General features: G+C 40.0%; 1 protein-coding gene across 1 annotated transcript; it reads right to left on the bottom strand.

The window, feature by feature from the left end:
* Positions 1 to 34,070: 34,070 nt before the first annotated feature.
* SLC25A24 (solute carrier family 25 member 24) lies at positions 34,071 to 71,831 on the bottom strand. The gene is made up of 10 exons (XM_069479070.1): positions 71,649 to 71,831; positions 62,369 to 62,495; positions 58,687 to 58,774; positions 52,790 to 52,901; positions 50,833 to 50,991; positions 48,378 to 48,530; positions 42,308 to 42,415; positions 40,226 to 40,393; positions 36,476 to 36,626; positions 34,071 to 34,262 (listed from the first exon to the last, which is right to left on the bottom strand). The coding sequence occupies exons 1-10, from the start codon at positions 71,829 to 71,831 to the stop codon at positions 34,078 to 34,080; spliced, it is 1,434 nt and encodes a 477-aa protein (XP_069335171.1). The 3' UTR covers positions 34,071 to 34,077.
* Between the last annotated feature and the right edge of the window lie 258 nt (positions 71,832 to 72,089).

The raw sequence follows: 72,089 nt of genomic DNA, 5'->3' as shown, positions 1-72,089 counted from the left end.
AAGACTTCCATAGAAAACACAGCTGTTTTCAATTAGAAACCTCGTGCAATGACCTCATGAGAAGCAACTTACACCACTTTTTGCTTTAGCAAATTGCAAGGCCCAAAGGTTGGGTCAACAAATGGGACTCCAAGGAACTGTTTTATATCAATGCAAGGTCTGGGCCTGATGACAAGCCAACAGATGGATGTTGCACTTGGAAGTCTAGCATGTAAGCCAGCTTGAGTCCCAATGCCTTTGCCAAATAGTACTACATGCTCCCTCCCTGATAGTCTGGGCTCCGCTACATCCTTTTGAATATGGCATTTAGGAGATTCCAAAAATTCAAGAACTTAGGACAAAATAAATTAATGGATCAATGAGCTATATTTCATTGTACTCAATCCCTGTCACAAACATTTGACCTTAAGGAAATGAGAGAGCACTTCTTAGGAAGAGAAAGCAAGACCGCAGTGAAATCAAAGCTATTTTCAGGACAGTGAGTGGCAAGGCCCACCCTCCTTTAATTGGGTAGGTGCACAGTGACCCAGAGAGGCAGCTGGAAGGATAGGGGAACCAAAATATTTTTATATTTATGTATAAATAAATCCTAAACCATCTCTCTCTGTCTGAATTCCTCCTCCTTCTTCCCTCCCCATTCTCTCATCATATACCCACCACTGTGAAAAGGGACAGTGGAAGGGAGTTAAGAATTAATCTTCACTGAACACCTACTAAGTGCCAGAAATTCTAGTAAGTGCTTCATTCATTCAAAAAATATTTTTAAGCATGTTCCAAATGTGAAGCTCTGTGCTAGATACTGGGAATACAGCCTTCAATAAGACACAATCACTGGCTTCTTCCCAAGGTGCTTACTTGGGAAGACAGATCAAATATGCAATTACAATACAATTGAGGCTTGCTCTCTTGGAGGTATGAACAAAATACGGTGGGAGGATAAGTGAGGGAATATCTAACCTGCCCTTGGGAAGCCTCAAAAGAAGCATTTGTGTTGATTTCTAAAGGGTGACTAGAAGTTTTATAGGAGTTGACAATATTTATCAGCATTTTAAAACTTAATCCTTACAATCCTATGCAATATATATTTATCATCCCCATTCTTCAAGTGAGGGATCCAAGACTCAGAGACATTGTCTGAGGTCACCCAAGAAGGTAGCAGAGCTGGGATCCGATGCCAAGTCCATCTGACTTCAAAGTCCACTTTACTTCCACCATCTCTTCAAAAATATGTTTTCAATCATATGTCCCTGTTTTTTGTTCTTCTCCTTTACAACTGCTCTTGATGTTCACTTTAATCTAATTTTTCTTTACAAAGAATAGAGGAAGGGGTGATCATGAGGAAATGTATTATCTGGCTTATCCAAGCTATATATCCTAAAGATGAACCAGGACCCTCTGTCAACCTCGGCATGGTCTCGAATGAAATATCCCATCTCATAAAGCCAAAAATATCTAATGGTGTCAAGAAAAGCTTTACTTACTCCATTTCTCTACCTGGGTAGCCATGTGTCTGGAAGTTGACTTTGTATCACTATTGCCTAAAACCAAAGAAAATGCAGGACATAAACTGTCGCCAATTTATTCCTACTTCCCAAAAAAGCAACTATTCAAATCTCCTCTTATGTCATGAGGTCCATAACATAAGATCCTTAATATAACAAATTAAAAAAAGAGGCAGTGCTGATGTACCTTCAGTTCTCTTATTAAGAGTTCACATAACTTCTACGTTGAGGCTTACATTGGCTTGATATCATTTTCAAGTAATTTTTCCAAACCCTGAAATACTTTAAGATCTTTCTCAACTGATCAGTAGCTACTCTTTCTCACGCTAATCAGGAACTTCTCTAGTGATCCCTTATTTTGTAAAATGAAACTAACCAAACACACAGAAGACAGGAAGGGTCCTAAATTATCACACGATTAAGATAATGAATGTCAAGTCTTGATCACATGGGTGCTATTGAAACTTCTACCCAAGGATTATGTGTGGCTCATGCTTATAATTCCAACACTATTGGAGGCCAAGGCAGGAAGATCAGTCGAGGTCAGGAGTTCAAGACCAGCCTGGGCAACATAGCAAGACCACTGTCTCTACAAAAAAATTTTTAAAAATTAGTAGGGCATGGTGGCACATGCCTGTAACCCCAGGCAGTTGGGAGGCTAAGGCAGGAGGATCACCTGAAGCACAGGAGTTCAAGGCTGCAGTGAGCTATGATCACACCACTGCACTCCAGCCTGGCTGACCGAGAGAGATCCTGTCTCTATAATTAAGTAATTAATTAATTAATTGTTTTATAGTGATAGGCATTTTCTTTGCACTTAATGTGAAAATCTAATACGTGGAAAGTAAAGACAGCACTTTCCTATTTCGTTGTCTAGGACAGCTAACTGCATGTTAAAGTGGGCAGCCAGAGGCAGGAATAGAGTGAGAAAGAAGAAACAGGTAGCCTGATGCTAGACTTCCTTCTCCTTCTCCTCTTCCTCTTCCTCCTTCTGCTCCTTCCTCTTCTTCTTTTAATCACAGCTATCACATAAGTTGAAACTGATGTCAACTTGGAGGGAGGCCTCCTATAGTATGGCTTAGTACACACGGCCACAAAACTTATCCCTCTTCAGTCTAATCTCAAGATGAGCTCTGACCTGAAAATATCCCCAGATACCCTGACTCCTCTCCCATGCTTATCTCTACCCAAGTAAGAATCCTGGATTCCATCAAGCCCATCCCAAATAAATGGGTAGAATCCTGACAAATGGTTACTTTCCCCAACCCATTCTAAGCCTCCCAGCAACCTCGAACACCCATGATCCCATGAGAGATAGAGTGTTGCAATGATCAGCTAATCCTTCCCTCTAAGCATCTGGTAATATTCTTTTCAAGAGACACTAAAAAACTTATCAACAAAAACTGTTCTTGGCTAACATGAAGCTTCCACTAGCCTTTCAATCTCAGCTGCCCATGCCAAACCCCTAGTCCAGTCTAGTCCAGTATAAATATGGTACAGAACCTCTAGCATAGATAGTACTAGTTTAGGACAGATCAAGACAGGATAAGATAGGATAGGACAGGATAGGATACAGGACAGCTAACCTATGACTCTCGTTTCGTTCTCAGTCACCCTCCAGTCAGCTATCAGTTCTCACACACTAAGAGCACCCACACTCCACTCTGTCTATTCCATATCTACCCACACACACACTCAAACTTTTTTTATTACCTTGTCATTTAACTCCCACAACTCATATTCCTCAGAATATTTTTCTCCCTCTCCATTGTAACACTCATCCCATTTTCCTTTCTATCATCTTCCCCAAACTTTTTCTCCTCGGATGTACACATCCCCCGTACTGCATTGTCCCCTCCCCCTGCTGCTATTCCTGATGCCAGGATCACCAACCTCCCACTTCATACTGAGGTCTTCAGACTTTTGTCAACCTCATGAATAACTTTAAGCTGCATGTGATCATCCACCCAACAATTTAGAGTCAGAATTTATTAATATTCTGGATTATGGGAACCTTCATTCACATTCTACTTCAACAATTCCCACTCTTAAGAATAAGGGTACTCTAGATGAGCATTTGATTCTGAAGCTCTAGCAAAATAAAATTCATGGCCAGGCGCGGTGGCTCACGCCTGTAATCCTAGCACTCTGGGAGGCCAAGGTGGGAGGATCACTCAAGGTCAGGAGTTCGAGACCAGCCTGAGCAAGAGCGAGATCCTGTCTCTACTAAAAATAGAAAGAAATTATATGGACAACTAAAATATATATAGAAAAAATTAGCCGGGCATGGTGGCCTATGCCTATAGTCCCAGCCCCCAGGGAGGCTGAGGCAGTAGGATTGCTTGAGCCCAGGAGTTTGAGGTTGCCCTGAGCTAGGCTGATGCCACAGCACTCTGGCTCGGGCAACAGAGTGAGACTCTGTCTCAAAAAAAAAAAAAAAAAAAAGCAAAAAATAAAATAAAATAAAATAAAATTCATGTTCGTAGCCTATCTCTTTCCTATCTTTTTCTAAGAACCAGATGCAGTACAAGGTGACAGATCAGTTATTCAAAAAGTCAGGGAAATAGTCCCCAAAACAATCTCTCTTCCATTAAACAGTATAAATAATCACTTCAAGAAGGCTCCTCCCTCTTTCCAACACAATTTAATCAGTCACCAAAGTCCTGCTGACTTTACCTCCTAAATATTTCTTTAACATTTTTCTTGTTCACTATCCCTACTTCCGTAGAAAATAGATTTGTCTCCTCAAATCTATCCTCCAATTAGCTGGGACAATGGTGTCTCTAAATTGTGAATATGACCATGTCAATTTTCTGATTCAGTGTTGTTCCGGAGAGGAAAAGAATGAATCGTTAAGTAATAGCAAGAAAATGTTATCATTACTTTCAGATATTATAATTGCCTATTGAGAAAATAGAAACAACCCAAGAACTATTATAACTAATAAGAAAAAACAGTAATGTGGCCAGTTAAAAGCACAATATGGAGAAATTAATAGCTTTCTTACATCCAGTAATAGCCAGATACAAAAAATAATAATGAAAGGGAGGTGCCATTCCCACTAGAAAAATAAATTATAAAATACCTAGAAATTCCAGCCTGAGCAAGAGCAAGACCCCGTCTCTACTAAAAATAGAAAGAAATTATATGGACAGCTACAAATATATATAGAAAAAAAATTAGCCGGGCATGGTGGTGCATGCCTATAGTCCCAGCTACTAGGGAGGCTGAGGCAGGAGGATTGCTTGAGTCCAGGAGTTTGAGGTTGCTGTGAGCTAGGCTGACGCCACGGCACTCACTCTAGCCCGGGCAACAGAGTGAGACTCTGTCTCAAAAAAAAAGAAAAAAAAAAACACCTAGAAATAAACTTTAAAATAAATGTGCATAACGTGTATAAGAAAACAAAAACATAAAATTTTGCTTAAAAAAGTAAAAGAAGACTCAGATAAATGGAGATTCAAGCCACACTCCTGGTTAGAGAGATCTGCTATCATAACAATATTAATTGTTCCCAAACTCATCTGTACATTTAATGTAGTTCCATCAAAATTCCAATAGGTGGAAGAAGGCATTGTAGAGACTGCTAGTTTCCTACTCCAATATATGTTCTTCAAACTCTCTTCCTTAGAAATAAAACTTTCACACTTAGCCCGGGTACCTGGTCACTTAGAACAAAGAATACACTTCCAGGCCTCATGACTGTTAGGTGTAGCCTTGGGACCAAGTTCTGCCAATGAGCTGTAAGTACCAGTGTTGTAAGACGGCTACCAGGAAAGCCCCATGAAGGACAGCTGGCATGTCCTGTTTGCCTTTTCATCTCTGCTTACTTCTTTGTCCCGGTGTTATGGCTGGAGCTTGAGCAGCCATTTTAGAACATGAAGTCAAAGCCAAGCGCTGAGGATGGTGAAGCTACAGAATAGAAATTACTGATGTTCTATTAATCATGGGCCCAGCATAGTCTCCCTGGAGCAGGTTTTGCTTGCATGCTAGAGAATGTTTTACTTTAAAAACATAGGAATCTGCTGGTCTCACAAAATGATATAAAAAAGCACCCCAAAATTCAGTGATTTAAAGCAACACTCATTTATTATCATTAATGCATCTGCAAGTTGGCTGATCTAGACCGGACAGGGTGGGGCAGCTCTGCTCCACGTGTCCCTCATCCTCCTCAGACCGGCGGGCTAGTCCAGGCACGCTCCTCGCATGGTGGGGGCAGAGACACCAGACGGCCTGCAGAAATGCACAAGGCCTCTTGTGGCCCAAGATTGGAATTGGCACACTACCACTTCCGCACACATGCAAGAACCAATCACAAAGTTGAGTCCAAAGCCAAGGCTTAGGGAAATATATTTAAGCCACAATAAGGCCATGGGAAGGGTGCAGAAGCAGGAAGCAGTGAAGAACTGGTTCCCATGATGCAGCCTCCCACCAGGCCCTCAGCAAGGATCATCGCCAGCTCACGATAAAATCTATGATTTTCATTGCCAACAACCTTGAAAAATTTCCTGCTACTTCATAAGACATTTGACCATGTCAATTAAGAATGTCAATCAAGGCAGGGCACGGTGGCTCACACCTGTAATCCCAGCACTTTGGGAGGTCAAGGAAGAAGAATTACTTGAGCCCAGGAGTTCAAAACCAGCCTGAGCAACATAGCAAGACTCTGTCTCTACCAAAAATAGAAAAAAAATAGCCAGGTGTGATGGTGTAGTCCCAGATACTCGGAAAGCTGAGGTAGGAGGATCCCTTGAGTCCAGGAGTTTGAGGTTGCAGTGAGCTATGATGATGCCACTGCACTCGAGCCTGGGTGACAGAGTAAGACCCTGTCTAAAAAAAAAAAAAGAATGTAAATCCGTATCCACATGGAATTGCAAAATTGAACCTAGGAGCACTGGAGGTGAACATGAAATCCACTGGTCGTGGAAGTGGTACCACTGGGACTCTAAGCCCACACATAGAACTGTGGCAAGAATGTTGGTCACAATAAAGGGGCCGAGATAAGGGCCGTGTGTATTAGGAGCTAGTCTATTTGCTCCCTGCAAGGCCCTTACCAGAACATCAGAGGCAGACGGTGACCGACAGTATCATCTAAAGGCTCCAATTTGCTTCTATTACTCAGTGCTATTTATGAGGGAGGTTAACATGTTTAAATATGTGATTTTGATAGTCTTACAAAAACAAATATAACTTAATGGTAATCATAAGTACTGGAATATTTATGGTGCTTTAAATGTCTGGTTTATTGATGCTATGACTAAAAGAATTGCTAACGAAGAATGTTTCAGTCATATAATATTGTAAAAAACATGTCATTTAAACTATAAATCTTTACAACACAAACAGCAACTGTGTAATTTGATGGTATATATTGTATTCATAACCACTCTTTGGTCACTAGTTAGAAGAAAATTATGAATATATTTTCTGGATCCACCAATCCTACAGATGCCTTTGATTAATTTTGCTATGAAGAAAGCTAAATTTCTTGACCTTATGTTGTACACCATAAATAGATACAACTTTTATTTGTCAATTAAAAAATGAATTTTAAAAAAGAAAGCTAAATTTCAAAACACTTGGTGTTCCTGATTCCTTTCAACACAACTTAGTCCTAGTACTTCCAATAAAGCTTTTTCTCTCTTTCCTCTTCTTCCCTGTTCACATCTATAATCACTAAAGATCACGTGGCGGAAGACAGAAGGGAGAGAAAGACACTGCTCTGAAAAACTAGGTGGCAGAATCCTTCTAAGAGAGAAAGATCTTTTAAAATAACACCTTGATTGACATTTAATTATAGAAAAATCTCTCTTAAGAGGAGTTTGGGATAAGCCAGGAGAGAAGTCAAGAGAAGTAAATTGCTCTACATAATAAATAAGAAGTGTTTGTGGACCGGATAAAGGGAGTCTGAGAACAGGGTAGAAACTGATGTTGGAGACAAAGGAAGATGTAGACAGAGAAGGCAGGTCTCCCAAATTGAAAGCATCATAAATACCCCTATACTTATTATTATCATTAAGTTATATTTGTTTTTTAAGACTATCAAACTGACATATTTAAACATGTGAACCTCCCTCATAAATAGCACTGAGTAATAGAAGCAAATTGGAGCCTTTAGATGACAGTGACAGTCACCGTCTGCCTCTGACGTTCTGATAAAGGCCTTGCAGGGAGCAAATAGACCAGCTCCTAATACACACGGCCCCCATCTGGGCCACTTGAATATGACCACCGTTAGATTTGCCCAGGGTGGGAACCTGAAAAGTATGTATAGGACGTAAGGCGGTTAATGGAAAACTTAGTGATCAAAAGCCGCAGGAGAGTCCAGAGATGGTAAATCTAACTCTGACCACAGACAGCCCCAGTGACGCGGCATTCCTATTCCCCCTGATAAGGACGAAGCTACCCTCCCTCCCCTATCTCTGCAGGCGTTGATCACTCCCTCTGGAAAAACCCTCTATAAAACCCAAGGCTTTCCCCTCTCTCGTGGTGGATGCTTTTTTCGGCCTCCACCCATCTGCACCCAGGCGCTCAAAATAAACAGCATTTTGCTACACATGAGGCTTCGTGTATCTCCTTCTCAGCTCCAGACCTAACACCCACCATTCTTGCTATGTGTGGGCCTAGAGTCCCACGGGTACCACTTCTACAGCCAGTGGATTCCATGCTCACCTCAATGCTCCTAGGTCAATTGTGCACCTCCATGTGGATTAACATTCATCAAACAGACCAGAGAAGAGATGGCTATGGGGGAATTCAAAGTGGGCATGGCTGTCTGTCTTGAAGAACAGGGACAGCTAATATTCTATTTAGAATTACCCTCTGGCCACCGCACCTGGGCTATATTTTAATTTTAAATAAAATTGTTTTATAAAGATGTAAGTAGGCCAGGTACGGTGGCTCACGCCTGTAATCCTAGCACTCTGGGAGGCCGAGGCAGGAGGATCGCTCAAGGTCAGAAGATTCAGACCAGCCTGAGCAAGAGCGAGACCCCGTCTCTACTAAAAAATAGAAAAAAATTAACCGGACAACTAAAAATATATAGAAAAAATTAGCCGGACATGGTGGCGCATGCCTGTAGTCCCAGCTGCTCGGGAGGCTGAGGCAGGAGGATTGCTTGAGCCAGGTGTTTGAGGTTGCTGTGAGCTAGGCTGACGCCACGGCACTCTAGCCTGGGCAACAGAGTGAGACTCCATCTCAAAAAATAAAATAAAATAAAATAAAATAAAATAACAATGTAAGTATATCCCAAATATTGCCTGGAACATATTCATGCTAAAAAATTTTGTATTTATTATTTGCTAAATCTAGCAACCCTAAATGCAAGCCTCCTCTACACAAGAATCCTCAGCTCTATTGTAAAGAGTATTTTTCTTTTTAATTTGAATTGAGGTTTCAAACTAGTGTTATTAAAATTCATTAAATATACCTTCCTACCTTCCAGCATACAGAAGGACCTGGGAAATTCCAGACAACTGACAAATAGGCAAATGATTCAAATTACCTTATCACTAGCTAGTAATCAACAATAACCCAGCCATCCACCACTAAGCACATTTTCTATTTGCCATGTCTTTTTAGTGTGGTTGCGATACTTTAAAATGAAGACTATTGTCCCAGTGACTTTTGTTTCCTGTGCTACAGAAAGAACAAAAAGTAAAAGCTCAATGTAGTCTTCCTTTTGACATTATAGACAGATTAGATGCCCTGAACACCCCTTTCAATTGAATCAACTAAAATGCAGGCTAAAATGTGTTTTAAAATTTTTTTTTTAATGTATCACTGAGCTAGTCCAAAAGAATCTATACAGTCCAAAAATAAAATGAGAGCAGGAACCCTGAGTGGTACACAGGGGTTTGTGTTAAACCCTCAAGACCTGGAAACACGCTTAAAACTTCATAGTACAGAGGCAGAAAAGGTAAATCCCAGGTACCACCCAAGGTAGGAAATCAAATGGGAGACCCCTTCACAAAGCAGAAATTGCAAAGGGCTACACCACAAAATTAAAAGTAATGAAAAATAAACACCTCCATACAGCAAGAGACAATCTGCCTCCACTTTGGTCCTGGGGGGAAGGGAATAACAGTATTTTTCTTTAGATCTCATAACCACAGAGGGCTCTCATGGGGTTGGTAGTCTAAATTCACACTAATTCCGTGGCCCAAAAACTCAAGCAGAAAATTTGAAGGAACCCCAGGGGATTTTCTGCAAGAGAATGATGACAACAGCGGGGGCTGGGCGAGTGGTGCATCTGTAGTCCTGGCTACTCGGAAGGCTGAGGTGGGAGGATGGAGGAGGGTCGCTTGAACCCGGGAGCCTGAGGTTACAGTGAGCTGTGATCCGGCCTGGACAACATGGTGAGACCTAGTCTCTTAAAAAAAAAAATGGTGGAAAAAAAAAAAGAAAGAAAGAAACAAGAAGAATAATGATGGCAGCAGCCTGAAGTTATTGAAGCTCCCCAAAACTCATCCTGAAAACCAAACATGACAACGGAAAATATTTCTGGCAAACTAAAGAAAGAAAGAAAGAAAAATAAATAAATAAATAAATAAGGATTTTGCAGGTTAAAAATCTATGCAATTTATATTTTCCACAGTGAGATACTACTCACATCCACTAGGATGGCTGTAATAAAAAATATAATAATAAAGACAGTAATAAAAAAGAAAAGGAAGAGGAAGACTCCCTCCAAGTGGAGACCCGGACCCAGGAACCACACCTGAGAACAACGGGTGGAACTGAGAGGGGTCCTCACAGACTCCAAGTCATGGTGCAAAAGCTCCACGTGGCCATGAGAGAAGATCAGCAGCAGGACAGTCATCTCAGCCTTTCAAATCTCAGAAATAGGCAACAATTTCCTGCCAGTGCCTCCCACTGGCAAACCCAGCAGAAGTCAGCTGACAGGGGAACCTGTGAAACAAGGCTGTTAGGTGTCAACTTCCTCCGTTACAGAGCAAGGCAGGCAAATGGCCAGCACAGCCATCCTTTTCCTTACTGCCATGACCGTGGAAGCCCTTGTCAAGGAGTGACAGTGAGCAGAGCCTCTGCTGAGCTACATTGAACTTGTACTGTGGTAAGCCACTGAGATTTTGAAGTTGTTTGGTTCTACAACACTACCTTGGTTTGCCTTCACAGGCACAAAAAATTTGGTATCAGAAACTGGATTCTGCTCTAACAAAAAACCCTCAATATGTGACATTGCCTCAGTCGTTGGTCAGGAGCAGGGATCTATAATTAGAGACTAGAATGGTGACCTATTTTATACAGTGGGAAGCATTTGGTAAAATTGTCATTATAGTAACCTGGAAGGCAGATCATATATCTGGGAAATTTTTATCTAGGGGAAGAGTACAGAAAACAAAATGTTAGTTATATGTTTTGGGTACAATTGGCTGCGTTCAACAAGAAGCCACAGGGCCAATATGAGTTCGGCGAAGATTTGGCTGACTTTCAGAAAGGAGGAAGGAGAATTCCACAAATTCAGTGAAGAAGGCAACTGCTTCTCAACCCCAAACAGTAAAAGATGACAGGAAGTTTGGGCACAAAAAAAGCCAATTAAAACTCAGTTTAGGGGCAAAATTCTGGGCAAGGGTATGGACATCTGAATTCAGAGATAAATACCTTCAAATTGATTAAGGTGGTTGGGCATAGAGGTTAAAGGTTGAATTAGCAGTGTTGGTAACCAATAAATCTTTTCATTGGAAAAGTGGATCAGGGAAAAGATATTGTATCTGGGATTTGGGGCTGTTTAAAATACAAGTTTTATACACACATACACATTTTTTTTCCCTCATGTTTGCAAAAGAGAAGGATAAACCAAAACTTTAAAAAAATAATTATAGGAAGGAGGAGGGGACAGTGTTAGAAGCAAGATTTATCTCAATATATCTCATTACATGGTTTGATTTTTTAATCATATAATTGTTTTGTATATTTCAAAATATATAATGAAGTTAAAAAGCAATCCCTAGAAATTTAACATAAACTGAAACAAATGAACTTAATTATATGTCAAATTGGTTACATAACAGACAAAAGTATTCTTTCAGGTGACCTTAGAATAATTGTATTTTGATTGTAATTATTTAGTGGAATATATTCTAAGGACAAATAAGCATGCAAAGAAATCTTAAACCTCATTCAATAGTCTTACTGTTAGTACACTATTTGCTATTATTATTTTGAAACTAATTAATATATTCTATAGGATAAAGCAAATAAGAACTCATATTAATATTGTTAGGAACCAAAATTTTCACCATAAGTTTAAAAAAATACAAGTTAGAAACTCAAAAAAGTAAAAACCCTGGGTGTTAAATTGGAATTGAAACTATCAGTTTGAACTCAGATTCTTTATGTTGTCAAAAACACATTTTTCTTAGCTGCGCCCCTGAAATTACCTGAGGGCAACAATATTTTAGTAACAATAAGCACTGTTTGCACCCTGATTGTGGCCTGCTAATATTATTCCTCATCAAAGGAAACTGGGCCCCTTGGAGGTACAGCTGATTTCAGGCCTGAGACAGGAAATATAAAGATACTAAGAGGACATTATGAACAATTTTTTGTAAATTTGAAAGTCAGTGGAAAGATATCAATCACTAAGGGGAAGATTCCTTACCAACAATAACTGAAGAAGTAGAAAACCTGAATATTCTTATAAACATTAAATTTAATAAACATTTTAAAACCTTCCCACAAAGAAAACTAGACCCAGAGAGCTTTACAGGCAAATTGTAGCAATCATTCAAGCAAAAAATAGTTCTAATCTTACATAAACTCTTCCAGAGGACATGAAAAGAAGTAAATCAAATTATCAGGCTACCATTATAATTCCATACACAAACCAGGTGAAGATAGCACAAGAAAGGAAATTTATCACCCAAGCTGGGCTCAACTCAGGAACACAAATGTAAATATCCTAAGGAAAATATTAACACCCTAAATCCCCAAACACATAAATGATACTGCAACATGATCACATTGGTTTTGATTTAAAATTAAGCATTAGTTAACCTAAATGATTATTTCAATTGATATAAAAGGCATTTAATAAAATTCAATATTCATTCATGATTAAAAAAACTCTTAGCAAACTAGAAATAGAAATTCTCCAACTTAGTAAAGAGCATCTAAAAACAATCAATAGCAAACTTCATACTTAAAAGGAGTGCTTTCAGCATTTCACTGTCAAGCACCGCTGGGCACTGTACATGGATGTCCATTTACCACTACTTCTATTTAACATTGCACTAGAGATCTTAGCCTATACAATAAGACAAGAAAAATATTCAAGAAAATAAAATTAAACTAGAATTTGAAGGGGGAAAATGTGTCAATATTTGCAAATCATATTATTATCTACATATAAATCTAAAAACAGCTACTAAAAGTTAGGGTTAATAAATAAGTTTAGTAGTTGTTATCTACAAAGTCCATATGAAAATGTCAATTGTATTGCTCTACACCCTCAACAGAGTCAGAAATCATAATTTTTAAAAAGACATATCTAAGATACTTTTAAAATATATACATACATTTAGCTATGGAGAGAAAACTAACAAAAGATGTAAAAACTTTTACATAAAAAAATATAAAGCTTTATTGGTAGGACTTTGTGAAAGACCTAAACAAATGGAGAGATATGCCATATTCTTGGATAGAAAGATTTAGTATTATAAGGAAGTTAATAAATTGATCTTTAGATTTGCTTACATACTTTTAGATTTCCAAAATATTACGCAGAGAAACATACAAAAGGAAAACAACCACAAAGAATAGTTAACACAAATTTCAGAGTAGTTACCTTTGGGTGGGGGACTGGGAGGTGAATTATATTGTGAGGGGGATCCCAGGAGGCTTCTAAGATTTAGAGATGTTCTGTTTCTTAAGATGAGACAGGTTACTGTTTGACTATTTTTATTATACCATTCATTTGAGTTTTATATACATTTAACTGTATATTTTTAGAGATTTAAAAAATAAGAATATTAATAATTTGTCTAAACTATCCACTTGCTTAGAAAATTTTTGATAATGTTATGCCATTAGATTTGTAAGTACCAGGAGGATGGACACTAGATCTTGTTCTCCAGCCCATTTTCCATCATCTAGTATAGTATCTGGAATGGAAAAATAGCTCCATAAATATTTTTTAATGACTGCACAAACAAAGCCTCACTAATTCTCTATAATGGCATACATCCAAGCCAAACCCAATTATTCTCATCCTCAGCACTGTGCTTTTCATGTTCATGTATCTGTAAGCCCTGCTGGTATCCCTATTATTTCCTGCCCACTGTCTCCTGGATTTCCTTTCTACTGAAATGCTTGACTCACTTCTTCATATATGTTTAATGAAGTTGTCAGCAAAACCCTTTAGCATCAGTCAGCCTGGCTTGTGTTTCACATACGTTCTTATTAGCATGCCTAATTCTATTTCCAGAAAACACAGTTAATTAAACAACCAAATCTGTGAGTATGGCCCAGCACCACTCGTGGCATTTAGTTTGTATTTATACACCAAGGGAAAATGGGGAACCCAATGCTTTTCCTGGGATTTGAGTAACACGCCGAGAGCACCAGGGGCTTTCTTGGAGGTCAAAAGACATTGAGAAGGTGGTCAGAGCACTGAGAAAGATTAGGCTCTGACATGAGCAGTAACAATGACAGGAGCCCATGCACAGCCGACCCTAGCAACAAACTCATGAGCCCACCCTGAGACTCAGGGCTCTGGGCTCAGTCCCTGTGAAAAGTTGCCACAGCACAGATTATTTCTTCTCAAGAGGTTATTGATTTTTCTTTTTTTAAGAGACAGGGTCATGCTCTATCACCAAGGCACTACAACCTCAAATTTCTCAGCTCAAGGGATCTGCATGCCTCAGCCTCCTGAGTAGCTGGGACTACAGGTGAATGCCACCATGCTTGGTTAATTATTTTTTTAATTTTTTAAATTTTTATAGAAACAAGGTTTCATTATGTTCCTCTGGCTTGTCTTGAACTCCTGGCCTCAAGCAATCCTCCCACCTCAGCCTCCCAAAGTGCTGGGATTACAGGTGTGAGCCACCATACCTGGCCTATTGCATTTTTAAAAGAACCTTATATTACCATCCATACCTCCCAGGGCTCATGCTCACAAGTGACTTGTCTTCTGGTGATCTTGCTCAGTACCACCAAGCAACTTAAGGATTTCCACACTGTTCTGGGAGGAACCAAGAGTCTGGGGAAGATGAGGCAGCGTTGACCCACAGCCAGGCTAGGCCACTCACAGACAGCCCCAGAGAACACCTGACTGTATCAGAGGCTTCTCCTGCAACGCCTCCCCACCCTACCCTCCAGGGTCCAGTTCTACCTGTGTAAGTTGACTTCCTGCCATAGTCCCAAAACTCCCCAGGGAAGACATGCAAATTAAACTCTAAATGTGATTCTGAGTTAATTAGATGTATTAATGTAATAAATTCCGAGTAGGAAAATAAACTTAATAGAATTCTAATTCTTGGGTCTCAAATGCTTCCCAAGGCAATTTATGACAGAATCATAAAATTGAGGCAACTTCCTGGATTCTAAGAGCATGTCTTTCTCAAAATAGCACCAGAAGTTGATGGCCTTGGTGACAAGGAAGTCGGGGGAAATCACTTTGCCTGACAATCAGGCTGCCTTCTGGATTCTGCCTTGTGCACCCTGAAGAGGTGTGACTAACAGCACATCATACAACCTCTCAGCCTCACTTTTCTCATCTGTAAAATGGGAATCCCATGGCCTTCCTTCTAGAGTTGTTGAGAGGGTTAATTATATGACATATATAAGATGAGTTTGCAGGAGACCAGAATATGCCTCTGAAAAATATGCCACTTTGGCACAAGGATTATTTGATCTGAAGATAGCTGAGAAGAGGCAGATACAAGAAAAGCTCCCTGCCCTCCTCCTATTTGCCTAACAGCAGGCTGTAAATTTACAAGGGTGTCCCTTCTCCCCTCTGTACCAGGAAGGACAAAAGTTAATCACCAGAGACAAATTTAAACACTTACCAGCCTGAAGATGGCACCAGAGGAATCTACATAACAAACTTTACTAAATAGGCTTCATCTACCATTGGTTCACCATGTATTTGCCATCCCACAATTTGCTTTCCCTAGAAACTCGAGGTCCTTTTCCTCTGTCTATCACTTCTCTAAAGATGTATTGTTCCTTTGCTAAGATACTATATAAACTCAAGTTCTAACCAAGCCTTTGAGTTGCTCATCTCTGGGTACTCCCATGTGTTATATGTGTGATACCCATGTTAATAAACTTCTGTTTGGGCTGGGCGTGCTGGCTCACGCCTATAATCCTAGCACTCTGGGAGGCCGAGGTGGGAGGATAGCTTGAGATCAGGAGTTCGAGACCAGCCTGAGCAAGAGTGAGACCCCGTCTCTACTAAAAATAGAAAGAAATTAGCTGGGCAACTAAAAATAGAAATTATTAGCTGGGTGTGGTGATGCATGCCTGAAGTCCCAGCTACTCGGGAGGCTGGGGCAGGAGGATCGCTTGAGCCCAGGAGTTTGTGGTTGCTGTGAGCTACGCTGATGCCACAGCACTCTAGCCCAGGCAACAGAACGAGATTCTGTCTCAAAAAAATTAACAAATAAATAAATAAATAATAAACTTGCGTTGTTCTTCTCTTGATAATCTGTCTTTTGTTATAGGGGCCCACATAAGAACTCAGAAATGTAGAGGGAAAACTATTTTTCTTCCCGTATAGGTTACACAGAGTAGGTACCCAATAAACTACAGCTACCCATCAATATTATCACTATTATTCTATTCCATTTTCACAGGCCTCTAGGCCTTCCCCCTACACGCTATACCCCTATACCCCCGACCCCTATTTTCCCAGAAGTGCTCCGTAAGACTAAATGTTGACTCTAGAATCAGAACATCCTGGGTTCTAATCCTGATTCTGCCAACTAATAGGAGTACAACCTTAAGCAAGCCACGTATCTTCTCTAAAATTCCATGGACTAATAATAGTACCCACCTCAAAAGGTCCTGATCAGATACTTCATGGAAACTGGCTAGTGCCGTGCTCAGTAAACAATAGTCATTATTATTACCTCCTCAATTCCTCAACTCAAATCCCTGCTATCCCAGTGCTGATTATCTTCTCTAGGATTTGGAAAGAGATTACCTTTCAAAACCTGTAATTTATACTAAGAAATAAATTGTTAAAAGATTTAGCCCTAAGAGTAAGTTGTTAACCAAGACAAATCTCTGATTAGTGGGGATATTGGAAAGATATTTTGAACAGGAGGATCTCCCTAGCTCTTTGGTCCCTCTCTCCATACCCACATGTTTTACAGCAGTTCAGTAATTTCTGAGATGAGCCCCACACCCGCTCTGAACTCTCAGAGACCAAAAAGAGTGTTTCTGTTCATATTCTTAAAAGAGTAGAACAGTGTAAGGTTATTAAGCAATTATTTCCTGGATGCAATTCCCTCTTCAAATATATATTTTTTTGGCTGTTGCTCCCTCTTAATTTGGCAATTTAACATCTCTAATTAAAGATACTTCTGTAACCCAGAATCACTATGAGTTTAATTTGCATACCCACCCTGGGGGCTTATATTTCTAGGACTCACTTTGCACGGGTAGCCCTGTGCCTTGTGGGAAATGGGATGTGGGAGGGAGGTTTGAGGCTATTTAAGGGCAGGTTGATCTTGCTGAGTAGCAACAGTGACTCTGAAAGTACTTTTCCTTTGTAGTAAAATTTCTTAACACACGTGTTATAAATTAATTGGAGAATTATCTGTTACTGACTTCCCGCCATATCTCTCTCTCTCTCTCTCTCTCACACACGTACACGCACACACACACGATTATTACCTTCATGTTACTGGAATTGGTCACCACAACATAACCGGGACCTAGCATCATACCATCTACCTAGTGTACACTTAACAAATATTTGTTGAATAAATGAGCAAATTTAAAGTTTCCTATAGAAAGAGATTCTTTATGCCCCTCTTCCCTTGGGAATAAATCCAACTGTTCGTTTGGGATTTTAGGAGCCAATAGTTCAGAACATTGAGGGGGAAAAGGAGGAATCAGACTTCTTTATTACTGATATAACTGGTGGAAGCATGTGGCTTAGATGTGTAGCTACAATGGACTTCCTAATACTTACCCCCAGGTAAAATGGACTCCCTGACATCCATCCGTTAACCCAGCTGCACAATCTGAGACCTCCCTGACTGGGTCAGGCCACATTGTATATGGCAGAAAGCAGAGCAAAATAAGTCTGTTCTGTGGACAGGTGACTCCAAAAAGGAGTAGGAAGGGGAGGATAGCTGAGTCACACATGCTCAGCATTGGACTCTCAGCTGAGTCCACTCTGCTTCCTTCTGAGCTCAGGGCCCACCCTCTTCCTCTGTTCTCCTGAGGTTGAACCATGACCTACAGGGCACCCTTGACCAAGGGTCAAAGACAAGCTGATGCCCAGGCAAAACCTGGAAAAACCACCATTAGCCCCAAGCCTGGTTCTTGGTGGACCACACAGAGCAAGTGTAAAGTGGCGGACAGTAATTCCTAACAAGCATCCACACAGTGTCATGTAGTAGAAAGGGTGTGAAATTTGCAGACAAGGCTGAAACAGAAGCAAGTCCTATGATTGGCCATGTGGACAAAGCCATCTCTCCATGTGAACTGCTCACCTTGGGACTATGCATAAGAGAACATAAACTTCTGCTTTCTTTAATCGACTACATTCAGGGGCCTCTTTGCTGAAGTAGCTTTCTCTTGCCCTAGGTAATACAATGTAGGTATGTGCAGTGTGTATGGAAGAAAAAGATCTGGAAGAATATACATAAAACTCATAGTAGTGGGTTCCTGTAGGCAGAGAGATAGGTTTGGGATGGGTGACTCTGATAGTGATTGAGAAATAAAATCCTAAGCCTCCCAACTGAATAAATGGGCCCCTGCTTAGCCAGGAGGACCCTGAGGAAATCTTACAACTGAAATCTCAGCCATGACAGGACAAGAGGTCAGACACGCCTCCTTGTTGAACCGCCATGAATAGAAGTTCCAGAGGCAGGAAAAGCCACGTACCCAGGGCAGTTCAGGCAGGCACATGCAAAGAGATGAAACAAGAGCCACCGTTGTTTGCGGGACTCTAGATGTGGACGTAGAAAATGGGGTATCAGACTAGAGGCATCAGAGGCCAGAACAGGAAGGGCCTTGAGTGCCTTGTTCCAGAACTTCACCCTGGCAGCAGTGTGTGCGGATGAAGGGAGGGGGCTTGAAAGCAGAAAGAGGAGGAGGAGGAGGAGGCTGTTGCTGAAGTTGGAGTAACGAGCACAGCAAGGGCAATGGGCACCCAGAAGAAAGAATACGGAGGAGGCAAAATCCAAAGTATGCATTGGATGTGCAGGAAGGAAGAACCAGAGGAGCTGAGGGTGGCGGTCAGGTTTCTAGCTGGTGTGACTGGTTGTGCCCCGAAATACAAAGTTTAGGAGGAGAGAGGTGGACAGCGGGCCCGTTCCTAAGGCCCAGGTAATAACAAGCCAGCCGACTCCTGTGGCCAGGTCTGAGGCTGAACACCGGGGTGGCATTGCCAGATCCTGCAGGGGCACACTGATGGGCAGGAGTGGGGAGAGCAACTCCTAGCCTCTGCTCTCCATAGAGCCCTGGAAATGGCAACCACTGGCTGGTGATCAAGCGCCTACATGTGCCCCAGAATGGCCTAACCCCACATCTAAGCTCAGCCGTATCTTTCACAAGCATTTCCATTGAAACCTTACGGGCTACAAGTACTGCAGAGATAAAGGATGGAAATGTGTTATCCCGTGATACCGTATTAGAGCCCTGGTATCTGTGTGCTTAATCTTTAATATTTTCAATTAAATCATGAGGAAATAATTACGCAAACCATAATTTCACCATCCACAGGGAAATGATTAGTTTATTATCCTTGAGAGGTTTGTACCAGGGCATCTAAAAGCTGTAGATAAGGAGCTAATTTAATTTTGGTTCTCTTTTCGCTAAGATTTCTTACTCGGGGGTAATATATACAAAATAGGGAAAACATGTGAGGTCTCTTGGTCAAGAATATTAGCATGATTATTAATAATTTGAAATGTGACTTTCATACGGTTTTACTTCTTAAGTCTCCAAAGTTCTTTCACACATACTATCTTATTTATTCTTAAAGATAAAAGAAGTAAGCAAAAAATTCCAAAAACAAAGCACCCAAATTATACTGGAGGCAAATTATACTTTGGGAAGAGTCTGATTTTCATATGTACACACTGCCAAACTTACCACAATTTGAATCATAGAACTTTACTGCTCCAGGAAATCATTCTGCAGAACTCCACCTACTTGAGAAGCGGGACAGTGACATTTCAGAGCAGAGGGACAACGTGGTGATGATCACAGAGCTGGTCAGGAGCAGGGCGGGCACCAGAACCCAGGTTCCTACCCCTGGATCCAGCACTCTCTCTCCCCAGGCCCTTACTACTTCCCCTGGCTGTCACCCAGCCATCTTTTTAAAATCAGGTTTCAAATTTAAAAAAAAAAAAATCTAAATTGTAATTATCCATATCCAAGCTGATCTCTCTTATGGCAGCTCTACCTACTGGCTTTAACCTCTCCTCTCCACTGGTTTTTCTCAAGTTCACAAACATACCACACTTAAAAAAAAAAAAAAAAAAGCATGCCTTTGATCATGCCTCCCCTCCCTTCAGAGCCAAGCTTTGTGAAAGAATGTCTACCCTCGGGCCCTCTTCCTGCCCTCCCATCCTTGCCTCAGCCCACTGCAGCCGCCCACTGAACTCTTCTCACTGAAGCCACTCAAGACCTGAGGCCTTCCCGGCTGCCTTTGCTACACGGGACAGGGTTGGTCACTCCTTGCTTTTTGAAACTCTCATACCCCAGCTACAGTGACACCAGCTCTTCGGCGCTCCCTCCCTTCTCAGTCTCCCTAATTGGCACTCTGCTTTTATGAGCCAGCAGGGCCGTGAGGCACGGGTTGATGAGTCTGGCAAGGGGCAGAAGAGAGGCACAACTGTCCCCAGATGTGGCTCCTCCCATCTTGCATCCACAATCTCAACTCAGAAATCTTGCTCTCCTCCTTCCATGTATTCATCCAACAAATATTTATCAAGCACCAACCATGTGCCAGACCTGACGTGCTGGAGATACGGACGTGAAAGGTGAGGGCTTAGCCGCTGCCCCCAGTCCGTCCCCTCCAGCCCATCCACCCTGTGGAAAGAGGCAGCGTGCTTTGCCCTTTGACGAAATCCCCCACTGTTCTCTTACTGAACCCAGCGCCGTGGCACAGCCTGCGACTGGTATTAATCCATCTTTCTGACCAAGTTCCTGCCATTCTCCCCCGTGAGCACTCCAGTCACCCAGCGCAACTTTGCAATCTCCCGAGACACACTTTTCCTGCCTCCTTGCCTTATACATATGCTGTCCCCTCTCTCCCGAACACCCTTTGCTTCTCTTCTTTGTGTGGCAATATTCTCCTCATCCTCCAGAGACTGAGCACAAATTTTATCTCCCCTCTGATGCCTTGTCGACAGCCCTGCCTGTCTTTCCAATAGCTGGTTGAACAAACTCTCACTACAGCACTTACCACTTTGTACTGAATGGTTTTCTCCCGGCAGCCTTCCCAGTGGACTGTGAGTTCTGAGAACAAAACATCTTATTTACCTTGGTGTGTGCCTCAGGCCCAGCGAAGCCTCTGGCAGACAGCAGGCATCAACAAAAGCTTTGTGAATTAATTGCTATATCTTCAGTGGTACCATGGACACTACGGGCTTCTGTGTCCCCATCAACATTCAATATTTTCTGAGTTGATTTCATGTTCTTTACAATTGTCTGCATCTTGCTACTTCTTTCTATTCTATTTATGTGCTCCAAGTGGAAAAGATAAAACTTGACTTCTTTTCTTATCCCTCAGGCTCCTCTTTATTAAGTTGAAACCAAAATATTAAACCACAGAAAGACTTGGTTCAAGCCCCTCCTATGGATGGCAAAGAGGGCGGATTTCCTTTCACTGGATTTGATTTATTCCTTCATAATGGAATAAAAATTAACTTCACGGAAATAGTACATACAGCCAGAGGTAATTCAACGACTAATGAATGAGATATTGCATAACAAAACAGCTTAATTGGCCATTCTTAACTTAAAAGGCACAGCCTCTGTATTTTACAATATTTAATTTCCTTTCATTCTTCCCAAGCTTGTCACTGTGTAATAATTACTCCATGGCCCTCTTTGAAAACCAAGCCTTCCGCTCATCCCATTCCTTCCCTTTTAAGTGACCACACCCACCTACCCTAGACTTCAAGATTCAACTGTAATAAAAAGTCACCGGACAAAAATGCAGGTCACCGCTCTGCCTCCAGGATGCCCCCAGGTCCCGGCGGCTCCCCCGACCTCTCCTGTTTGGCGTGGGGTTGGGGACACTTTCAGTAGCATGGGTTGGTGACTCGGTGTGGACTTACTGACCAGCCAGCCTTGGCATCCGCCACGATGGAGCTTCCAGCTCTGCCTTCACGCTGCTCGCCCAGGGCCAGCCGGAAAGCAGGGCTGCCTCGGGCCTGGGGGGAGCCCCACCATGGCAGGGGAGGGGACTGACGCGTGTCAGCACCGCCTCACACCTCACTCCTGCCACTGTTACTGGGCCTTCCTTCCTTCTCGCCTTTCAAACACTGCCATCACCAACTTCCCTCAAATCTTCGCTTAGTGAAGCTCTGCACCCTCCCCTTCTCCTCCCCTTCCCCCTCAGCGTCCATCCACTTCCTCCCCTTCGCCATGCCCGCACACAGACCACCCCGTGAAACCGACCGTCCTGCCATCTGACCACTTATGCCCTGTTGTCAACATTTTCTCCACTGTCCTGGTCACTCCCTCTCATTCGTTAAAGACTTCAGGTAGCTGCGTCATCACCCCAAACTGTTTCTCTGTCAGATTTATAACTCAGAATCCCTGTCTGGCCCAACTCTCCCCTTCTAATTTACTTGCCAATCATTCCCACCACCCTTGTTTAAATTCCTTGGGACCTCCCATCCACGGAGCCTCACGTTTCTCTAAGTGGCCGGCCCCTTTCCCCCTTACTCTGCTTTTGTAACCCTCCTGCCCCTTGAACAAACTTCAATGGCCCCTGCGTAATCCTCCCCCTTAATTAACTACTTGACTCCCTTAATTAACTACTTGTTTCCTCAAAATGGTGGATTTTCTGCAAGACAAAGCAGCTGAGATTCTGAAGTCCCCAGGGCAGGATGTCTGTCCTTTTGAAAATTCCTTTCTTCCTTGGCAATCCTGTTGTTTCAGTAATTGGATCTTTGTGCTATGAGCAACTGGACCTAGACCGAAACCTCTTGCAGTTTCAACAACACTTTGAGTCGATGTCTCTGACTTCAGATTCCCTCTCCAGTGCCCCCAATCTCATCTCCCTTCCCTTCTGTGTTTCCATAGCACCAGCCCATTAAACCCTGGGCCAATCAAGCTCTCTGCTCTCTGTGCTTCCACCGTGGATATCATTGCTGCAGGAGAAAACAGGAATAGTAGAGCAGGATTTTCTTTCCTGTCACCTGCTTCTTTTCTTCCTCTCCTTCCCCTAGTGACCTCCACAGAGTGAAAGCCATGGTCAGTTCTCAGTCCTCATCTTACCTGGGGTGGACTCCAACCAGTCCCATTCTTCGGTTTTCCTCCGACCTCCCTGGCTGCTGCGTCTCAGCTCCTTCACTGCTCCCGCCTCTCTCTGGCCACTTGCTAGAGGGGTCCACCATCATCCTTGTCCTTCTCCTTACCTAACCTCACTCCTTAGATGATCATCTGACTTTACGGCTTTCAATACCATCTAGATGCTGATGGCTGAGAAATGTGTATGTCTAGCCTAGACTGGCCCCTGAGTTCCAGAACTGCCTACCTGTATTTTTAACAAGGATAGTTCATGAGCATCTTAAATTTCATGTGTCCAAAACCCAATTCTCCATCTCCCCACTCTGCCCACCTTGTTATTCATGCCATTTTCCATCTCATTTAAAGGTAACTGCATCATTCTGCCTTTCTTGAGTCAAAAATTGAGAGTCATCCTTTACTCAACAATTTCTTTTAAACCCCTGTCCAATCAGTCAACGAATCCCGTCAGCTCCCCCTCCTGGTCTCCTCTACCTTGGAGGGAGCTGGAAAACATTGTCCTTTATTTATAGCCCTTCAATCCCAGCCATGAATAACCATTGGAAGGCAATCAGTGGTCAGAACGAAACCAGTTTGCAGTGGTTCTCAACCTTGGCTGCACGTTAGGATCACCTGGGGGGACTTTAAAACACTGACGCCTGTGTGCCACCCCCAGATCTGATTTAATCAGTCTGGGGCATGACCTGAGGTTTTTAAAAACCACCCTCAGCTCCCACCCAGGTGGTTCTAATGTTCAACCAAATTTTCTGGCGTCTATTAGAGCTTAAAAAAGACCTGGTGAAAATCATTAGTTTTAATCAATGTTTAAATGTCAAGTAGATGTAGTATCACACACTAGAAATAATATCCCCTAAACAATAATATAGATAGTCCCCTACTTAACGATGGTTCAATTTATGATTTTTCGAGTTTTTGATGGGTTTATCAGGGTACAAAATGCTTTTTTGATTTATGGTATTTTCAACCTATGATGGGTTTTATCAGGATGTGACATGACCCCATCATAAGTCAGAAACATCTGGAATTAAAACTGGGAAGCTATATAAATATACCTTAGTCTCTTAGAATGAGCCTTATAATTTTAATCTTTACTTTTATAATCTTTTATTTCTCATTTTTATAAAAATCTTTTTAATTATTTTAAATACTGGTAATTTGGTATGAAAATCCTACCACTGCCTAAAATGTTAACCATACTATCACTAGATCTCAACTCTAGATCCTTTTTTTTTTTTAATAAGCACAGTAATTTTTTCTGTGAATTTTGGGGAAAACAAGCTGAAACTCATTTCAGTTTTTGGCCAGGTTGAAGGAATTTAGCAGTTTAACAAGGCCAGTTGTATCACTTTGGTTTTCTTTTTAAATTTTCTAGCATTTTTCCTCCATAGGCATTCGAACTGTGGTATATTCACGGGGGTGACCATTTTGCAGTTTTTTATGTGAAGTTCACGCACAAGGGAAAAGAAACAATTGGGGAGTAAATGATAGCTAAAAACCACTCCTGGAGGGGCGGGTGGGAGGTAAGGAGAGGCACAGGCGGCCAGGGCCCCTCTTCTCAGTTCCGGCCATAGTGGGGAGCTGGGAAAACGGGTGACAACTGTGTTGTGGAAACCGCAAGGGGGTTTCAGTCTAGGTCCAGTTATTCGTTGCACAAAGATCCAATTATCGAGACAAAGAGTTTTGCCAAGGAAGAAAGCAATTTTTAATATGACTGACATCTCAGGAGAAGCTGCCTCAAATCAGTCTCTCCAGCTAAAGGAGATCAGGGGCTTTTAAAGGAGGGGCCACGTGCCGTGGGGCAGGTCAATGGTGTCACTAACAAGGGGCTACATGCACTGGGGGCAGGTTGTGGAGGATCGTGAGTCATCAGATAGTCTGCCCAGGGGCCTTCAGTGCCCTGCTCCTTTGTCTTGCAGAAAATCTACCACATCTGGGAAACAACTCAAAAGGTCCAGTAGTCAGTTACGGGAGAGGATTATAGCGGGGTTATTGGAATTTGTTCAGTGGGGGGCTGGTTACAACTGGTGGATCACATCATCACAGCAGAACCTAACATTTCTCTTCCACATCCTAATTTCTATTTTCCTCTTATCAAAATTTCCATTTCTACCCGTTTACTAGAATTAAAGGATATTGCAGATTAACTCAAAAATACAGATTGAGTGGTTGCCTGATTTTCCTAGTAAATCTTCCTCTGATTCTTATTATTCCAGGGACATATCCGAACAAACAACCTGAAACCCAAATTTTATTTCTTTTAAAACATGTCAGCCAAAGCACCACACAAATTAACAAAAGTAACTCTTGAAAAAAAAAAAAAAAAAATCTCTGAAATGGAACGGAGTAAACTGTCTTGCAGCGCATTTTATTATTTGTTTTATCTTATTTTCGTTCTTATTTTACCACACTTATACCACAAGCTTGAATCAACCTACACTTAAATTATTTTAAGCAAATGAAAAAATATTCATCGCACTTTGAAAACAAATATCCCAAAATATTTTCTACGATCATAGTTTTCTTTTTTTTTATTTTTATTTTTTGATGTGAATAATTTCATTCCTTTTAAATTCTTTTTTTTCATAGTTTTCATATCTGAGTATTTACCTATGACTCTGTATGTGAACAGTAATACTTGTTTTTTCAATCATTTCTAATTTGACTTGTAATAAATAGAATTTTCCTATTTTAAAAATGTCTACAAAAATAAGAACAAACTCTTCTCTTCAGTGCCACACATAAAGGACCTTCTCAGTCGCCTTCTCTCCTGGAATGGTAACTGGCCGACCCTAATTTCACTCCTCTAAACAAGGTAATGACGGTTTTTGCAGGAAATCTAAATCTGGCCTCAGAGGTAGCCCAGTGATTTTCCAGGTCAAGGCAAAGGGAGAAAACAAAGCCATAAAGCTTTGCATTCCTTTCCGGGGTACCTGCAGTCCTCAGAGCTGGGAGAAGTCTGCCACCTAGTGGAAAATAGAGGCCATTGACGGTTACTTACAGTCTGCCAGGACCGGCTGGGCAGTAAGCACTTCTGGTCATGGGGCACAGCTTCCACTGGGGACAGGGTGGACTAGCAGAATATTCAACAACAACAAGCATTCAAACCCAAGACACAAAATGTTCCTTTCTATGAAGGAAAGCTACGCAGTAGTGCCCTATGTAAAGTGCCTTTTCGTAAAGCAGTGCCGGGTGGAGCGCCAAGTGTTTCCAGTCACAAATCCCGTCTCATTCCTACAGTGATCATCAATGCATTCGGTGTGCTTTTTCCTACAGAATGGCAAAAACACAGGGTGGGAAGTATACTTAACCCCCATCACAATGATCAAAGTCACACTTTTGAAATTTCTGTACAGAGAACATTTTCCATCTGTAATAACTGATTTCAGCTGTTGATTGTCTTTGACAATGATTAACACATTCAGGTAAAGTTAAGGAATTGGGAGCTAGAGCCCAGGCCACCTCATTCGTACATATTTGTGCTCTCTTCTTTTTATTTCATTTGTCACGTTATTCCAGTTTGCTCTGCCTTAAATGATTGTTTTAAGTTTATATTAAATCACACGGGCACAGGGTGTGTTTGAAGGCACAGTCCCCTGTCTCACCCCTTCCCACCTCTGGTCTTGCCCCCTAGAGCTAACTATTTGTGGTTCTGCTACCTGCCTTTTTGCTTGTTGATTGTACTTTCCTCCATAATCTAAATAAAATGCTTCTGCTGCTGTTTCCACGTCTGTCCGCCTTAGTTTGGGTTCTCTCAGAAGCAGACTGAGACACGGATTCCAGGACAGGATGGGAAGGTAAGACGAGGGGAAGGTGGTCAGTAAAGGGCAAATTGTCAAACCAGCTACCACCGCGGGCACCTGAACCAGACCCAAGAGTAGCAGTGGGAGCCGGTGTCAAACAGAGCTGAGGGCCACCGCGCACATGGGCAGCAAGGGAGCTGCGGCACGAAGAGGAACCCCAAAGCAAAAAATGCAGATGCTGGCCTTTGGACACAGATCTTACCTGTCAGGTACCCAGGAGAACTAGAAGCTTGCACACCCCACGTCCCCTCCCCGTCCCCCCAGTGCCACTATCTTTACTCCTGCTGTTGGAAACCTTTTTAGCTTTAAGGACATGCTGACATCTGTCTTTTCTGTTCCCTTTACAAAGGGCAGCATCTCATCCTCTGAGATGAATACTTTAGCACCCACACCCTCCCCTACTTGCCCCCCTCCTCTCTCCTACCTCTCCAGGCCTGGTTACGTTTCCTTTCACATTTACATTCTTCTAGAGCCATCCTTCAGGCCTACAGTTTGATTCTGAAGGCACATTGATGATGTGACTTGTAGTATTTTTCTCAGCAGAGCTAGTGTTCACTATAATTTCATTTCTTTTGTATTAGAGGTTTTTATTTTTTCCTGACGTTGCCTTTTATTAATAATTCTCTTGCACCTTTTTCCTTCATTTCTCACTAGTTTTCTCCTTAATCTCTTTTACCAGTTAGGGGCTGGGTCTTCTATTGAGCCCCCTTTTCTCTAGGGCTTCTTTGCAGAGCCGTGCATCACACTCTGGGCTACTCATATGATGGAATATTACTCAGCAACAAGAGGATGAACCACTGATATGTGCAACAACACAGATAAGTCTCTAATAATGCAGAGTGAAAGAAGCTAGACACTGATATAAAATTCTATACAATGGAAACCACAGTGATAGAAAGAAAGCAGATCAGCGGTTTCCCAGTGTACTAGGAAACTTAGGAGTGCTGGTATGTTAATCATCTTGACTGTGTTTATGGTCACATACATATGTCAAAACATCAGATTATATACTTTAAATATGTATAGCTTATTGTAGGCAATTACACTCAATAAAGCTGTTTAAAAAAATATTAATTTCAAATATACCTGTGTCAAAGAAGTAAAATCTGCTTGAGAAGGTAGAATGTCCATATGAGATCCTTACAAATACTAGTTTGCTTTTGTTCTTGCCAGCAATTTTATTAAATTTGAAACTTCCCCACTAATCCACATTACGTTGTGTATACCTTATATTGCAATTGGTGTGAATTTACACGATTTACTGGCTCCCTCTGGAACTCCTGGAGGGTCTATTAAAATACCTGGCTTTGCTCTGAGTGAAAATAAGCACTGAAATGACGACTCCTCTAATGGTGGGAAGAGCCTGGACATTCATTCTAACTTTAGATTGGCAATAATGTCATCCTTGTAAGTCACCCTCCCTGGGAGGGCCACCATCAACAAGAATAGAGAGACCCCGAATTACAGGTACCAATTTATTGCCTGGAGGAAAATGACACCCCTTAGAAGAAGCATGTAGTATGTGGATTAAAATTTATAAGGGTCATGAATATAAACTTTGGACCAAAAGGCAGAGATAAACTTGGCTCTACCTTGGTTTATAGATCATATTAACCTGTATCAACTGAATAGTTTGTATTTATTCCCCCTATATTTTCCCTTTCATCTCATTTTAGGCCAGGAGTCAGGCCTCTAGCATTTTCTTCCCTCAGTGATTTTTTAAAATGGAAAACAAAAGTCATTTTCGATCAAAGGCTCTTCTGTCTTTTGCAAACACCTAAGCTACCTGCAGAGAGGATGACAGGGGTCTGAGAGGGAAGAGGGGAGGGGTGCTTTTAAGAGCAAAGAGAAAAAAGAGGTGGATCAGAGGTTGTGAAGGAGAAAAAGGTTAGTGGGTCCCAAGGCTAAGAGAGAGAGCTCCACATCCAACTCCTCATCCTCTCAGAATAGAAAGGCCAGACCCCAGGCTCAGATGCTCCATGTCTTCCCAACTACTCCCATGCAAGCGTGGCATAGCCACTAGAACCCACCCAGGGCCCATGCAGGCTGGAACAAAGGGACCCTCAGCAGTGACTGGTGTGAACCATGACCAGTATTCAGAGTGGCAAACACCCTAGGTCATTGGCACAACACAGTGGTATCAGAGCTTCCAGCTGGATTGAAGGTGATTCTTTAAAAAATAAGGAAATTTCATGGTTTTTGCATATCCCATTTGGTGCACTAAGATTTATGTGGGGACCTCCTGCAGGATGGAGAACACTGGCTGCGTGATGCGTATCTGTAGCAGACACCGATTATGGTGCTGGGATTCAGGCTACTTCATCCCAAGCCCGTGACCAAGGCTGTGTTGTAGAACCAGCGTCAAGAGATGAGTTGCAAACCCTCGGAAGACATGCTGACTAGGGAAAACCAGGGGCTGTAATGAGCTTAGCTTGGACAGTGTACTTTAGAACGCTTTAAAGTCCCTGGACAGACCAGCCAGTCCTTCTGGAGTAACAAACCACAAATCACTCGTTTATTATTGTTATCTTGACTTTGTGGAAGTGAATTCAAAACAGGACAATGTCAACTAACAAAAAATAAATAAAAGGATTGTTTCCAACATTGTAATACTTGTACAAATTAAAAACAAATAAAATAAACCCTGGGCAGACACAAGTTGGTCAGAGAAAGGAAGCGAAAACAATTGTAGCTTTGTTAGTTTGGTATGATTAAAGTCCTCTGTAATTCTTAGGAAAATATCTAGAAAGATTTTGCGGTCTCTAAGTTAATTGTCTTTTTAAAAATTAAAATTCTCCCTGGAGAGGGAGAGGCACAGAGAAGCCAACAGACATTCCATCTGGGGAGCGGGCCCATGTGCTGGGACAACAGTAGGGTACAGCATTCTGGGGCGTTTTCCAGCGTTTCCAATAATGAACCCCCCCCAAACACACACACACATTTGATCTTTTTTATTTATTTATTTATTTTTATTTTTTTGTTTTTCAGCTCATTATGGGGATACAAAAGTTCAGGCTATATATATTGCCCATGCCTCCCCATCCCCCGAGTCTGAGCTTCAAGTGTGTCCGTTCCCTAGACAGTGCACATCGCACTCATCATGTAGGTATACACTCATCCCCTCCCCCCACCCCATCCCCCCCAGGCAGAACTTCAAGCGTGTCCATTCCCCAGGCAGTGCGCATCGCACTCATCAAGTAGGTATACACCCATCCCTTCCACCCAGCCCTGACCTCTGTCTGATACCCAATTGGTGTTAATCCCAAATGTGCACTCAGGGAAACCAGTTTGCTGGTGAGTACATGTGGTGCTTATTTTTCCATTCTTGGGATACTTCACTTAATAGAATGGGTTCCAACTCTCTCCAGGAGAACCAAAGAGATGCCATATCGCCATTATTTCTAATAGCTAAGTAATATTCCATGGTATACATATACCACATTTTGCTAATCCATTCATGAATTGATGGGCATTTGGGTTGTTTCCACATCTTTGCGATTGTGAATTGTGTTGCTATAAACATTCGGGTGCGCGTGTCTTTTTTATAGAATGACTTTTGTTCTTCTGGGTAGATGCCCAATAATGGGATTGCTGGATCGAATGGTAGGTCTACTTGAATCTGTTTAAGGTCTCTCCACATTGCTTTCCACAGGGGTTGCACACATTGATCTCGAGGAGAGGCATTTGAATCTTGTTTAGGGAACATCGTCAAGAAATTGGCGCTATCGCAGCACTAGAAGTCGAGACACGCAGGGCTGGAAGGGCTCCCGGGTGCCCGCCCTGCCTCGTGGCCCGCCAGGCTGCCCGGGCTCCCCTCCAGCAACACGGGCCTCCTCCCACCGTCGGCCAGTGCACCTGCTCGCGTCCGTGTGCCGGGATGCTCTTCCCAAGCCCGGTAGAGCCTGTCCGCGTGCCTCCTTCCAGCAGCCCTTCTCAGCAAGGCCTTCTCCGTCTCGGTCCGCAAAACCGCAGGCCCCGCCCCGGCCCCGCCTCACGCACTGTCACCGCCTGACCCGCTACATGCCCCACTCAGTTTGCTTATTTTCCGTCTCTCCCCACGAGTTACCCTCCACGACGAGAGGTGCTGGGTCTTTTGTTCAATGCCGCGTCCTCCAGCGCCTAAAAGTGCCTGGCACACAGTAGGTACTTAAACACTCGCTGAAAGAACAATTGAGCGAGCCATTGCTGCTGCAACAAATGACAAAGTGGTCCGGGCTGGAGGCGCTTGTGCTTTCGCAGCGAGTGACGCTGTCGTGGCTGTGGCCGAGCGCAGAGTGCAAGGCTTTGGGGCGCACTGACAGTGGAGAGCACGCCTGTCCGCTGAGCCTTCTGGACGCCCACCACAGCCCGGGAACAGGCGCCCTCACCCGCACTGTGGCCGAGAGGGGCAGCGGTCCAGGCGGGGAAGGCGACAGGCAGAGCCAACGCTGCAGGGTGTGCTGTCCCGGAGGGCGGCCCCAGTGAGCTCAGACCACGCCGCGCTTCTCCCAACCATGGGAAACGGCAAAGGAGGGAGAGGAGGGGCTGCTGGTTGCCCCCTCCGCAAATATTGTTACTCCTTTGTGGCTCTTCTCAAAAAAAGGAAATTCTACGACAGCAAAACTCGCATCTTCGAATGAGGAAACCATGCCACACTTTTACATGTGACCTGATGTAAAGTTCAAGAAACAAAATGCTGTAAGGTACAATCCCTGTTTGCATGAAGCTTGCTTTCTTGATGGGGAGACAAGACTAACAGGCAAGAAACAAAGCCATCAGCATTGCTCTAACGAGGAGTCCCCGAGAACAGGCAAGGACTGATAGATTATTCCGGAAGTCTGGGTAGTACTGGAGTTGGAACCCAGAATTTCTCTCAAGTCTTATGTTTTACTTTCTTAAATCAAATTTTGTCCTTGTGATGTGCGTTAGAAATTTTTTAAAAATTGCTTATCAGTAAAGTCAACTTAGATTTTGTTTCCCACAATTTTAAGACAAGCTTACACTTCACAGCAAGATGTGCCAAGTTCATCCTGCGGCTTTGGATTCTCCTTGGCACTGTGAGCCCCCAGGGGTGTAATTCTAATTGGTAAATGTGGAATTTGGATATCACAAAAAAAATCATCTTTTACAAAAATGCATCATACAGATAATTACTATGGCTGCTCAGGAAAGGCAAAAATATTTGGAGAGATTATATGGAGCCAGATGTGAAAGGCATTATCCAAACCATTGCCAAAGATCTAAGCCGTAAGACACAGACAGTTTTTGCTTTATTTATAAATCCTTTTAAAAATTAGGAAACTGAGACTTAAGAATTTTCTCTAAAAAAATTAAAATTAAAATTAAGAAACAAGTCATTTGAAAAACAAACATATATTTATTAATATAAATTGCAAGTAACCATGCAGTAATGACAGAAATAAACTATCTTCAACTCTGGGCTTTTTTCTAAAAGATACAAGATTCACAGATAAATCACATTCATACCTTACAAATGTTAAATAGGAAACAATTTAAATTCATAATGAACAATGAATATTTTCATATTTTTCAGCAGTTTGAAATTTTAAAAATGTTAGCAAAATTATTCATTTCCATAATTTTTATGAGTAAAAAAAGAGCTAATCATGTACCTTAATATTTCCATTTTATGTATCACTCAAAACTACAAATAACCCTGAAAATAAAGTAGAGTCCCATGTTTATCATATCCAGTGGTCCCCAACTTTTTGGCACCAGGCACTGGTTTCATGGAAGACAGTTTTTCCACAGACTGGGGGTCGGGGGTGGGGTGTCACGGGTTGGGGGGCTATGGTATGGAGCTCAGGCAGTGATGTGTAGCCCATTTCCTAACAGGCCATGGACCGGTACAGGGCAGAGGCCTGGGGGTTGGGGACCACAGACATACTATAAAAATACAGAGACATTATCAAGCATGACTAATATAAATGAAACTATATTTCTGAAAATGTTTCACAAACACAAGTGCATCCTTTCTCTTTGGTTCAGAAAATAAAAGAGGTAGGTTCAAATAAAGTAAATACCTATTATTTCACTAGATTTTCATTAAAATGTTGGCAATTTATAACAGAAATTCTTAGAAATCAAACAAGTTTAGGAACTAAATTAAAAAATGGCAAGAATAACTTCAACTAATAAATATTTTTCTAAGTCTTAGTCCTACAAATCAGAAAAGATCGTGGACTACAAAAATGGCTTTAGTAAAATTAAAAATGCTATCAATATCAGAAATTAAGTTTTCTATATCATAACATGTTCCTAAAACTTGGAGCAAGTGAGAATATGAATGTATGTTTACGAATTGGGCCTTTCATTTAAGTATAGGTATCTAATGTGTAAGATAACTACATACTACTATTAGTATGTTATCTCTTAGCTTTGTGCTGCCAAAATTGAGAATGGCAGGTTCAAGGAAATTCAACAGTGAGGAGGAAATAAGCATGTCATTCGCCCATGATCAACCCACTTTACATAATTAAAAAAGAGAAATTTCAGATTACTAAGAATGTTCCTAAGAAGCCTTCCTGATTAAAACAGAATCTGGTTCAAAAAATAGGAAACAAAGGACAAAGAAAAGAGAGATGTTCTTCAGAAGCTGATACAAGTGAAAGGGTTTTGTTTCCTGCTGCTTTTCAAACGGTGACAGAATAAACAGAATCTTTCAAATTAGTTGTCTTGTGTTGATAATTTAACAGTAATATACTAAAAATCAATGTATAATTCCAAGAACCCAATAATAGTACAAGTAAAATGAAGAAGTGCTTACTGAAATACATATAACTGTCATCACTCCTCCTTACAAATTCTACCATTTATGTTCATTCCTCTTCAGTTTAAAGAAAAACAAGAATATAAACCTAACACTTGGCTGTTGTAAGGTGTATCTTAAAACTTATTAAAACCATGATTTTTAATATTTCTGAATGTATAAAATTAAGCCCAAATATTTGAAGTGATCATTGATATGCTCTTCCCTTTTGTGAAGAAAATACAGCTTTTGCCATAGACTTGTTTCAATTCTAGGAGGAAAAAGTCATCCCAGAGATTGTTGAAAGTTACAATAATCATGCTAATACAAAAAATTCAACATGTCATTTCTGGTTTACTCCTAAAGTTTGCTTCATATTTTCATAAACCACGTAACTGATGCCTACAGCAGGGAGCACCTTCATGAAGTTTGGGGTGATGCCTCTGTAAAGTCCTGGTATTCCTTCTTTGGAAATTATTCGTTGAAAGAGGCCAACCATGTTCAGCTGTGGGCTTCCTTCTAGCATGGCTAGAAAATTAAAAAAAGAAACCAGGCTAATTTAGTATTCAAGCATGTTTCATCATTATTACAATAAATAATCACGATTCAGAATGATACTCTAGAATACAATGAAAAGATGAAATTCCAAGAAGCCCAAGAAAGTACCCCTTTATATAACTCTCTTTGTATAGCACCTAATAGTGAGTGCTCTAACAATGACAGAAATAATAGCTACTTATTGAGTAATTACTATGTGTTAGACACTGGGTTCATTACTTTCCATACCAACCTTGCACAGTAAATTTTATCCATTTTATAAGTGAGGAATTGGAGGCTTAGAAAGATGGAGAAATTTATCCTAAAACACTTAGCCATCAAGTGGCAGAGCTGAGATCCGAGCTCTGTGTAACTCCAAGGCCCGTATACTTTTCACCACATCACACTGCCTCCCCCTCCTCCTCACTAGCCAAGTGCTGAAGAGAGAACAGTTAAATCCTGGGAAGTAGGAGGAGTATGGGGAAAGCTTTGGGAAGCTTAGGAAAGGTACAGGGGATCTGGGCCTTGGAAATGACCTCAAGAGGCAAGAAAAGGAAGGAGGGAAAGTCCATGTTGCTGGTACAACCAAGACCAGGGCAGGAATACTCGTGTGCTATGGGGACACAGCTGACTGCCGGGTGTGGCTGTTACACAGACAGCATAAGAGGCTGGAGGTGGGCAAGGCAGGGGCAGGAAAATGGAGAAGCAGCAAAAATAAAATGGGACCATATTATTAAAGGCTTTGAAGTTCCCACTAAGAACTTTGGAATTTACTCTGAAGAAACTGAAGAGTCTCAAAGATGTCTGAACAGATGTCAAATGGTCAGACCTTGTCGTCAGAAAAGACAAATCTATCAGCCATGCAAAACCCTGGATTGGAGCTGGCAGACAAGAGGGCTTAAATCAGACTGTACTAGTTTGAATTCTAGCTCCACTATTTACCAAATGTACAAACTTGTGGAAGTTATACTCTCTCTTTGCCCCAGTTATTCATCTGAAAAATGGGGATAATATTAGTATGCCCTCCCAAGATGGTTATGGTGGTTAAATGACAGAATATACAACAAACATTTAGTTTATTATTTTGCATTTTTCTCTGCAGCCATATAATTGTCTTTCAGCTCCTCAAATACACCATGTTTGCTCCTGCCCCTGTGTCTTCATGCATGCTTGCCCTCCGCTGGAGTGCTCCTTGCCCGCTCCCCCTGCCTGTGCCCAGCTAACCCTCACTTGTCTTTCCAGTCTCAGCTTAATTGACAGGGTTCTGCAGCTCCCACGTTAAGTTGCAGCCCCTTGCTCTGTGTTCCCCTAACAAAGGGGAGGTGGTTTAACAAGGTTGTTTACTTGCTGGACATATTTCTTCTCTACAATGGCAGGCCACATCTGAGTTGCTGGCTGCTGTAACCCTAGCATCAGACAGACAATGGCTCAGGAAGCATTTGTCAATTAATGACTGACTGCCTGGTTGGAGGAGGGGTGGCTGGCACTTGGAAGGGGGATTGAGAAAGGAACTATAGGTGCCCAGGGTATACTGTTTAAAGAAATGACAGTGGGTGAGACTGACCAGGAAAAGCATAAAAAGGAATAGAAAGGCACAGAATGCATACTTTAATAGAGTGGGTATAGCAATTAAAGCCAGCAAATAGAAACGGGAAAATAATCAATGACCTGGACAAGAATAACAGAGTAAAATCAAAGCCAACAGTGGAGACAGTGTCACAGTGAGGAGGAATCACAGCTCAAGTAGCACTGATAAACAATTCTAGGCCACTATTTACCAAGAATTTAACAAATGCCAGATGCTTTACATATATTGTTGCTAATTATTATAACACTGCATAATTTTGATTCTCATTGAAAACCCAAAGAGATTTAGGGCAAAGATCTAAACCCAACTCCATCTAAATACCAAAGCTTACACTTTTAAAACATGCATTCAACACAGTCCAAAAAATCTTACTGTTTATCTATGAAGCACATGCAGTGCATCTGTGGCATTACAATTTCATGAAAAGGGAGCATTTATTTTATTTTTATTTTTTAAAAGAATCTCTGAAAAGTTTCCTTACGGAGACAATAATGAAAAAAAGGTTGAGAAATACTGTCTTAAAACTCCACTCTTCTACCTCAGTAGAACTTGGAGTTCCAAAAGCACATTACTCACACAGTACTTCATCAGTGTGATTCTGTAATCAAAAACTCACCTTGAGCCTGCATGCGAGTTCTCACCAAAGCCAAGGGGTAGCTGGCCAGCTGACCACAAGTGCTAGACAAGGCACCACATCCCAGCAACACCATGACTCCTGGGTTTACAGAATCTTTTGCAAAATTATCTAGCCAATAGGATTTCAAGAGCTGCCAGAGAAACAGAAAAAAGAAGAAAAATAATGAACAACTCTGTAACTGCTTTTACTCAATGTAAACATTTTCACAGCTATTCTCATCCTCATGAGAGAGAGGCCACATTTCTGCAAGATGGAGCAGCAGCCACTGCAGGAGGCCACGGCTCTGTGGAGAGGTGGGGGTGCCACTGGGGATTCAGAACATGTGAGGTTTGCACTGGTTGCTCATTTTCTTCTAACCAAATATGAAGATCAACGGCACACCAAATGTGGTAGGATCTAAAGAACATTTCTTATGGTGGGTGGGTATTAACAAAATCATACAAAACTACTAATTATGTCTCATTTTAGACTTTACACATATATCATTTCATTGGTCTTTAAAAACTCTGACATGAATCTATTATTCTGATTTTAGAAATGAGAAAAATTCATCTCAGTGGAGTTTTTTAAGCAGGGCTCAGAACCAGGTGTGCTGATCCACAGGCCATGCTTTCCCCCCTATTATATGGGGTCCCTGTATTTCATTAGAAGGAAATAATTGGGAGAAATTATATAAAATATGTATGTTAATCAACTTTTTAGACATAAAATATTTTCATAAAAATACACGTGAATATGAAAAAACTATATAACTAACTAATTTAAATTTTTAAATGTTTTAATCCTACAAGATTGTAAATGGATTTTTCAATGGAAACCTTTCAGGCTAGAAGGAAGTAGAATGTTATATTCAAAGTGCTGAAATTAAAAAAACTGCCAACCAACAATACTGTTTTAGCAAAACTATGCTTAAAAACCAAAGCAGAAAATAAGACTTTTCCAGATAAACAAAAGCTGAGATAGTTCATCATCACTAGAACTTCCCTACAAGAAAGGCTAAAGGGACAAACAAAAGGATGATAAACAGCAACACAAAACCATATGAAAATTTAACATTCCATGGTAAAGGTAAATATATAGAAATTATAAAATCCTATAGTATTATAATACAGGTATATAAATAACTTTGAAATCTAAATTTCAAAAACAGAATTTAAAAAACAAAAGAATAAAAAGTAACTATAAATCTATGTTAATGGATACACAATACAAAAAAAGGTAATTTGTGTCATCAATAACAAAGTAGAGGAGGGAATGTCACAGATGTATAAAAAAGTGGAGTTTTTATACACAACTGAAGCTAAGTTGTAACTAGTTTAAAATAGATTGTTTTAACTTTAATATGTTTTATGTAATTGCAATAGTAACCACAAAGCTAATATCTGTAGAACATACACAAAGGGACTCAAAACATGCCATACAAAAAAATCAACAAAACACAAAAGAAAGCAGTAAGAGAGGAAAGGAAAGACAAAAAAGCTATAAGAAAAAGTTACAACACAACTGAGAAAATGACAATAGTAAGTCTGTCCCTACAAAAATTGCTTTAAATGTAAACATATTAAATTCTCTAATTAAAAGACATAAATTGCTGAATGGATACACGATACAGAATCAACTGTATCTTATCTATAAGCAATGCACTTTAGACCCAAGAACACACATAGGTTGAAAATGAAAGGATGGAAAAAGATATTCCATACAAGAGGAACCTAAAGAGAACAAAGGTGGTCATACCTACATAAATATAGACTTTAAGACAAAAAGTGTCATAACAAAGATGGCCATTATCTAATGATAAACAGGTCAACTTACCAGGAAGTATAGTAATTATAAATATATGTGGACCCAACATTAAGTTCTTAAATATATGAAAAAGGACTGAAGGCCGGGCGCGGTGGCTCACGCCTGTAATCCTAGCACTCTGGGAGGCCGAGGCGGGTGGATTGCTCAAGGTCAGGAGTTCGAGACCAGCCTGAGCGAGACCCCGTCTCTACTAAAAATAGAAAGACATTATATGGACAACTAAAAATCTATATAGAAAAAATTAGCCAGGCATAGTGGCGCATGCCTGTAGTCCCAGCTACTTGGGAGGCTGAGGCAGTAGGATCGCTTAAGCCCAGGAGTCTGAGGTTGCTGTGAGCTAAGCTGACGCCACGGCACTCACTCTAGCCTGGGCAACAAAGTGAGACTCTGTCTCAACAAAAAAAAAAAAAAAAAAAAAAAAAAAGGACTGAAGGAAGAAATAGACAGCAACACAATAAAAGCAAGAGACCTCAATACCCCACTTTCAGTTATGGATAGAACAACCAGACAGAAGATGAATGGGAAAAAAAAAAAAAAGAGGACTTGAAAAACACTGCAGACCAATTGGACCTAACAGCCATTTACAGACCACTCCACCCACCAACAGCAAAATACACATTCCTCTCAAGTGTACATGGAACATTCTCCTAGACAGACTATATGCTCAGCCACAAAATGAGTCTTACTGAATTTAAACAGACTGAAATCATATGAAATATCTTCTCTGACCACAGTGGAATGAAACTAGAAATCAACAGTGGAGGGAAACAGAAAAATCCACAACTATATGGAAATTAAATAACTCACTTTTAAACAACCAATAAATAGGTCAAAGAAGAAATCAAGAGGGAATTTAGAAAATATCTGGAGACAAATGAAAACTAAAACACAACATACCAAAATTTATGGGATGCAGCAAATGTAGTACTAAGAGGAAAATTTATAGCAATAAATCCTTACATCAAGAATAAAGATCTCAAATCAACAACCTAACTTTTACACCTCAAAGAACCAGAAAAGGAACACAGAAATAAACCTTTGTGTATATAGCCAAATTATCTTCAAAAGGGAGCCAAGACCACACACTGGGGAAAAGAGAGTCTCTTCAACAAATGGTGCTGGGAAAACTGGATACCCACATGCAAATGAATGAAATTGGACCCTTATCTAACACCACATACAGAAATTAACTCAAAATGAATTAAAGACCTAAATGCAAGTCCTAAAACTATAAAACTCTTAGGAGAAAGCACAGAGTAAAAGCTTCAGGACATTGGATTTGGCAACAATTTCTTGGATATGACACTACAAGCACAGGCAACAAAAACAAAAAATAGACAAATGGTACTACATCAAACTGGAAGTTTCTGTGCAGCAAAGGAAATAATCAACAGAGTAAAACGGCAACCTATAGATTGGGAGAAAATATTTGCAAACTATATATCTGATAAGGAATGACTGTCTAGAATATATTTTTTAAAAACTCCTACAACTCAGTAACAACAACAAAAAAACCTTATTAAAGAAATGGGCTGATCCAAGATTTGTATTATGAGTCAGTACAAGGAATGAAACTGAATTAACCACATCAGTCACTCAGCTTTATCAATGTCAGATTTTAAAACATTAAAGAAAATATGACATTTTTGCTTATTTTCTCTCTCTCCCCTCAAAACAACCTCTAGTACCATCTTCTAAGATGAACAACTATGCCTAAATTTGAGTATACTCTTCAAGGAAATCTAATACAAAAGTGACCCCATGAATATTCATATTCAAGGTGCTTGAAAAGAAAGTTCAAATGCCACACATTTGAATCTACAAATCGTTTACTGGTATATCTCTACTTCTTCATATAAAGTCAAATTCTAACAAGAGCTATTTAACTACATTTTAAGATTCAAAAGATTGCTATAAACTCACCTCATACACAGCAAGATCTATACCTGCATAAGGTATAATGCCTAATAAATTAGGAACATAACCTTTGTAAAAAGCTCCAAAACCTTCACGTTTCAAAATCTTCTTGGCACAATCATATATTCCAGAGTATTGTCCAGTTTTGCCTACAGCCAGCCTGGTTTTCACAACCTGGATATAAAAGAATATAACAAAATACTATTGTTCATATTAATTCTATCATCATGGAATTCAAAAGTCACTTTACAAAGAACAAACATCCAGCACATATTGTCACTCAAATGACTGTCCAATTTGCTGATATATTCTCCCTCATATATTACTTTTTTTCTTTTCTTAGACAGGGTCTTGCTCTATTGCCCAGGCTGGAGTGCAGTGGCCCAATCATAGCTCACTGCAACCTTGAATTCCTGGGCTCAAGTGATCACCTGGCTAATTTTTTAATAGAGACAGGGTCTCACTATGTAGCCCAGGCAGGTCTCAAACTCCTGGGCTCAAGCAATTCTCCCGCTTCAGCCTCCCAAAGTGCTGGGATTACAGGCATGAGCCACTGTGCCTGTCCATATTATCTCTTTTGAGGAGCTAAGACCGGAGCCAGGGAGAGCCATTTATTGCAAAGAGGATCTGAATGAGGGCAGTGACAGAGGAAATGGAGACAAGTAATCTACAGATGTCTTAACAAAAATGACTGGTCACCAATTAGGTATGGAAGGTTCGGAAACCAGTAGTGTAAAACAGTGGTCCCCAACCTTTCTGGCACCTTTCTGTCTGACCAGTTTCATGGAAGACAATTTTTCCATGGCAGTTGGGAGAGGGGGAAGTCGGGGGTGGAAATGGAGCTCAGGAGGCCATATGGCCCAGTTCCTAACAGACCACAGACCGGTACGGGTCCATGGCCTGGGGGTTGGGGACTGTAGGTGTAAAGAATAACTCCTGTGTTTCCAGCATGGAACATACAAGAGGAGCAGTGGGGAGGTGATGCTACTAATATTAACTGATATGGAGAATATAAGAGGAAGAAAAGCTATTGAGTGAGGATACTTTTTTGAGAGATATGTGGAGTAATATGAATAATCATATTACTCCAAGTTTGCAAAGAAAGCTATATTAACATGCATACCACAGAGTGGTGAAAGTTAAGGGTGTATCCTGCTTGGGTCTTACTGGTTACTAAAAAACCCTTTGTTATATCAATAAAGATATCCATATCTAATAATATTACTTTTTCTCTACAGCAGGAGTTGGCAAACTTTTTCTGTATAGGACAAATAATCAATATTGTAGTCTTTCCATGTCTAATATATCACGTCTTTATTGCATATTATTTTTCTTTTGTTTTATTTTTATCTACTTTTTAAAAATGGAAAAACCACTTAGAGCTCAAGGACTGTTCAAAACAGTCCACAGGTCTGTGGTTTGCCAACCCATGCTCTATGGAAAGATGCCTAGTTAGGATTAGCATCACATTAACATAATCAAATCCCAAGGTTCCATTATTAAATTTATGGTACAGGAATGCTTTAGAGAGGAATGGGAGTTATAGTCCTCATCAACACAGTGGCAGCCAGCCTCTCAGATGTCCCCCAATGATCCTTGTCTCCTGGTAGTCACATCATTGTATAGTCCCCTCCCACACTCTGCCAGATTGGTCTGTGTGACCAAGAAAATACAGCAAAAGTGACAAAAGACTGCAGCTTCCGTCTTGGGCATTCTCTGTCTCTCATTCTCAATCTCTCACTCTGTTGGATCACTGACTGTAGAGAAGCCAGCTACCACGTTGTGAGGCTACTCAGACAGCCTATTGAAAGGCGCATGTGATAAGGAACAGATGTTTCCAGCCAATAGCAAGGGAGGTCTGGCAGCAGCCACATGAGTGAGCCTGGAAGAAGATCTATTGCCAGTTGAGCAGCCCCGGCCAACACCTTGATTGTAAGATGGAAAAGCCCTGAGCCAGGGACACCAAGCTAAGATGCTATGATAAATGCTTGCAGTTTTAAACTGTTAATTTTGGAGATAACTTGTTATACAGCAATAGATAACCAATACAAATACCGTCAGGCAGTCAGACTTCACAATGGTACTTACCTCCATAGGATAAATAAAAGTCTGTGCAGTTGCTCCAGCCATGGAACCAGAAATAAATCTCTCAAGGGTTCCAATTTTTTGTCCTTCCTCAGTAAGCAACTTCTTGTACTGTACGAATAAGTTTTAAAATTCACATTAATATCTGCTATGGACTGAACTGTGGCTTCTCAAAATTTACATGTTGAAGCCCTAACCCCTGATGTGATAGTATTAGGAGATGGGGCTTTTGGAGGTAGAGTTAGATGAGGTCCTAAGGGAGAAGCCCTAACGATAGGATAGTGTTCTTCTAAGACCAGACACCAGAGAGCTTATTCTCTTTCTCTCTCTCTCTTTCCTCATACAGGCATCAAGGAAAAGCCATGTGAGCACACAGCAAGAAGGCAGCTGTCTACAAGCCAGGAGAGACTCCTCACTAGAAGCCAAACTAGCTGGCCCCTATACCTTGGATTTCCCAGGCTCCAGAACTGTGAGAAATAAATTTCTGCTGTTTAAGCCAGTCTGTGGTATTTTATGGCAGCCAGGGCTAACTAAGACAATATCAACATACAAATCAGCTCCTAGAAATCAATAATTAATTGACAATGTGATGATGCGTCTCAAAATGCATACACTACATTAACAATACCAAGCAGAAAAGCAAGGCTTAAATGCTAACACACTCAGGTTACTGGACAGGTTTACGGTGGTGTTCAAGTTAGATATCCACAGAACACAGACGTGCCACAGACTGGACCAAGTTGTTCCTGTGCTAAAACGGTGTAATAGCATTCTTTCCTAGATGCACAAACACAGGGCTAATAAAGTTTTCACAATTTTTAGATAGTTTTCTAACAGTTTTTTTAAAGATGGGTTTATTTTCACCAGTACAAGTAAAATCAATAAATAAGTGATAAACTAGTATTAATAAAACAACTTCGAAAAACAGTTTTTGTAGGTAATACATATAATTATACTAACATGTCAACTCCAGAATCTCCTTCTTCAACCACTAAAGCAACTCAACACAGCTGATTCGACCAAGGGTGGAATATGAATCAAATGCAGCCAAAACAGTGACTGGGCAGGATGTTAATATCATGGGCTCCAGAGTCAGGCAGACCTGGGCTGAAATCCCAGAGTGGCGTGGCCCTGACAAGTTCATGAACATGTCCAGGTGCAGTTTCCTCATCTGTGATAATAGTGTCTATCTCATAGGGTTATTGAGCAGATTAAATTAAAACTTGTAACACAGCACAGTTCTGGGCACTTGGCAGACACTCAGCAGACATTATTATCATCATCACTATTATTGCTAATATATTATCTTTGTACAACATGGAGAGAAGAGCTCTGCCCAAACACAGACTACGGGAATTAGTCAGGTAAACTAGAATCCTTCTTTCGTAAATTGGGGTAGGGGGTGGGGGGTCTACAGAGGTAATCAGTTGCTGACACCACAGGGAAAAGTGGATAATCAACAGAGAGAAGCAGACACACGCGTGGAGAAGGGAAGAGTCAGGGAAGTCCCACTTCCTGACCCTCTCTGAGGATCCTTCCCTGCTGCCACCCGTATCCCCACAGTGACCCCCATTCCTGAGCTAGCCAGTTTCTGTTCCTTGGGATCTAAAGAGCCCAATGCAACAATACAGGAGGACTTTCCCCTAGCAAAATTGTGTTTCTCTGCGTGTGATAAAAATTAAATATATTACTATTTCATGAAGTTCTCAAATAGCAGGTGTATTCCTCCAAAAAGAGATTATTGCTTCCAAGTGTTCTGATTCCTGAACTACCAAAATGTTATGTAAAACTCCTCTTCTGCCTACACCCAACTAATTTTCCTATACATCGGATTGTCACAATCATTAAATATAATTTGTTTAAAACCTTCCTGCATAATAAAAGGAACACTGAAGGCACTTTTTACACCTTGTACCACCCCCCGCCAGAGAACCTGTCAAAAGCACACAGTAATTATTTAGGGACTAATGAATAATATTTGAAGGATAATTGTTTGGGGCTCCTGTTCCCCCAAAATACACGACATGCAAAGGAAAGAGTTAAGGACAGAGAGTTCATTAAGGGTCAGGCACTGTGCCAGGTCCTTAACACTATGTCAACAAGCTTAATCTCCATCTTAGAGATGAGGTGACAGTCATAGAGACTTTAAGCAACTTGGCAAGGCCCCAGAATTTGACTTTCCTAAAGGAGACTTAACTGAGTTCTTAATGCCACCCTGGAATCCTTTTGTCTATCTCAGTTCTGTCTCCCTTTGTTAGAATACCTACTTTAATCTTCTCCATTCTCCTCCAGCTTCCAACACCACTTCCTCTCTCATTCTCAGGAAAGGCCCTTTCTTGGGAACTCAAGGAAGAACAGAAAGGCCACCAGGCAAGAATGTCCTGGTATTCCTGCCCACCGCCCACAAAATTATCCACAACCACGTATGTTTCTTCCTTCCCAAGCCGGCACAAGAAGAGTCCTCCTTGCAGTCAAAGGCCAACCCTTCTAACAGTCTCTGGAGAGTGCTTGTTCCTCCCCAGCCCTCCCCAGCCCTTCCCAGCCCACCCCCTTTCCCCACACACAAGCTTCCTCTGCTGCGTTAATCAACCTCTCTCACCTGTATTTTCAACTTCTTTCTTTGTATTGACATGCTCCTTCAGCAACAGGCACATTAAAATAAAACAAATCAAAACCTTCCCTCTACCCTAACATCCTTATCTGTCACCCTCTCCCTCTTTCTTTTTCCTTCCCTTTCCAGTCAAACTCCATGAAAAGGGTGTCTACATTATCCAAGTTCCTTTACGTCCCAATCACTCCCAAAAGAGATTAAAACCTTCCTCATTTCAACATGGTTTCTCTTCCTATTACTTCACTGAAACATATATACTAAGCTCATCTATCTCTGGATGGATAAATCCTAAAATATACTTTTCTTTTTGTATTCATCACCTTACGAGGTGATGCCTACGAGGCCATCTGACCCTTCATGAAATCCTTCTCTTCCCCTGACTTCCAGGCCATCGCTTCCTCTGGATATCTCCTGTTCTTCGAGCTGTTCCTTCTCAGTCTCCTTTGCAAGTTACTCCTTTACTTCTCCCTTTGGGTTTATTCCCAGAATTCTTCCCATTCTGTAAGCTCTTCTTGAGTGACTTCGCACATTCCGATGGCTGTGACTCAGCAACAACCTCTCTATCAAAGATCTCTCTCTTAACTTCCAGGGGCTACATCCACTTGCATACTGCATAGCTCCCATACACGTCCCAGAGGTATCTCAAACTTGGCGTGTCTAAAATGGAAGCTGACGTTGTATTCTCTATGTACATATATAGTTACTCAAGTTAGGAATCAGCATATCATCTTCGATTCCTCTCTCTTTCTCTCACCCACATCTAACCAGTCAGTGAGTTCTGTTAATTCTATTTCCAAAATATTTTTCAGTTCACTGCCTTCTTCTCCAATCCCCACAGCCATCACCTTATACTGGCGCTCATCATTTCTTTACCTGAATTACTGAAATATTCCCTTAAATAGTCTCGCTGCCGCCAGCCCAGCCTCCCTCTCCTCCAATCCTTTCTCTACTCTTTTTCCAGGTTGATCTTCCTTAAATGTAAATGTACTCCTTCCACTTCCCTACAGTAGATGCTCCAATAGCCCCCACCATATTCAGGATAAAAGCCAGACTCCGATTACACCTGGCTCCTTGCCTATCTGGGCAGCCTTCATCATTATCTTCCCAGAAACACACTCCATCACCCTTGAGGTATAGATTACTCCATGACTGATGCCCTCTCGTGCCTACATTTCTGTCCACACGCTGCTGCTTCTGCTTATAATCCTCACTCTTGCCCTCATGTGAATGGGCTTGAGATTGAGGCAGGCTTGAGTTCAAATTCCAATTCTGGCAGTTCTGCCTTTTCATTCATTCAATAAGGATTTCCTGGCACTGGGCAAGGTGCTGGGAATACAAACCTGCAAACAAACAGCTACTGCCTAAGGAAGCTCACCATCTCACAAAGGAGAGAAAAAAATACTGACAACATCAGAATTCACTGTGAAAGGATGGTAACAAAAGGAAACAAAGGGAACTACAACAATGCAGAAGGTTTCCCCGGAGGAACTAACTCCTGAGTAAAGTCTTGAAGGACATTCCCCACTCTATGTCATAGGAAGAGGAAGGGTGTGTGTGTGTGTTGCTGGAGTGGAAAGACGCCTGCTGTACTGTGGACATGCTGAGTTTGGGGCACCCCCGGGATACGCAACCAGAGACGCAGAGACATACAGGACACAGGTGGATACACAGGCACAGAGATGAAGATGTTAGGATGGAGGGCAATCAGCATACAGATGGCAGCTGAAAGCATGAGGACGCTGCACCACGTTGCCACCTTATCAGTGATACAGTAACACTGTTACGGTAATGACAATGCGAACAGACCACAGCTTTTTCCCAAATTGATGATGTATTTGAGAGAGCTACATACCAAGCTGAAAATATCCTTTTCTTAGTTTTCTAAACTACTATTCAATGAACAGAATGTATCTGAATCTGGAAGTGGGCCAGCTGAGTACCCTGGGGAATTTAAGAAAAGATATGGCATATGTACCCTGAAGAAATGATCCAGTGGAAAACTGGGCATTCTGCAATCCAGCACGCGGAGGAGGCCGGGCAGGGCAGGCACTGGTTTGAGTTGCGATGCTCTCATAGGAAGGTGGCCTAAAGAGAGCCCCGAGGGGTGCACGGACCCTCAGCACAAGGGGAGAAAACGGAGAGACGTAACAGGTCCCAGAGCCCAAGGGAACACACCACACCGTGGAGAGAGCTTTCTCTTGATGTCTGAGAAAAGTTACCATGCAGAAATCAGAGTACTGCAAAGAGGGCTCAGAAAGAAGCCTGGTGGGACAGAAACAGAGAATGCCTGTGGGTAGTAACCAAGAATAAGAATTTGACAAATGGCATAAAGTGTAAGGTCCACATTTGCTTGGAATAACCATGGACTTTTGAAAATATCAAACTTCTTGTATATTAAAATAATCACAGTATTTTTAATATTTATTCATTTTAGGCTCCAGCTTTGCTATCATAAAATCCAAGTATGTGGTCAGAATAACCTAAGGGTATCTAAAACACTAGCCAAGGAAAGTCTCTTTCCCAAGATAGGTTCTAATTAAAGCCCTGGAGGCTAGATTTTCTTCAATTTTTTCTTTGTTTCTCTATTTCCTAAGCCAAGAAAAGGACACTATTGGACAGTGTAATCTTTTCAAGAGTATTCTGTTGTTCAAGAACAAAACATTCTCCAGAATAATCCAAAATTTATTTGAAATAATACAAAAAATAGGGGGTCGAGTTAAATGTCAAAGCCCTTATAATCCATAATGAGCAAGGATGGAATAAACAATGGGAAAAATAATTTTGTGGATGCTCAACTAGACAATTCTGCTAATAACCATAAAGAGACACTAAACTCTAAAACTCACTACTATATTTCCTCTTAACATCAAGTTAGGCGGAAGCAATATGCTAACCAATCTAAGTCAACAAAAGCCTGAGAAGTTGATTCCGAGTTAAATTCATTCATTCACTCATTCGACAAACATTTACTATGCACTTGTGCCATGCCAGGCTCTGTCCAGATGCTGGAGCGCACGGAGAAGCAGCCACAGCCCTGCCTCCATAGAGCTTCACTCTAACTGCAACTCAAGTTCATAGCAATGTCAAATTACACAAACGACTTCAACTTAAAACTTTTCTTTCAGAGGCTAGATTGGGGTACTTTCATCAAACTTATGTTGGTGTGCTGCTTCTATTCAGAATTCGAAATGAACAGCCGAAATGCTACCTTTCATTTAAGAGATACTTAGAGAAGAACACAAAATCTTTCTTTATAAATAATACTATAAAATTCAGAATCCCAGAACTTACTCATGAGAAATCTGAGTTTATCTAATTGCCTATAAGAAAAATTCCTCATTGAATAGATATGAAAAAATTATCATGTATTAAAAGAATCCCAAAGGCATTGTAAGTTAACCTTTATTGAATCAGTTTTCTTACTCCTCTCTGTTAATAAATTCCACAGGTGCTAACAATTACCTGTTCATATGCCCAGAACTTAACAGCTGTCTCAGGAGCAATTTTAATGACATTTGTACCATTTCCTCTCCAAAGGGAACGGACACCTCCTTCTTTTACCATCTGTCGAAAGCCACCAAATATGTTCATTTTGTCTGATTTTGAACCATGAACCTAAAAATAAAAGCAAAATGATATAAAATACTGGTAGAATATTATTGTTACTATTTCTAAAGTAACCAATCCCTTTTCAGTACTGTTTATAACTGCAGGAAGATATATTTAAAAATAAAATATGGAAGGTTGAGAAAATATACAATGCTGGGAGGGAGTATCACCACCATTTTAGAGGCTTGTCTCTCAATCTAAAACTAAGAATAATTGGTTTCTAAGGGTAGGAAAGCAGATAGAGAGGACATAAGAAAATTAAAATTATTATGAATAATATTCAAAGATAACATGAACCAAATTATGTATTAGGCTATGGAACACCCTTTGAAACAGGTACAAGTTCAGTTTAAGAGAAATAAAAAAGAACTACACTGCAAGTAATACATTACTACTTCAAGAGGTAGTACAGACATGAACGGTAAATTGGTCTGAAAATGGTTTGGATAGTGGGTATATTTCAGAGCCATAGACACTGAAATGCACACAGCCTGAAAACCAAAAATAAAAATTGTACCTTCTGTGGCTTATCTCAAGGCTCCTCTGGGCAATAAATTCATGACAACATGTGCCAACTGTCTAATCCAGTGAGTACTAACGAATTACTCAGCTTATACTACAGATGTGGTAGTCATTTAAATACACTAGACCTTATGATTGCCTACAATGAAAACTGATTAAATCTAATAAACCAAAAATAATTAAAGAAATCAGCTATTCCACTGAGTGCTGCAGTGACAACCACCAAAAAAACAAAACAAAACAAAACAAACCCACATACACAAGATGGAAAGGGCTGCAGACTGAGGTCAGCCATGTGGTCAGTGTGTGATGGAGCCCCAATAAGAACTCTGGACACCAAAGGCTGGGTGAGCTTCCCTGGTTGGTTTTCACTATTCTGTACATACTGTCACACAACGGTGCCAGGAAAGTAACACATAATGACTCCACAGAGAGAGGACAACAGAAGCTCTGCCTTTGGTACTTCCAGACTCACCCTATGCATATTTTTACTTGACTGATTTTAATCTGTCACTTTTCCCTGTAATAAACTATTCCTGTTAGTAAAACAGCTTTCAGTGGGTTCTGTGAGTCCCTCTAGTGAACCTGAAGGTGACTTTGGAGACCCCTAAATTTGCAGAAACTGAATCCCAGAGAAATCTACTTTAAGTAAACTTCACAATAAAATATGACAAAGTAAAAGATGAATGCTTATTCAAGCTCTCTCAATTACTATTGCTCCTAAAGAAACACACACACACACACACACACACACACACACACCAGTTGTCTCCCCTTTTTCCTTAAAGCACTATCTCTGCCCCTAAATAAGTTTTGAGACTTGGGTATATTCTGAATGGATGCTAGCTTAAAATATTGTCAGAAATACTTTTCTACAGAAAGCTACAGACAAATATAAAAAGTGTTCACCATAGTTAAACAAACTTCTAAAACAACTACTGTGTTCTGGTAGGTTATTCCTATGTATCAGGCATTTTCATACACCTTATATTATTTAATTCTTACAACTTTTGTATCTTGAACAAGAATATCTTGTTGGATATTCTTATTCCCATTCCCAAATTAGGGGAAATGCAAACTCAGAGGTTTCATGCAGTGTGAGAATCAGAAGCTTTGGAGGCAAAGATATTCCATTCCTCATCTAATTTGTTGTGTAAAAAAAAAAAAAAGGTCTTTAATTCTCTGAGCCTCAGATTCCCCATAAAATGAGGATGAAAAACCTACTTCATTGGACTACTGTGAGGATTAAATGGGTTACCACAATGAGCACCTAATAAATACTAATTCTTTTCTTTTCTCTCTTTCTTTCTACTCTGGCCAGCCCAAGGCTACTCTGCTAGTAAATAGCAAAGTCAGTCTATAAATCCAGATCTTTTTCTGCTAGTCTTAGCTTTAGAATAATTTTAAAAATTATTTCCTTGTTCTAAGATTCTAGGTTTCAGAAATACCCCACTTTTGATCAAATACATAAATAAGAAAGAAAACATAAATAAGAATCCTACAATAATGGCTAGAGATTTTTTTTTTAATTAAACATTTGAATAGTCACAGAATGCCAAATATTAAAAGTTCATTACATACTTATACCAACAATGTAAAGTTTGGTACAGCAATGCAATACTTACATGAACTGAATTCAGCGTTAATAGCAACAAAATACAGAATTTTTGTTAAGGGTATGAAAGACTATTACTGAGAAGTCTTAAAACTTCTTTTTCAAAGCAACACATTTCTCATTCTTTTAGATTATTTAAGACAAACTTAGACACACGAACATAAAGATCACCTGCATCATGATTTTCAGGCGATCCAAAGGGGCAGTGCTTGTTCGAGAGACGGCACCAGCAATTCCTCCTGCCAAAAGCTGCCTCCACCACTGCCCAGACTTTTTTTCATCTTCCGTGAACTCATCTGGAATAGTTAAACTATCCCCTATGTCAATTCCCTGTTAAAATGTAAAAAAGAGTTCCATGCTCCTTCAATTAAAAACAGATAATAACAGAAGGGCTTTTTTCCGTTTGTTTTAGAGAAAAATCACGTATTATTTTACAGCTAAAATAAACTTTACACCTTAGAATTTATACTGAACAAATCTGAGCACACAGATTATAAATACTCTATTCACACTATAGTATCAGTTCACAAGAAATGCAAATTGACAGCAATTACAAAGTTACAAAACCAATAATTATATCTTACAGAGTAACTTTTCTCCTCTTGGTCTAAGTCAGAATGAAAGGGCAGCATTTCATCAAGTGTAGTGAATCCTTTTTAAATAGTCACTTTCCATAAGGCTAGAAAACCACATCCAACTGGTGATGATATCTTGTAAGAAATTAGTCTGTCAATTCTTCAGTGATAGTCCCTTTATCTCAAAATTATATCTACATTATACTTTATACCATGATATATATTTTAAGTAAATAGAAATTAAATTAAAACTACATATGGATACTCTACCAAACTCATTTTCTATATTGCCTGTCTATAAATATTTTGACAAATCTGACTTGTCATTTAAAACATGCAATTGATTCTATATAAAATTTAGCTAACAGGAAGTTATTGTTTGAAATAATCACCCCTCCAATCTATTCTAAACATTACTATAGTTTACAAATATAGCTTGAGAGAAACATTACTATAGATTTATAAATAAAGCTTGAGAGAAATATTATCTACAATAACGTTTTTACAGCTTTATTATCTAAATGATTTTGGCATAAAAGATTTTACAAGCAAGAGTGTAGGGGTAAGGAGCTATGCTATGGTAGTAGCCCTCTCATACTTCATTTTATCATCAGTACAACAGGCATGATTGTAGCCTCAAGTGTTATCAATTATCTTCAAAGATACAAAAAGAATCAAGTATATAAAACCACACATAAGTATAAAATTTATCTAGGTAACTGAACTACTAATATAACATAATTTTATACTCATAGTTGAAAAAGCATTAATCACCAATAATTATATAATGCTCTGTGTAAGCTTAGGCATTGTACTAGTTGCAATGTGAACTCCAGGCTTCATTTAGTGCATATTAAATTTAATGAAATCCATGAATAAGTACAGAAGGCAAGCCCGTGAGGAAAAGAAAATTCCTTAAGAGAGCTCCCAATGGTTTCAGGAGCATGTTGCACAGTAATAGAACTTGATTTACACCAGTATATTTTAGTAGTATGTTAATGAAATGTAATCAAAATTTGAAAGTTTTGCGGAATACAAATTGATGTGAAATGCTGAGCAGATGAGCCAAAAGATTTTGTAACCTTTAATGATTATTATAAGCAAATAAGAGAGACAAATAAGCAAAAGTTACACGAGAGACAAACAAGCAAAAGTTTCAGAAGGGATCTTTGGCCATATCATCAATGGCCAAGGAAACAGATCCTTAGCAATCATGAGTGTTGAGACATTTAGACAATATAGTATCTACAAAAAGCAAAAGCCTATAACTTTTATACTTCCCTATGCCAGAATACTTAAATGTCAATAAAGTTGGACAGTTTATTCATCAAGGTTGTATTTCCTCCAACTTTTGAAAATGGCTGAATATGCAGTCTTGGATTTTTTTAAGATGCTATAAATCTATGCCTAATAGGAGAAACAGAACTCTACAGTAGGTTAAGGAACTATTGGGACTTAGGCATCCTGGCCTATAAGTGTTAAAGTGCTCTTGGGTGATAGCTATACTTATTGCTTACAGCACCAAGTATAAAAACATAAAGCACACTACTTACAGTAGAATGTTTCCAGAAACGAATAATTTCCTCAATGTCTGTAACAGGATTAAATAAGAAGTAATCTCGCCATTCATTCCAATCCACTGTCATTGTCCCATCAGCATCAATGCTGAACATTTAAAAAAAATATTAAAGAACAAAACTGATGAATAAAACTAACATATTGGCCATTTTACAGAATGATAGTTATTTTTCCAATTTAATATTCTTATTAAAGAATCTTATTCACAATTATAGGTTGTCGGAAATGGTAACAAGCATTTTATGGTCCTGTCAGATAGTTTTAATTATTTAGATAAAAATGGATCCAAAAATTTCAGATCTCACTAAAGACGACTTTTGGCACTCTGTCAAACTCTAAGTCAATGAGCTATAAAATGTAAAAACTGGGCCGGGCGCAGTGGCTCACACCTGTAATCCTAGCATTCTGGGAGGCCGAGGTGGGGGGATTGCTCGAGCTCAGGAGTTCGAGACCAGCCTGAGCAAAAGCGAGACCCCGTCTCCACTAAAATTAGAAAAAAAAAATTAGCTGGGCAACTGAAAATAGAAAAAAAATTAGCCAGGCATGGTGGCGCACGCCTATAGTCCCAGCTACTTGGGAATGTGAAGCAGGAGGATTGCCTGAGCCCAGGAGTTTGAGGTTTCTGTGAGGTAGGGTGATGCCACAGCACTCTAGCCCAGGCAACAGAGCAAGACTCTGTCTCAAAAAAAAAAAAAAAAAAAACAACCTGGAAAAAACTGGAAGAAAAATATTGAGAGGTAGTAATGAATGAAATTTCAATCCATTTTTTCTTGTACTATTTAGGAAGATATTTTTTAATGTTCTGTTGCAACATTTGAATGTTTGAACACTTGAATACTCAAAAACAGGCTACCAATTTCCTCCAACCTAAGAAAATTAGCAGTGATTATAAAAAAATCAAACTCTTGGTGACTGGGGCCTTTTGCATCTTAAGAAAGACCAATGACAATAAGAGTTGGTTTTTTGGAAAGTTAAACAAAATTACAAACCTTTAGTTAGACTAAGAAAAAAAGAGAGAAGACTCAAAATCAGAAATGAAACATGAGACATTACAACTGATACATAGGAAATGCAAAGGATCATAAGTGACTATTATGAACAATTATACACCAACAAATTGGATAACCTAGAAGAAATGGATAAAATCCTTGACACATACAACCTAAAAAGATTGAAATACAAGGAAATCTGAACAAACCAATAATGAGTAAGGAGACTGAATCAGTAATAAAAAGTCTCCCATCAAAGAAAGCCCAGCACCTCAAGGATGGCTTCACTAAAGAATTGTAGCAAACATTTAAAGAAGAATTAATACCAATTTTTCTAAAACTCTTCCATAAAATTGAAGGGGAGGGAATACTTCCAAACTCATTTTATGAGGCTAGCATTATCCTAATACCAAAATCCAGATAAGGACACTACAAAAAAAGAAAACTACAGGCCATCATCCTTGATGAACATAAAAGCAAAAATCTTCAACAAAATGCTAGCAAACCAAATTAAAACACACATGAAAAAGATGACTCACTATGATCAAGTGGGATTTACCCCAGGGATGCAAGGATTTTTCAACATACATAAATCAGTAAATGTGACACATCACATTAACATAACGAAAGACAAAAACATATAACCGTGTTAACAGATAAGAAAAAGTATTTGACAAAATTCAACATCCTTTCATTAAAAAAAAAAAAAAAAACCTCAAAAGATTAGGTATAGAAGGAATGTACCTCAACATAATAAAGGCCATATATGACAAACCCACAGCTAACATCTTCAAAGGCAAAAAAACTGAAAGCTTTTCCTTGAAGATCAAGAACAAGGCAAGGATGTCCAATCTTGCCACTTCTATTCAACACAGTATTGGAATTCCTAGCCAGAGAAACTAGACAAGAGAAAGAAAGAAAAGGCATACAAATTGATATGACAGAAGTTAAATTGTTCTGGTTTTCAGATGACATAATGACATAATCTTATATATGGAAAACCCTAAAGACTCCACCAAAAAACTGACAGAACTGATAAGTGAATTCAGTAAAGCTACAGGATACAAAATCAACATATAAAAATGAGTATCATTTCTATACACTAACAATGGAATATCTAAAAAAGAAATCAAGGCAATAATTTCATTTATACTAGCTACAAAAAATAATGAAATACTTAGGAATAAATTTAACCAACGAGGTGAAAGATCTCTACAAGGAAAACTATAAAACACTAATGAAAGAAATTGAAGAAGACACAAATAAAAGATATCCCATGTTCATTGATTGGAAAAAATTAATATTGTTAATGTCAATGGTACCCAAAGCTATCTACAGATTTTATGTAATCCCTGTCAAAATACCAATGATGTTCTCCACAGAAACAGAAAAAACAATCCAAAAATCCATATGGAATCACAAAAAACTCCAAATAGCCAAAGCAATTTTGAGCAAAAAGAACAAAGCTAGAGACATCACACTATGTGACTTCAAACTATCAACAAAGTATAGTAACCCAAACAGCAGAGTATAAAAACAGACACACAGGCCAATGGAACAGAACAGACAGCGCAGAAATCCATGCATTTAAAGCCAAGTGATTTTTGACAAAGGAGCCACAAACACACAATGGGGAAAAGACAGTGTAGTCAATAAACAGTATTGGGAAAACTGTATATCCACCTGCATAAGAATGAAATTAGACCCTTATCTCATACCATATTAAAAAAAAATCAAATAAAATCGTATTAAAGACTTAAAGACCCAAAACTATAAAACTACTATAAGAAAACATAGGGGAAAAGCTCCATGACATTGGACTTGACAATGATTTTCTGTGTATGACACCTAAAGCACAGGCAACCAAATCAAAATAAACAAATGGAATTACATCAAACTAAAAAGTTTCTGCACAGCAATGAAAATAACCAACAGAGTGAAGACACAACCTACAGAATGGGGAAAAATACCTGCAAACTATAAATTTGATAAAAGGTTAATATCCTAAATATATAAGAAACTCAAACAACTCAATAGCAAAGAAAGAAATAACCTGATTAAAAAGTGGGCAAAGGACTTGGATAGACATTTTTCCAAGGAAGATATACAAATGGACAACAGGTATATAAAAAAAATGCTCAACATCACTAATCATCAGGAAAATGCAAATAAAAATCACAATGAGATATCATCTCACATCTGTTAGAATGGCTACTACCAAAATGACAAAAGATAACAAGTGTTGGTGAGGATGTGGAGAAAAGGGAACCCTTGCACACTACTGGTAGGCAAGTACATTAGTACAGCCATTACGGAAAACAGTATGAAGGTCCCTCACAAAATTAAAAATAGAACTACCATATGATCCAGCAATTCCACTACTGGGTACATATCCAAAGGAAATGAAATCATTATGTGGAGAGATATCTACACTCCCATGTTCACTGCAGTATTATTCACAATAGCCAAGATATGGAATCAACCTAAGTGCCCACAAGTAGATGAATGGATAAAGAAAATGTGGTGTATATGCACAATGGAAATCTATTCAGCCATAAAAAAGAAGGAAATCTTGTCATTTGTGATAACACAGATGAAATAAGCCAGATACAGAAAGACGAATACTACATGATCTCACTCATATGTAGAATCTAAAAAAGTTAATCTTATAGAAGCACAGTAGAATGGTTTGGGTGGGAGGGTGTTCAGGAGATGGTCAAAGAATACAAAATTTTGGTTCAAGAGATCACCTGTACAATATGGTAACCATAGTTAATAACAATATATGGTATTCTTGAAAAATACTACGAAAGTGGGTATAAATTGTTCTCACCACAGAAATCATAACTATGTGAGGTATCGTATGTTCATTAGCTAGATTTAGTCATTCCACAATGTATAGATACTTCAAAACATCATGATGTACATGATAAATACATATTTTATCTGTCAATTTAAAAATAAATATATATTTTTAAAAATCATTGCATTGTATACTTTATTTATTTATTTTTTTTTTTTTGAGACAGAGTCTCACTCTGTTGCCCGGGCTAGAGTGAGTGCCGTGGCGTCAGCCTAGCTCACAGCAACCTCAAACTCCTGGGCTTAAGCGATCCTACTGCCTCAGCCTCCCGAGTAGCTGGGACTACAGGCATGCGCCACCATGCCCGGCTAATTTTTTCTATATATATTTTTAGTTGTCCATATAATTTCTTTCTATTTTTAGTAGAGACGGGGTCTCGCTCTTGCTCAGGCTGGTCTCGAACTCCTGACCTCGAGCTATCCACCCGCCTCGGCCTCCCAGAGTGCTAGGATTACAGGCGTGAGCCACCACGCCCGGCCGCATTGTATACTTTAAAAGAGTGACTCTTATGGCATGTGAATTATATCTCAATAAAGCTGTCATAAGATATTTATATAAATAATTGTATAGCTACTTTTAAATACGATCCCTCTGCATTACCCTTTGCTATGAACTGAATTGTGCCCCACCAAAATTCGTATGTTGACGCTCTAACCTCCAATGTGACTGTATCTGCAGACAGGGTCCTTAGGAGGTAATTAGGTTAAATGAGGTTATAAGGGTGGAGCCCTGATCCAATAGGACGATGGCCTTATAGGAGGAGGAAGCAAGAATGAACTCTCTCTCTCCTATGCACAGATACAGTGAGAAGGCAAGCCAGAAAGAGAGCCCTTACCAGAACTTGACCATACTAGCACTTTGATCTCGAAATTCCAGCCTCCACAAGTGTGAGAAAGTAAATTTCTGATGTTTAAGGCGCAGCCTATGGTATTTTGTTATGGCAGCCGAGCTAGCTAATACACCTTAGTCTATTCTGAAGCTTGGGCTTGGAATTTGCGTTACTCCTAAAGCTATTATAGGAAATACAGGAACATGATTTCTGGCTTAAGAACCAGAAAAAAACTCTCGCTTTCCTGGAAGAATGTGACTTTATAAGCAGAATATTATATGCTGCCTATCTCACTGTCAAAATTCTGTTTATCTCCTTTTCATGTATTAGATTTTCATTTCCTCAGGAAAGCCCTTCTCATCCAGAGCTAACAAAAGTAACTCTGTGTGTGCTAAGCCTTCAGGCTTGGAGCCTTCCTGTTGAGCAGCTGTTTATAAAAGAAATTCTGAACACATAGAAAGGAGGAAAATGCTACTGCTGCAGATGTAAAAGAAGATAAATTCAACAATAAAGCCACTTAAAAGAAACTTGTTAGATAATGTGAAGACTGAACACATTCACAAGAATATTAATATAATGTAACAATCTTTTCCTGTTTTCTGTTACCATTAAAAAAATGGTCCTTGTACTGTGTTTATAGCAGAAGAATATTTGAGAGCACCTGGACTACAGAGGTTACTGCTCTATCCTGTGAAATAAAGCATTAAGTTTTGTAAACATTTGGCTTACTAAGTAATTGAAATAATTGCCCTGGACAATAAGGTTCAAATTGGCATTGTTTTCTGAAAGTTTAAATAGGTATTTCTTTGTTAACCAGGAAAGCTTGGGAATTTCCCTCTTATCCAGTCACATGTAGGTTAAATAACTTGATGTATCTGCTGTCACTCTAGAGCCCAAACGGGGGGAAAAAAGCAATGTGAAAACTCTCATCTATAGATTTAAAATTTTACCACCATTCCACTGGCCCTTGAGGCTTTGCAAGAAAGAGTTCAGTCTGAGATTACATTTCCCATTCCTACACTTTAGATATCCGTGCATATACAAAATGAAAGGAAGAAAAAGGGAAGATGTATTTGCAGAATGGTGACATGCTGGAAGGTGTTTTAAAGCCACACGTAACAAATGCAGATCTCTAATGCAGGATATTAAAATGAAAGTCAAAAACAACTGTCAGTAAGATGAAGCACTTACCTTTGAAGAATCAACTCTGCTTGTTTTTCAGAAATAGTTAGACCCAGGATCTGGAGAGACTGGACAATTTCTGCAGCTTCAATTTTTCCTTTAAAAAAATTGAAAAGGGTATAAACTCAGACTCAGAATTGACAAGGACCTTAGAGACCATGAATTTCAAATCTCTCATTTATTTAAGAGAAAGCTTTGAACTGATTAAGGCAAAATTATGCATTTAGGTAAGTTACGGATTTGCATAAATACATATATAACATCAATATTCAAAATTTAACAAATACATTAAACATTTGTTTAATTCAGTAATTATAACAGCCTTGTAGATAAATAATAATTTCCTCTGAAGAGGAGACTAGGAGCTCAACTGGCCTTACCAAGTAATGTAATTAAGGAATAGGAGAACTGAGATGCAAATCAAGATATTCTAGCTCTGAGGTAAATTCAATTAAACTAGCATCTACTCATTTTAACGGTACCTATTCCACATTTTAATAAATGACTATTCATTTATTATGCATAAATTTGTATTATATGACTGAGTTAAAAGGAGTAGAAAATGAGGAAGTGGACTCAAAGGGTGGACTATTCTTTGAGAAATCTGGTCCTAAAAATAAAGAGAGCAAGGATAGAAGGACGGTGGAAGAGAGAAAATTTTAGTATTAGGGAAATTAGAGCATGTTTATAGACAGAAGGAAAACAATCAGAAGAGAGAAAGAAAGAGAAAACAGAAAATCTTTGCAATGAACATAAGCACTACTGCATTTCCCTCAAGCAGCTTACGGGCTCTTGAGAATCCTAAGACTAATATACGTGAAATAGGATGAAAACAAAAGTGAGAGAGGGTCTTGTGCCAATGCAGCACTGCATTAACAGAAAACTTCTCCAGGAAGAGAGGAAGAGAAAAATCACTGTCAGTGGGGAAAGGAAAGACTTAGTCTAAGAGAAGGGACCCTAAAGAAGGGACAGCATTCTGAGAGAATCCTCCTGGGGAAAGGAAAGGAGCAGCATGAAAATCTGGGCAATGCCAGGACAGTTAGAGGCACTATCTATTAGCAATGAAATTCTTCAAACACCACTCTAAATATTCTCCTTCAGAACTGCACTCTTAAAGAGATACAGTCCATTCGCATTATTCACAGTACTCATGTTCTATAAAGTCGCTGCAACACTGAATTAGCAAATACCGAGCCCCTGCTCCCAGGGGAAATCCAGGGTTAGGTTCCTGGGAGCCTCTGATCACATTTTCATCAGCTGATCAGCACGTAACCTTGCCTTATGTGTGTTTCTGTTTAAAGACACCTCATTTAACATACATCATTGATTCACGAATGTTGAACTCATGGTGAAGTGTATCTAACACACGTATTTTCTCCATAAGGCACACCATGGCTTTCTTGCACTTAGGAGCACTAGGTAACACTTCCGCATTACATTAGGGGAACGTTTTCAAAAGCAAAATTACCAATAAAAAGTACAAAACTGCAAAAAATGTGGCCCAAGATACACCTAGAAAAGGTCACTTGTTTACAGTATGAGAGCTGAAACAGGAAGGCAGTGTTGCCGTACTCCACCTCCGCTAGGAATGTGCACACTGAGCAACTCAAATTTTTCACTGCTCGGTGCAAGTCCATGAATGACAGGGAAAGAGCTACGAGTATACATTTTGGGGTGACTTTGGGGTTAAATTTTAGTGAGTAGGCAAATTGACAAAAATAGAATCTGTGAATAATGAGGATCAACTGTAAATGCTTTGCTTTAAGGAAGTCGGATAAATAAAAATGTATCTATAATGAGAAATTGTTTCAAAATACACAAACAAGATAAAGTAAAGGGATACTTTATATTTGCTACAAATGTATCATTAAAATTTCACCTTTATCTCCTCTGGTTCATTTAGAATTCTCTGAAATGGACAGCTGACGTGTGCACACCTTCTGTACTGAGGTGATCAGCCTCTAATTATGTGGCAGTAGATCCTGAGGCAGCTCCACCTCCCAGCCAGTGCCTGCCCTAACAGTGCACAATCTTAGCTCTGTAACTGAACTGTCGAGGGTCCGGGTGGGGATGAAAGTTTGCAGGGAAGGAGGAAAACTGATTGCAAGAACTGAAATTTGCTCTAAGATTAAACTAAGGCTAGACTCAGAGGCATATAATGTAAAGCTATTAGAGGCAACAAACGTTCCAAAAGTACTACTTTCCACCACAAACTCAGGTCTTCCTGGCTAAGAGACACAGACTTCAACGATCATCAAAACCACTCAAAGGATTTTAGTTGTTTGTTTGAAACAACTTACTTTGAATTTAACTTTAGTTAATATTCAGTATAAACCAAGAGCTTGCAAACTATAATCCTTAAGCCAAATAAGGCCCGTTGACTGTCTTTACAAATAAAGTTTTATTGGGATGCTGCCATGGATCATCATTTACATTTTGCCTGTGGCTGCTTCTGAGGTACCACGGCAGAGATGAATAGCTACAACTGAGGCCACGTGGCCCATGAAGCCAAAATATTACCTGGACTTTTACAAAAAAGTTTGCCAACCCCTGATATGAACTATATTTTCTCTCTATTTGTTTAACTTGTTTCTTAAATAACAAGTGTGTGAATGGAATGACCCTGACTAATCACATGTAGGGAGGGGGTTGGGGCTATATTAAATTTTTAATAATTCCCTCTTCCTATAAAAGACTGCCTTTGGTGATAAAGGCTTCATGACTCCCTTTCTCCCACCATGACCCTTGCTTTTTGCCCTACATAACTGAGACTCTAACTCTACTATGGTTTGAATATGTCCTCCAAATTTCATGTGTTGGAAACTTAATCTCCAAATTTCATGTGATGATGGATTTGGAAGTGGGGCCTTTGGGAGGTAATCGGGATTAGATAAGGTTGTCAGGGTAAAGCCCTCACCATGGGACTGGTGGCTTTATAGGAAGAGGAAAAGAGATCTGAGGTAGGACACTTGCTCTGTCTCACCATGTGATGCCTGCCAGCATGTTATAATGTACTAAAAAAGGCACTCACCCAATGCAGACCCTCAACTTTGAACTTCTCAGCCTCCAGAACTATTAAGAAATAAATTTCCCTTTCTTTATAAATTACCCAGTCTGTGGTATTCTGGTATAGCAACAGAAAACAAACTAACACAAACTCTAAACTATTAATCTAAATAGAGAAACCATAATCCCAACTAGCAGATACATACTTAAATGATTACATGCTATTGTTTTCTAATTTTCAGTATCAAATAGTATCTTCTCTAAATTAATTCTTCAAAATGACTATCAAATGTGAGACAATGTGAAAGCTTTTTAAATTTTAGAATACACAATAGTTATGCCCATATACAAACAAAAATGAATTTCTCTTACCCAGAAGGCAAGAGAACATGATTATTATTTTTAACACACAGCTTTAGTAAAATTGGCATAATGTTCCATAGTTAACATTTTACAACAGGCCCTACCTATAGTTTTTAATTCAGAAGACAAAGCTATCTGTTAAGTTTTCTTCACTAAAAGTATGAACTCTATATAAAAGTCACATTACTAAGAAAAATAAGTATTATCACAAGTAATAATTATCATCTCAAAAATGAGTGACTAAACATGCACTGTTTTAGACTCTTGGAAGCATGAGAAGTACTTCTTCACAGCTGGAGATGAATAGAAAAGAAAGACACACCATCATTATTTTTGTCCAAACTCTTAAATGCCAGTTTCATTTTTTTCTCATGGTCTTTAAGGTACTTCATAAATTCTTCAAAATCCAGCTTTCCATCTTTGTTGATATCTCCAGTAGTAAAAATTTTCTGCAAAAAAAAAAAATTAGAGATATTTTATTGCCAGTATGGGCTAACGCACTAAATTATTTGTACACATACTTCAAGTAGATTGGCTGTTTTCCTATAAGACTAAAGTACCAATTTTTGGCCAGATATATCATTTTTCATTATGACAAAGATCTATAATAAAAGTAACCACCCTACCATTGCAAAAAAAAAGATTCCAGATCTTGTGTTAAAATTTTAATTAGAAAAATGATGCACTGATTTCTATGAAACACAGTATTTTTAAGGTTAATGTAATCACACCCTAAATTTCTTGACATGTACTTTATAAACTCCAAGATAGAAGACAAACACTTGACCTAGCATAGGATTTAAATGTCTAAAATAGTATTTTTCTCCTATGATTTCCAAAATTAAATAGTCTTTTCCTAAAGATGATCCTTATAAAAAGCTGTCATATCAAACTGCCATTTCTATCCCTAGAAGTCACTGCTTTAGAGAAAGAAATAAGATCATATGAAATTTGATATTACGTGTAAGACTTCTCCCACCACCACCCAAAATATAACTTTCTACCTATTAAGACACTCACAATCACCCACCCAAAACTTACAAATTCTATCATTCTGACTGTCATGCTGTCCTGGGGAAATAATGCTACATGTGGCAGGACGGTATGACAGTCAGACTCCCAAGCTCTAGACTGAGACAGGTCTGAAACTTGTGAGCTGCAACTAAAGCTATGCTTAGAGGAAGATTTATGGTTTTAAATGCATAAAGAAAAGAAGGCCAAATCAACGATCAATTATTGAGTCATACTTCAATCTCAAGAAATTAGAAAAAAATTAAGCAAAAAAGAAGTTGAAGGAAAGAGACAAAGAACAAAGAGTAATGAAAAAGAAAACATATACTGAGAGGATCAAGAAAGTCAAAAGATGGCGCTTTGAAAAGACCAATAAAATTGATAGACTCCTCAAACTGGCAAATAACCCATGTCAGAATGTACATATGGAAATCACTAGACACTATAAACATTAATGATACTATGAACAGGTTTACTAAAAAAATAAAAAATGAGATAAAATAGATAAATGCCTAGAAAAACTTATTAAAAATTGATATAAGACAATAGAAAATCTGAATATTCCTATCAGTATAAAAGAAATTTAATCTGTAATTTTAAAACACTCCCATGGAGAAAACTCTAGGCCCACATGGTTTTACAGTAATGTCTACCAAACTTTTAATAAAGAAATAACACCAATTTCCCAGAGAATAGAAGAGATGGGAACATTTCCCAACCCATCTTACGAGATAAGTATACTTTTGATTCAAACCTCACAGAAACATCACAAAAAAGGAAAATTACAAGCAATGTCACTATTGAAATAGATGCAGAACTCCTAAATAAAATGTTAACAAATCAAATCTAACAATACATAAAATGGATAGTAAATTATATATACAGTCATGTGTCATAAGATAATTTTTCAGTCAAAGATGGACTGCACACACAATGGTGGTCTCATAAGATTACAATACCATATATTTACTGTACCTTTTCTATGTTTAGATATGTTTACATACACAAATACTTACCATGTGTTCCAATTGCCTACAGTATTCAGTACAGTAACATGCTGCACAGGTTTGTTGCCTAGGAGCAACAGGCTGTACCACAGAGCCTAGGTATGTAGTAGGCTGTAACTGCTAGGTTTATGCAAGTACACTCTGTGATGTTCACACAAAGATAAAATTGCCTAACGACACATTTCTCAGAACATAACCCTGTCATTAAGCAACACATGACCGCATATTTATGTGTATACACACATACTATATATGTATATATACACATATACATATATATGATATATAAACAAGATGAACGTATTCCAGTAATGCCAGGTTGGGTTAATATTTTTTTTAAAAAAGAAATCTTGTAAATTACATTAACAGAATAAAAGGGAAAAGTCATACGATCATCTTAATAAACATTTGATGGATTCAAAATCATTCATGATTAAAAATAGAAAAGTGTTTCCTTATTCTGATAAAGAGTATCTGCAAGCCGGGCGCGGTGGCTCACGCCTGTAATCCTAGCTCTCTGGGAGGCCAAGGTGGGCGGATCGTTTGAGCTCAGGCGTTCGAGACCAGCCTGAGCAAGAGCGAGACCCCATCTCTACTAAAAATAGAAAGAAATTATATGGACAGCTAAAAATATATATAGAAAAAATTAGCCGGGCATGGTGGTGCATGCCTGTAGTCCCAGCTACTCGGGAGGCTGAGACAGGAGGATCGCTTGAGCCCAGGAGTTTGAGGTTGCTGTGAGCTAGGCTGACGCCACGGCACTCACTCTAGCCTGGGCAACAGAGTGAGACTCTGTCTCACAAAAAAAAAAAAAAAAAAAAAAAGTATCTGCAAAGAATTCTAGCCTTTTTGATTTAAGCTAGTTTGAGTGGCATCTCTTACTGCAACCTAAATAGACTTGATTAAAATACCATCAGTTACTACTGACAGTCTTAAAAGCAAATATATTTACATCACTTAAAAATAATTATTACTATTTAATTCCTTTTACAAATTAGATCGAGAATGATCTTCATCTGGAAATTATTTCCTGATTACTCAAAACATATACTGAGACTTGCATAATCCAAGAGCAAATGTCACAGCATTCTGGGGCCCCATTTGTGTACCAAAGTTTCATTCAAGAAGTTTATATGTTCGTCAATGCAAATATCAGTGAACAGCTATCATTTTGGCAATTACAAGTTAAAGGACATTCCTGACCCTATCTTTGAACAGCTCAATTTTTTTTTACCCTTATTTCTGCAAACTTTCTTAGAGTAAATAAAGACTCCTAGAATTACAATCACCTAATGACTCCGACTTACCAATATAGTAGTCCTCCCTTATCCGCAGTTTGGCTTTTTTGTGGTTTCACTTACCTGTGATCAACCATGGCCCAAAAATATTACATGGAAAATTCCAGAAATAAACTATTCATACTCATGCCATTCTGAATAGCATGATGAAATATCATGCCGTCCTGCTCTGTCCAGCCTGGGAGGTTGGAATCATCCCTTTGTCCAGCATATTCACACTGTCTGTGCTACCAACCTGTTAGTCACTTAGTAGCTGTCTAGGATATGTGGTCGAAAAAGCATAGTGTATACAAGGTTTGGTTTCAGGCATCCACTGGGGGTCTTGAAACACATCCCCCAGGGATAAGGGAGGACTACTGCAATATGAAAAACTAGGACTTCTCTTTTGAATTTTTTTATATATTCCCCAGTGGAAATAAATGAAGACCAACCAAATGAGAAAAGCAAAGGCTATTTATCCTGAGCTTGCTGCAGCAAGGGAGTCAGACACTGTTGCCTTCATTTTGACAGAGATCCAAAGGCAGACAAAGGAGTAGGGAAGTTCTGCAGTGGAAAAAAAAGGTAGGCTTCATGTGTGTCCTGATTGGAAGCAGGGCATGGGGAAGCTGTAGTCTGGCTAACTGAAGTGGGACACCCTATATAATTGGTTAGGGACGCATACTTGGCTTTCCCTGGTTGGTCCTAAGTTGGAAGTGAGGCAAAAATTAAGGAAGCTGTCAGTTACTAATCAAGTTCTGGCCATTGGGGCTCACTGTTCAGAAGTTACTGCTTAGCTTCCCATATTGTCACTAGAGGTAGCAATCTGACTTTCTGCAAGTCTGATATAACAGATTACTTTTCTGGTCTGTTTATTGTAGACAAGGGGCTGGTTTCCTCAGCAGATTGCTGCAGGTTGTGGGTCAAAGTTCTATTTTTATTTATGGTCTGGCCAATATCCATGTGTATATTCAGTCTCTCAACTTTCACAGTAAAAAGCAAAACATTATTCATAAACCCAACTAGTTATCGCAATAGAAAGTTTTATCTTCTATGTCTTAACACTACATGAAGGAAGCGCCATTTCTATGATTTTTAACCAACTGAATTCTGTCTATTTAAAAGAGTTTCATATTAGGGAAGTTGGAGATATGTGGGAAAAAACCTCATATCAGAACTTCCTAGAGATGTCACTGTCACCTGAAAAAAGCCACAACAGTGTTCCTCTGAAATACACTGTTCTGTGTGGTTGGTGCAGAGCTCTCCAGGTATGCCTTTCCCTTGTTTGTTTGTTAATTTTTAATTTTATTTGTTTATTTTCTTAGAGACAGGGTCTCACTCTGTAACCCAGGCTGGAGGGCAGTGGCATGATCACAGCTCACCACAGCCTTGAATTCCTGGCTGTGATCCTCCTGCCTCAGCCTCCCGAATAGCTGGGACTACAGGCACATGCCACCATGCCTGGCTATTTTGTCTTTTTTTATTTTTTGCAGAGATGGGGTCTTGCTGTGTTGCCCAGGCTGACCTTGAGCCCCTGGCCCTACGTGATCCTCCTACCTCAGCCTCCCAAAGCACTGGGATTACAGGCATGAGCCTGGTTTTGATATGTGAGCCCTCATCAGTCATCACTGGGTATGCAAAGCCTTTATATGGCTCACACCACCTCTTACCAAAAACAAAAGACAGATTTGCATAAGATTTGTTTTGATAAGGAAGAAATGTGTTTCAAAGGATTGAACTTGTTTATGGCATAATCTGGTATTTCTTATGAAAGGCTAGCTTATATCAAATAAGCAAATACAAGTCACATTTGCAAAGCCAAATACAAGAGAGTAGCTTTATACAAACATAAACAGCATTCAGCTTTAAAAGGAAAAACACACAACTGAAATGTACAGAGATAACATTTAAAAGCCCAACTGAAATGTACAGAGATAACATTTTGGACAGGACTGGTCCACAGACAGCATCCAGATTAGGCCTCTGATAACGCAGATGAGGAAACCAGGATGCAGTGCTTGGCATGTGGTACGTGCTCAAATACAACTGATCAGTGACTAAATGGAAGCTTAAAATAAAGACTCCCAAAGTTCACATGGCTAACAGGAAGAGTTTCACTAAATCTTAACAAGACAGAACTTAACCAACAGTTGTTTTTTATTTTTTTTAGCACAAAGTACCAATTATCCAAAATGAATTCAACAGTCCTTATGTTCATGGATCTCCCAGTCTCCTGGGTCAAACATCCAAAGAGCAAATATAATTGCCTTAAACAATAAATATTTATTTCTCAACAGTTCTAGAGGCTGGAAATCCTGGATCAAGGTGCCAACAGATTCAGTGTCTGGTGAGGGCCCCTTTCTGGTTCATAGATTGCTACCTTCTCACTGTGTCCTCACATGGCAGAAGTGGCAAGGAAATTCTTCTAGGCCTCTTTTATAGGGGCACTAACCCCATTCATGGGAGGGTGGTGATTCATGATCACCTACTAAAGGTCCCACCTCCTAATACCATCACACTGGGGGTTAAGATTTCAACATACGAACTGGGAGGAGACACAAATATTCAGTCCATAAAGTAATTTTCTCAGCTTCAAAAGTCCTATACCTCCTATGATTCTAAATCTCTCCTAAGAAAATTACAGTAAGAGTGTGTGCCTATAAAAATTGGCAAACACCTCAGCTTTAGAATTGCCTATAATTTCCCCATGCTAACGTAACACATTTGCTAAATCATCTAGCACTTAACTTAGGTACAGGAACACCTTTGTACCCTACAAAACCAATTCCCCTTTCCCCTACACATTTTAATAAAAAAGTTGCCACCATGATGTCAGGACTAGAGAAGGACACGAAAATATCTGTAAAGTTCTAGCAGAAAAGATCTCCTTTTTTCATTTGATTGCCTTATTTCTAAATCCAGATGGGGTGGGGGAGTGGGCCTACAGTGTTCCAAAGTCTTCCAAGCCTAAAATGAACCAAAGTAAACACACTTCGAGCTAAAACTGCTGACTCTTCACCATCATTTTATTTTCCCTGTGATTTCCATTTCAGTAAACTTAAATTATTTCCTCCACTCTTTAATGTCTTGAAATGTGATTTTTTTCATCAGAGCATCTCAAATGACACCCAAATATTGGGACTTTCTTTTAGAATGTTCTAATGGGACCTCTGATGAAAAACAAACAGAAAGGAGCTGGAGCAGAAGGAGGAGATAGGTGAGGGGAAGGAAAAAGAGAAGAAAAAGAACAAAGACTCTTAAAAGGAAACAGAATTACTACACAATTATGGGAAAATTAGTAATGGTTAAATACTGTATCTGCCTGTTCCTCATACTACATTCTACTCTTAGTTCATATTCTTATATTCCTGAGTCCTAGGAAAACTTAATGCGAATTTTTTCTCTTCCAAGGCAGTAATTTCATAATGAGGAGAAACTTGGAACATATAGAAAAGAGGAGTCACATCAGAAAAAAACTGCAGTGATTTCACTTCCAACTGGTTCTTAATTTTGTCTCAACACTTAGTCTTTTCTCTTCCCTGGATGGTTTTGGAACTTAGTAATGGTTACCTATTGCTTTCCTTATGCCTATTTTCTACGTTCTACTCTTATTTCTATATTCTTTCTATTTAAGATCTAAAGAAACTTAAAAATTTGCTGTCTTCTAAATGTTGAATTCATTACAAAAGCTTGGAAACATGGAGAGATCAAATCAGATGAAAATTTATAGAGCTTTCACTACAAGTTCAGTATTTGTCTTAGAGGCAAACTATTGTCACCCCACAATTCTCATTTCTAGGTACTCGAGTAGATAAACTCCTCAATCCTTGACATTACAGAGACCCCTGACCTACGCCTCTGAAATTTTCTCCCACAAACGTTGACTGTGTAATCCTAATTCCATCCCAGGTGTGATGGTTAGTGTTGTGTATCAACTTGACTGGACTAAGGGATGCCCAGATAGCTAGTAAAGCAGTATTTCTGGGTGTGTCCGCAAGGCTGCTTCTAGAAGAGACTAGCATTTGAATTAGTAGTGAGTAAAGAAGCTGCAGCCTCACCAATATGAACGGGTATAATCCAATCCTTTGGAGGACCTGAATAGAATAAAAAGGCAGAGAAACTACTACAGTTTAAATACGGTTTGTCTGTCCCCACCAAAACTCATGTTGAAATTTGACCCCTGATGTGGTGGTGTTGGGAGGTAGGGCCTAGAAAGAACTGTTTGAGTCATGGGGGTGGATCCCTCATGAATGGCCTGGTGCCATTATCCCAGTATTGAGCGAGTGAGTGCTCTCTCTACCTCTTCACTCTTGCTCTCCCGCTCTTGCTCTCCCCATCTCCCGAATGGAGAGAATGAGTTGTTATAAAGCCAGAACAGCCCTTGGGTTTTGCCCCTTTGCATGTGTCTGCTTCCCCTTTGACCTTCCACCATGTTTTGATGCAGCAGGAAAGCTGTCACCAGAAGCCCAGTGGCTGCCGACACCATGCTCCTTTAACTTCCCAGCCTGTAAAACCATGAGATGCAGAAACCTCTTTTCTTTACAGATTACCCAGCCTCAGGTATTCCATTATAGCAACACTAAAGGGACTAAGATGGAAACTGAAAGGAATTGCACTTTCAGAATGGGAAAGTTTATAAAAGACTGATATCCTGAATGGGTGAGGCACAAACAGTGTCAATCAACAAAGAATGCAAATGAGCGCAAAGTTTCTGAAAGGCAATACATATCCCAATTTAAAATGTGTGTACCCTCAGACTCAGCAATTTCTACTACTCAAAATTTATCCTATGAAGATAACTGGAACAAAATGAAAAAATGAATACAAAGGACTTCCATTGCAATTTCACTTATAATCATTTTTAAACTATCAATAAACTAAATGATGATCAATAGAGAATTGATAACACATACTATGATAAAAACATACAACAGAATATGATGCAGTCATTAAAAAATGATGTAGAGCAGCAATTCTCAAACTTTTTGGTTTTAGGATTCCTTTACAGTCTCAAAAATTCCTGAGGACTCCAAACAACCTGTGTCTATTGTAGGCACCATGGAGTTGTACCACTCAGATCCTCCTCCAAAGGCTCCTGCCGTGGGGAGCACAGCTGACTGACATCCTCTAGTCCCTGGCACCTCCTGATGCACTGCAGGGAGCTCCAAGGCCATCCTTCCCCTGTGCTGCTTCCAGCCAACGAAAGCACAGGATGAGAAACCTGAACTGGGCCGTTTCTGAGACAATCAGCAAAAAGTACCAAAAGTTGGTTCTTTCAAAGTGTGAATAACATGAATAAACCTTTGGCAAGATTTAAGGGGGGGGAAAGGATAGATATTGGGAATGAAATAGCAAACCTACCTACACATCAGTCAGAAGTTTTATAAAATCATAAGTGAATATTATGTACTTTGGGCAAAATGGGCAGTTTCCAAAAAAGTGTCTTAATCTGACTCCAAAAGAAATAGTCAACTGAAGAGCCTATAACTACTAAAGACGTTGAAAGAGCAGTTTAAATTACAACGATAAAACAGTTGTTGGCCTTCATAGTAACCGGATCACTTTCCCTCTGGACAGGGAATGCCACTGCTGTCCCCTTAACCCTTCAACGGGGTTGGAGAAATTCCAACTATCTCCACCCTGCTAAATTGTGAACTTTAGAGACACAATTAAAATGACTCAGAGAAAGTGAAATTGCTCAGCGAGGGGTCAACTCTTAAGATCAATTTATGTACTTAGGGCACTAACTTAGGAATGTCGCCATTCCTCCTCAACAGGAAGTTGAGGGAAACACAATTGGTTTTCAAACAGTTTTGAAACAGTAGACTGCTAGTGTAACAACGTAGCTTCAAAGAGATACAAAACGTGAGCCTTTTTACAGAACTTGGGACCCATTGAAGTCTGATAGCTAAAAAAAAAAAAAAAGAAAGAAAAGAAAAGAAAGAGAAAGAAAAAAAAAAGATTAAATGTTTGCAGAGGCACAAAAAAACAGGTAAAGACCCTGGGATGGATCCAGAACAAAAAGTCTTGTGGGACAGGGTTTAAAAAGTTAACAGTGCCCATGGGCCAGAGTGTTCACCGCGCTGATTTTATCTGGAAAAATACCGGTAGCCTTTCGGATACTGACCCGCTTCTGTTACGGGGTAACCGGCCGCGCACCCCATCCCCGAGTTCCCGAACCCACCAGGGCTGGGGGCCCCAGTTCCGCCTTCCCCTGGCTGAGCCCGGCCGCGCCCTCCCCGGTCCCGGCTGCGTCCCCAGAGCACCCGCAGCCCTCCCCGCGCTCCCGCCGCGCCCGGCCGCCACCCACCGCCTCGGCGTCCTGGCCCAGCGGGATGCCCAGGTTCCGGAGCCCCTCCTGCAGCTCGCCGATGTCCACCACGCCGTCCCCATTGCGGTCCAGCGCCTGGAAGAGGGCCTCGTAGCGCGTCGGCGGCTCCGCGTCCTGGCAGGCCGCCGCGGGCAGCACGAAGCCCCGCAGCCAGCGCAGCATGGTCCCGGGGCGCGGGCCGGCCCAGCCGAGGGAAGTCAGGGGCGCCGAGGGCTGCCGGGCGCGAGCCGGACCGCGCGGCCTGGCCGGGACGGGCGTGCGGGCCGCCGTCGGGGGCGAGGCCGCGCGGCGCGCAGGGTGTGGCCGCGGCTGGGGCGGAGTTCGCCCCGCGGGCCTCCGCGGGAGGAAGTGAGAGAGCTGCGGGGCGGGTCTCGGGAGGGCGCGTGCGGGCCCGGGAGTGAGCTCTGCCGGCCCGAGTCC

The sequence above is a fragment of the Eulemur rufifrons genome, chromosome 8, assembly GCF_041146395.1.
Source record: "Eulemur rufifrons isolate Redbay chromosome 8, OSU_ERuf_1, whole genome shotgun sequence".
Taxonomy (NCBI): Eukaryota; Metazoa; Chordata; class Mammalia; order Primates; family Lemuridae; genus Eulemur; species Eulemur rufifrons.
The sequence above is the reverse complement of the archived record's forward strand: the minus strand, read 5'-3'. Positions and strand labels throughout refer to the sequence as shown.

Bases quoted from the DNA above. Each gene is read 5' to 3' on its own strand.
- SLC25A24 (XM_069479070.1), bottom strand. From the start codon at position 71,831: ATGCTGCGCTGGCTGCGGGGCTTCGTGCTGCCCGCGGCGGCCTGCCAG. The intron at 62,496-71,648 runs GTGGGTGGCGGC...TTTTTTTTGCAG, and splicing joins TGGGCCAGGACGCCGAGGCG to AAAATTTTTACTACTGGAGA. The intron at 50,992-52,789 runs GTAAGTAGTGTG...ACATTTTAACAG, and splicing joins GTTTCTGGAAACATTCTACT to GGAATTGACATAGGGGATAG.